General features: G+C 46.3%; 3 protein-coding genes across 3 annotated transcripts; 1 reads left to right on the top strand and 2 right to left on the bottom strand.

Annotated features, from left to right (window-relative positions):
• Positions 1-9910: 9910 nt before the first annotated feature.
• On the bottom strand, positions 9911-15424 carry tmem170b (transmembrane protein 170B). The gene is made up of 3 exons (XM_036516324.1): positions 15095-15424; positions 10961-11131; positions 9911-10041 (listed from the first exon to the last, which is right to left on the bottom strand). The coding sequence occupies exons 1-3, from the start codon at positions 15255-15257 to the stop codon at positions 9911-9913; spliced, it is 465 nt and encodes a 154-aa protein (XP_036372217.1). The 5' UTR covers positions 15258-15424.
• Positions 15425-43368: 27944 nt separating this feature from the next.
• On the top strand, positions 43369-63518 carry nedd9 (neural precursor cell expressed, developmentally down-regulated 9). The gene is made up of 7 exons (XM_036515615.1): positions 43369-43578; positions 52872-53291; positions 58491-58589; positions 58888-59109; positions 60148-61266; positions 62406-62495; positions 62822-63518. Exons 1-7 carry the CDS (start codon positions 43567-43569, stop codon positions 63377-63379), a joined length of 2520 nt encoding a protein of 839 aa, XP_036371508.1. The 5' UTR covers positions 43369-43566; the 3' UTR covers positions 63380-63518.
• Positions 63519-66991: 3473 nt separating this feature from the next.
• On the bottom strand, positions 66992-70159 carry smim13 (small integral membrane protein 13). Its single transcript, XM_036515913.1, has 2 exons — positions 69645-70159; positions 66992-68068 (listed from the first exon to the last, which is right to left on the bottom strand). The coding sequence occupies exons 1-2, from the start codon at positions 69718-69720 to the stop codon at positions 67878-67880; spliced, it is 267 nt and encodes an 88-aa protein (XP_036371806.1). The 5' UTR covers positions 69721-70159; the 3' UTR covers positions 66992-67877.
• Between the last annotated feature and the right edge of the window lie 1750 nt (positions 70160-71909).

The raw sequence follows: 71909 nt of genomic DNA, 5'->3' as shown, positions 1-71909 counted from the left end.
CAGTTCCACAATGAGACAGTTCTCAGCTGAGAGCAAGGTCTGTTTGAGGACGCAGTACTATCAGGTATACAGTGAGGGAAAGGGCAGACAGCCTCATAACTACAGTGGGGCTGACAAGTTAAATGTTACTTCTGAAGCGGGAGACAGGGGGTGCAGTCAGGTAGGTTCTGTGATATGCATAGGTAGGGACACCCACAGGGAAAAGCCAAACATGAGGCTGACAAGAGTCTCCTTTTTTCAGGCAGTCCTAAAACAGTGCAATTGAAACACTGAACTGACACTAACAGTCAGCACTTTCAAAGGTGATGTTAAAATAAAAACAGGATTATCATCTGGGACCAGCTGACAGGCCAGGACAAAAACTTAAGCCTTTGCTGGAGCATTTTCAAAATGCAGCCTGCATGTGTAAAATGTCTGGTAGTAACCTTTACAGGACCACATGTGGGAGATTTGTGGGGACACGTCTCTTTGCTTATGTGACCTTTGACCTCTTACTCTCAGTATTTGTCCTTGAGACTCGGGCAGCAGAGAGCCCGTGGTGTTTGCAGTGGAAAACGTGACCACCAGGCAGAAAATAGGAGCACATCAGGAGACAGGGAGTAAAACAGGAAAAGCATAAATACTCCTTCCTCCGCAGGGAGAGTGATATTGTTAGAACTCCGATCTTCGTTCCCCTCAGCTGCCTTCCCCCCATGGGGGCTGGGCACCCTGTCCCCTCCTGACTCCTGACTGCCCATCTAAGTGCTGTTTGTTTTTAGACCCAGTGAAACCGTCCGAGAGAAAGAAGCCAGGGCCTGGAGGCCTGTTTGCAGCACCTCACAGACTGCTCACCCTCAGCCCTGTCCTCTCTCATCCGGCCACTTCCAGGGCAAATGCATTTCAGGGAAAAACAACAGCATGCCATATGATTTATGTGACATAGGCAGAATTCAAGGGCAAGCAACTGTTTTAAAAACAGGATGCCGACTGAGCGTTATATGCAATATTCAGGAGGAGAACAGGTGAACCTGGGCTGCTTTTGACACATACAGGCATGTACACACTCACACAAGCAAGCACACACACAGGCATGCACATATACTAGTTATGTTTTTTTTTTTTTGTCATTAGAAGACCTTTCCTGCCTCACACTCTTATCTGCTATGGCAACAGTTTTATCACCTTATATCCAGCCCAGCTCACTGTGCTGATTGAACAGCAACTTCCTGGAGGGAGAGACCGAATGCAGTTTATCCTGAGAATATGAAACAATAAGAGGCCAGAACCTTTGCCTTAATGTACCACGGGCCGCTGATAAAATTCCTGCCTCGTAATTGTCCATTGTCCTATCAGTCACGCTGAAAACTGCTGCTTTGGTATCACAAACCCTGTTCAGCTACCCCAACAGCTGTCTCCGTGCCTCTAATGGGGACAACGTGTGGTGTGGTGGTCACAGCCCAGCACCTGAGAGCTGTGTGCTTGAATCCCAGATATGAGGCTGCCGTTACGTTAACTTCTACGTCTTCGCTGTGACTGAGCCAGACGTGTAAGATGTAAAATTCTGATAAAAACGTTGTGCGTCCCGTTCCACTGACCTAGACCTGGCTCCCGGTGTTGGGATGCTGCAGCGGGACAGACAGGGAAAGCCGTGGAGAGACACTGGGGGCAACCACCCAGCCTTCATCAGATCAGCCACGCCAGCATCTCTCAACAGCTCTGAAACAAGGCTGCTCCCAATAGCACCCCCCCACCCCTCCAAAACAGAAAGCTGTCTATATTTACAGTACGCATTGAAGCTCTGACTATATATATCCTTCTGACAAAGGCCGCCGAGGCCGCCACGGCCTCCCTTCGCAGCCCTCTCCCGCCCCCGTCGCTAATCACACCCTCTGTCCAGTCGGCCTCTCTTCGCGTCTCCTGCCCTAATTTTCTCGCATTGTGTTCACGTCCTGCAGCCGTCCGCAGGCCCGTAAATCACTGCCAGGATACGCTGATGAATGGAGGGACACACACACACACAAATCCCTCTCTGTCAGCGATGGAGCACAGCCAAAGCCAGGCTCTCCCTGAGGCACGTGCCAGCGTCCGCGTGCGGGTCGGGGGAGAGCGGAGGACACGCGTCCCTGTGTCTCACCACGGAGCCTGGGGGCCACAGGTCCGATTTTGGGTCCGGCCCTTGTAAAGTCTCACAAATGATTTATAAAACCTTAAAATGTAGCTGTGTTAAAGCAGCCATTGTAGGGAGATCGGTATCAGAGTGATTTATGTCTGTTTTTCTGGTCAGAAGTCTTGCGACAGCGTTTCGTGCCAGTTGTAGCCGAGAAAAAGCATAGCTGTTTAGACGTGCAGGAATTTGAAGAGCTGGAGGAAGCCTCCTGATATGTTTCTTGAACATCCAGGTTCCTCACCTCAGACGTTATGTTGAAGAGGCACCGAGATTAGAGTGAATCTGACTTGATTGCAGCTGATTGCTGGGACCAAATATCAGTGCTTCTGTTTTTTATCTGCACTGTATTTAATTAGAGGAAATTCCTGGACATCCTATTCTTAATTGATGGAGCATTCATCAAGAGCAGATACTGATAATGTCTGGAAGAACAGAGTGTCAGTGGCAAAGGGTGAATGAGATGTTTTCAATTATGTGACTATACTGTATACGTACATATAGTCGTCAACATATATAGAACTATCAATGAAGGAATGGATCTATAAAACACACAGTCAGATAATATCAGCACCAATGTTCTTGGATGATTATTTGAATACAGACACTGTAAGTGAATCATTCATACAGTGGGAGATCATCCTTTTATGATGCAAATTAATGTAAGTTCCTCTATACAATGGTACTTTGCCGGGGAGGGTCTCGTGGTGCATAAAGGTAGAGTAAGGAGTTTTGTGAAGTGGCGTTTGAGCTGTCTTTTGGTACCCAGTGTGTATCATTTTTGCTTGAAAATAAAACCATTGCTTTGCCAGAACCACCTTTGTGTGCGTGACTCTGTAAGCTGGAACTCTTACAGAAGGTGATGGGAACCTTGGAGGACACACTGAGGTTCATCAGTTTAGACTGAAACTGTCTGCCAGACAGCTAGGCTGGAAGCCAGTGCATTTCCAGCAAAGCTCACTAGGGGCATTATGCAATCTATTTAAACACATTGATCAACAGAATGAAAATCTGTGCTTGAGTTTCCCAGAAAGTCCCCAAAGTCTTTGACCATTAGCAGGTCATTTGCTTCTCTGACAAGGGAAGTTGCAATACTGTGGTAACACTGAAAAAAATCATACAAAGTGCTCAAGCATAGAAAAGAAGTCAGCCATTAACAACAAACTTCTCTCATCCTTCGGTCATGAATGGTGGCTTAAAATGCCCCACAGTAAGAACAGACAGAATCGATATTTCTTGAGAAGGTTCTGGACACTTTCTGTAAGATTCTTGTGAGAAAATAATCAAGAAAGCGAGGCGAAAAGCTAATGTGCGCAACAGTGTCAGTAAACTCATCAGCTCCTGAAAGCATGGCATTGTGGCAAACAGATGGCTGGACAAAGTGGACAGCAAAGTGCGAAAAAGGAGTACTGATGTTTGCAACCTACTGGTGAGAAACATCAAACATTTCTTCCTTAAGGGTAGGCAAAGAGTTAAATTTGCATGTCATGGGCGAAGTATAATATGATTGATTCTGTTAAACCGGATTCTGTGTTGCTTCTGTAGTTTATGATATGAGAGCGGAGGAGTTTTTGGCTCTGGCGTTCTGACAGCCTCACTGAATTTCAGCATAAGCCATTTCACTGGGCGGCAAAGTATGTCTAATTCAGAGACCTTCCATTTCTGTCCCATTTTTAAAAATCCTCTTTTAATTTTCCAGATATTGTCATTTAACCAGAGGGTGTACTTCCCTTCATAGAAATCGATTTGAATTCGCTTGGAGCGACACAGTCAAGCGTGTGATTACAGAGAGAGTTAAAAATGGCGGATTCCGCAGTGGAAAGTTCCTGTGTAGGAACAGGCTGGGAAGCCGGGAACAGATATGAAAAGCTTCCAGCTGCAGAGAAATCGTGAGCCGTCACTAAGTGAGTTGTCCCTCCAGAAGGCATGAGTAACTGTGAAAGAAAGTGTATAACAATGACAACACCAAAGTGGTTTATGACTGTGATGCCCTTTATTCAAAACGTCACTTACTGTAAAATGAGGCCGGGATCCAAGGCAAGGTCTAAGGTATCAGAGAGTGGGTAGACACCCAAACCATGGTTTACAATGCTAAAAGAATGTGCTACGTTTAAACAATTTGACAACGTGCAAATTAGAAGCCTTTATCAACAATGAGATAGCAAATTTTATCTGGCTTACAGTAAACATGATTGATGATAAAAACTCAGCAAACTCTGACTGGAATGAGCAGTTTGGATTAGGGTCAGGTAGACAATAACAAAATGAAAAGGGAGTTGCTTGTTTAGACAGCAAGCCAATGACTCAAAGGATGAGAGGGTCCCAGCCTGGGTTGGTCACAATGGAAAACATTTTCGCAGATCACAGCCAATCCATTATGTCTGTGTTTACGAAAATTGCTGAGGTTGTAGGGGTCACCCTTTACCACTGGGAATGGTACCACTTCAGCCTTGTTTCATTTAACACTGGAGCACCAAGCCTGAGAGACAAGATCAAATCCTTACTAATAAAGGTCATATTTGAATTATTGCAAAACATTTGTTAAATTATTATAAACTATATATATTCAGTGATTTTTGACAGTTAATGTTTTATCATTTTTAGAAATAAATCAATAGATGACATGCTGAGACTAAGCACTGAGTCTGACGGACAGAAGAGGGGGAGTTGTTGCATTATAGTTTAAACTCAGGTGTACTGAGTAAACCTGGATCTGCGGTGAGTGATTCCTGACTTCAAGCTCTGGGTTCAACCAATAACCTGCTGTGCTTTTGCCTATAAGCATCCTCCCACATACACACACACACACACGCACACAATCCTCGCTGCTCCGCACTGCTGCCTTCAGTGTTCCTCCTGGGGGACCGCAACAGGGGAAGGGCACGGTCCCCTCCGGCGGGACCGGCCTCCATCCCGCCGCAGACAGACACTCGCGGCGCACGCGGACGCCAGGATCCACACAGCGGCCTCTCCCACTGCAGCCGCCTCAGCGGGAGGAGACAATGGCAGGAAAGGGAGAAGAAAGACTCTGCCTCGGATCGGCTTTGTCTCCAAACGCGGACGGAGGCGGTGGATTGGGGCGTATGCAGCGCGAGCCAGACGGCCGCGTGGGAGGAGATGGGCTCTCTCCTGGGGGGGCGGGGCAGGAGCGTGGGCGCACACGCACACACACACGCTAAACTAAATCACATGCTGGAAGCCACCGCAGCGTGTGTCTGCCTGACTGGAAGTAATCTCAGCCTCGGAGGGAAATGGAGGTCCCAGTGAAGATTTCGGCCCACGTCCTACGGCTTGACCTCAAAACAAATAAACAAACCTGCTTTCTCTGGGGGCCCGGATTAAGCAATAAGTAGATGTAGACTAAACATTTTGACTTGTTCTTAGATTTGGACTCTAAGGTAATATGTGATAGCTCACCTGTGTGCAAGTGTGTGTGTGAGTGTGTATGTGTACTCACCCCCAGGACTATCCATCGGATTACGCTAAAGCACAGAAATCTGCTTTCAAAGATCGAGCCCAAAAATAATGAACACCACAGCCGTTAGAGCCACCAAACACAAAAAAGACAGACTGTTTTTACTGTAAAACCTCGGTTTTATTTCAAATAAATCCATAATATGTACAAGAAATGCCTGAACAAAAACGTGTAAATTACAAACCACAGCAATTTGCTTGTACAAAATTGAAAAAAAAAAAAACCATATCATACAATATTTACAGGTGGGGGCCTGCTGTTCTGTAGAGATAAATACAGATTGTCAAAATAAATTCGATACATTGAGTATGCAGTGGTGAACGTACACACATCTCTACACACATTGATGTCTCTCAGAAACCCACAAAATGGAGACGGACCCTCCCTGGCAGGAACCGAGGACGGGTTTTTACTCAAAGTCACAGGATGCCCCCCCATTTCGTCATTTTGGAACCCCAAATCCACAGCAACACATCCCACTCACTCAGCCCACAGCTGGTGCTCTCCTTTATCACGCATACATGTCATGTCATGAAATGTCAAATGAACGTGACGATTTGTTTCAGAATAAAGCTACTTCATCTCATGTTTTTATGATATTTTGCATAAGAGTTTAACACATCTTTGTGGTGCAGCGGTTGGTACAGGTGATATTCTTATTAATTTATGGTCCTTCCATAGAATGTGCCATAAAATCAGGATTGTATTGTGTTCTGACCCACAGAGCGATGATAAAGGTCCACTGCTCAATAGTTACATCTTAACATTATAGTAAAATTAGCCTCAAACAATGCGATACTTTCAGGACATGTTTTGGTCTCTTCAGGAGATAAATCACAAGTCACTTTTTACAAAAAGTAGGACAACTTTCAGAACATGTTCTATTTCAAAGTGCTCTCGAGAGTAGTTTCTGACCAATCCAATCACATCTCCATCAAGCACCTGCAAGTGTCAGAACTCATTTGCTGAAGGTTTGTTTTTTTGTTTTCCTTTGTTGAAACATTCTTTTATCATTTTAACAGCATCAGAACATCAGATTTAATTTTAAAATATATGTATCAGAAACCACAGGCAGGTCTTAAAGTATCAACTTGTCATGAATATAAAAAGGATTATTTCACATTAAATTCATTAAATACTTTCCTGATACACAGAACTTCCCAAATTGGTCAACATCTTAAACTGGAGAAATGGAAAGTATTGCTTATGGACAAATATGTAATAGAAGAACATATAAAACTTTAAGAATTTTTTTAAAAAAATCATATTGTGATTTAGTTTTCATCATTGATCATAACTGTGGATCAGTGCAGGCTTTGAAGAAATCTTTGTCTGGTGTGGTCATGGTACGGTCGAGGTGGTATGGTCATCTTCACAACTAAGGTGCATAGGACCAGTCAGCAATCAGGTCCATAGGAATGAATGAGTGTGTATACAATCATACTGACAAAGACAACACAAAATGTCACCATTCTTAAGGTTACAGCTATCATCAGACACAATTTCATTCACAAACAAAACCACTGATTTAAAAGTAGATGCAAATTACTCTGACCAGCATGCCTGACTGACCAGCATGCTTGACTGACCTGCAATACACACAGTTTCCAGTACTTAAGACAATTTTCAGAACCACAACCAAATATGCAAGAATTCCAGTATTGTGTTAGGAATACAAAAATTGCAGGAACATGTAGGAACAAAAACTGAGTTTATGTCCAGCAAAACGTCTCAAAATGTGATTCTTTATAAGAATTTTCACTTGTCTTCCAACAGGGATAAGCAGGTTTCAGGTTCAAGTTTTAGGTGCCTTACTTTGAGGCTTTGATACATTTGGGTTAACAAACCCAACTGAATGAAGGGAAACACACAGGAAAGTATTCACATCTCACAGACACAGCTGAACATGTAGGAGACAGTCTCTATCTCTTCAGTTTAGAATATGAGCTCGGTTTCCATTACTCTCCCTGGGATCAGTATAAACATAGAAAAAAAAAACTTCCATTCCAATACATAAAGCAGTAATTCTAACATGCAATTCACACAGAGCAGAAATGTTCCCCATTCGATCACATAACTGTACACTTCAAAAACTGATGGATTCATTTTCACATTTAGTGGACTTTGACGCCCTCTTGAGGTTTGTTTTGGTACTGTAGGAAGGGGGTAACAGCTCACAGTTCTCTCTCCCTGTGCTTCCCCAAGCTCTCCTCAAAGTTTGGAGCATATGGCGCCTTACACCAAGCCTTTACAGATACAGTCTTAATGCACTTCTTTAAAAGGTTTTGAAATTTCAAAAAACCTTTACGTAATGTTCACGCCATCATGCCAGCAATATTACTGAACACATTTAATATAAACAATTCTCGTTCGGAAACAATAATCAGACGTACAATAAAAAAAAAATTTAAACACTGAAAAAAAGGAAGATCACTTTGGCTTCGAGACCTCACTTTTTCAGTCCTATGTAAGTGAGACCGTTCCCCTTGTCTGTGGGCCACACACAGCCACACGCAGCCCCCACTTATACTAGGGGGGGGGGGCACTGCAGAGCCCTCTAGCTGTGCAGCAGGAACAGAGAGAACACAGAAGAAGAAGGGGTTCAGGAAGGGCAGACTGTTTTCAGACCATAATGCCAGAACACCAGAACATGCACACACAATACCACAGACTCAATACCTGAGCCGAGCTTAGCAGAGGGTCTCAAAACTCAAAAGCCAGGGCCTCTGTTCCCTCTGACTGCTGAACTCAAGAGTCGTGCTCAAATGAATGTACTATTATGATAACGGGGAAAAAAAAAAAAAAACAGGCAGTTCAAGGGCCAGAGGTCAAACTAGGCACAGCAGCAGGTCTTTCCAACAAGCGCAGCGCCAGTTCTCCAGGGCTCGGTTAGATCCGGGTCACAGAGCGATTCTCGCCTGGACGAGCATTGGTGCAAGGGACCGTGACGGGGACGGTGGCCTGGGATGGCACCAGCACACGGGTCTCTGAGAGAACAACCTGCTACACATCCCACAGCAACTCAGACACCTCTGCAGCGCTCTGGCAAGGGGGTGGGGGACAGGGGGGGGGGGGGGGGGGGGGGACATGACACATCTATAAATACAAGCACACAGATGGCACATGGACCGCATACAACAGCGCCCACAACCGAGCCGAATCCACAGACAGGGAGATCACTGCACACCAAACAGATGTCCCTGAGGTCCGGGGGATTCTCAGACCTCTATAAAGTGCAATTCATAAGCCTTTTCTCTGCAAACAGGGCGTACATATTAAGATACTGCGGTGATACTGATACTTGCTTTTCTGTACGCGTTGGGGTTATGGGATTGCTCTGTCTCAAGCCTTCATCCGCTTTACAATCCAGTACAGCGCAATACGGTGCAACGCGCTTAAACCTCACTATCTGCGGTCTGCCAGTAAATTCTGAGGAATCAGCAGCAGAGGAACATGAAGAAGGAAGGAAGAAGGAAGAAACTTGTCTTGTTTTACAGCAGAATTGTCCAGAAAAGTGCAGCTTGCCTTTCGCAGTGAAAAACGAGAATCTGTCATTTTAATACGGTCAGGTTCTTCCGCTGACCTGGCTGTCTTGGCGATTTGTAGGTGATCATGTTGGCTCCCTGCTTGATCTTACACTGGTGCTCCCACGTGTGCCAGGACCGTTTCTCAAGTAGGTTGCACCTCGCAAAATCTGTCATTTAAGAAAATAAATTAAAATACAGATTTTGATTTTTTTAATCATGAAAAAATAGCATTTTCCCCACAATGCAGCAGTCTGAGGACATGGCCACATCGTCTTCATTTTTGCAACAAAGGATTTTTGGAGATACCAGGGGTCAGCCCACCGAGTCACGTTAAACAGCGAGCGGCGGCCTGTCACTCAGGCTAGGCAAACCCTGCACCACTTGCCTGGTCTGTCCGTTCCCCCGATCTTCACAATGTGGTGGATGTCACCACCTACTGGCTAGTCACGTGAAGTACATGCTGAAGTGGCAAGCCAAGACGGGACTTCACAGGAGGCCCTGATCATAGGTGCAGAGGCAGGGGGGAACTGTAGTGGAGGAGCTCAGGCATCGTCCTCAATGCCTGAGTGAAATCCGACACTCTGAAAGCAGGCTACATCCCTGCACCTGAGCGTCTCCCTTCTCGTCCAATGGGAAAGCCGCTGTTCCCCTCTCTGGCCTCGCCCGCTGTCTTCCATTGGTTCTGCTGCTGCAGGGTGCTGTGCCAGGCCCCTCCCTTCTCCATCTGTCTGTCTGTCCATCCCCTGTAGGGCAGTGCCCCCCCCCTCAGAGAGTGGCCAGGATTCGCGAGAAGGAGATGAGGATGCTGAGGGCGGTCTGCCCCGTCCCAAATACCAGAGCCTCCAGAGGGGCCATGTCCTTCCCTGCCACGCGGTACACCCCTGCCACGGCAGCACCTGCACAAAAAAAACAAAAAAAAAAACAAAGCACCTGTCTCTGGACTGCTCACGTAAAACGCTGTCTCCATAAACAAGACACAGAACGTGCCCGATGGCCCAGGTGTTCCCCGAAGTCTGCAAGTATAACAGCATAGACCAGATAGACAGAGACAGCAACACAGAGACAGATGCACAGAGACAGACAGGTCTGGAGCAGAGATGGACAGAAAAACAAGAACACAGACAAACAAACAGAGGCACCCACAGACAAATAGAAGCACATGTGTACAGACATAAATACTGAAATTAAGATGTACAGACAGACAGGTAGACAGACGTGCAGATAAAGACAGCTGTATAGAAAAACAGAGAGATGTACTGAAAAGGCTGAGGTACAGGCAGATGGATAAAGAGAGGCATACAGAGATACAGAGAGACATACAGTATGTACAAACAGACATTTATAGTGATGTCTCTGTTCATATGTTACTGAAATTAAGATGGCCATACAGACAGACACAAGTATAGATAAAGATAGCTGTATAAAAAGACAAAGGGGGTGTACTAAAAAGGATGAGGTAAAGGCGGATGTACGGAGAGGCGTACAGATATAGATGGCAAGAGACATATGTACAAACAGAAACAGACAGGTACAGATATGTCTTTGTATGGTACTGACATTAAGACAGCCATACAGACAGACAAAGGTACAGATAAAGTCAGCTGTGCAGGAAGAGAGAGATGTACTGGGAAAGGCCAAGGTACAGGTAGATGGAAAGAACAGCACACAGACAGACACAGAGAGACATATATACAAACAGGAACAGACAGGTACAGAGATGTCTCTGTTTGTGTGGTCAGAAGTATAGTAAAGTCAGTTCTACAGAAAGACAGAGAGATGTGCAGAAAGAGGCCGAGGTGCAGGCAGGGCACTCACTGGTGATGACCCCCCCGATGAGGGAGGCCAGGAAGCCCACGCTGACCAGCAGGACGGTGATCAGCCTCCCCCTCCTGTGCCTCTGCAGGGTGAAGAGCATCAGCAGTGCCATCGCACCGTGGACCAGGAGGGAGGAGAACAGGCACCACAGGAACACCCAGTACCACATCTCTGCAACACACACATACCTCAAATTACACCCGGTACCACATCTCTGCAACACACACATACCTCAAATTACACCCAGCACCACATCTCTGCAACACACACATACCTCAAATTACACCCAGCACCACATCTCTGAAACACACATACCTCAAATTCCACCCGGTACCTCATCTCTGCAACACACATACGTCAAATTACACCCGGTACCACATCTCTGTAACACACACATACGTCAAATTACACCCGGTACCACATCTCTGAAACACACATACCTCAAATTACACCCAGTACTACATCTCTGCAACACACATACCTCAGATTACACCTATTACCACGTCTCTGCAACACACACATACCTCAAATTACACCCAGCACCACATCTCTGCAACACACATACCTCAAATTACACCCAGTACTACATCCCTGAAACACACATACCTCAAATTACACCCAGTACCACATCTCTGAAACACACATACCTCAAATTACTCCCAGTACCACATCTCTGCAACACATACATACCTCAAATTACACCCAGTACCACATCTCTGAAACACACATACCTCAAATTACACCCAGTACTACATCTCTGCAACACACATACGTCAAATTACACCCGGTACCACATCTCTGCAACACACACATACCTCAAATTACACCCAGTACCACATCTCTGCAACACACATATACGTCAAATTACACCCAGTACCACATCTCTGTAACACACACATAACCTTTTTAAACTTTTTAAAGTCATTCTGGATAAGAGCATTGGTTAAATAACTACATTTAAAGGTAAAGCACATAATATACCTGCCCATTACTCCCAGATGTTCAATTCAATAGGCTGCATTAGTATGACCAGATATTTCAGGTTTTGCCAAAGCCGTATAAACATGGAAAATACCATTACCAAAAAAAAAAAAATATATATATATATATATATATATATATATATATATAAACACACAGATAAATTAATAATTAAAACTTAATAAATTAATGAATAAATACAGATCAATGACTAAATTAATTTAATCTAACATGCAACTTGATATTTATGCAAATCTACACATACACATACTTTATGTATATGTTAATACATAAACAGCTTTTTAAGTAAATGAATGTATGCATTTACTGGATTAATTTGGATGACGCTGGGCCCACATAATGGCAGTGACTCATGTCACGCTCTGTGCTCTGTTGATATTGTCAAGCCTATGTTTTCCCATTATTGTTTTTAATTAATTTTGCATGTCCATTTACAGGAAGGCAGGAACCTCGGGGAATGAGATGATTAAGTGTTTCTGGCCTCAGTGTGTTAGGCCCAGTCTACAGTGAATTGTAGCTATGTTTCTCCTGCTTCAAACAAGTAGTTTTATTTTGGGCACTTGAGTGGCTTATGTCTGCCAGCTTCTACCGTTGCGATTGTATAGTCTGCATTTATGTCCGCCAGCCTCTACCATTGTGATTGTATAGTCTGCGTTTTCTCAATGTTGCCTTCATTGCAGGATTTTTACAGTGAAAAATTCTGATCAGGCCATCACACATAGAGATGCTGATGGTAGCATTTTCTACTTATCATTGTAGTCTGAAACTGGTGTTCAGTGAAAGCTACTCATATGACAATGTGTTTCACTTTTCTGCAAAAATCTGACTTTGTTTCGTAACACATATTTTGAAACCATGTGCTCAGCAACTGAGAAAGAAACATGATTTTGAAACCAATGGTTTATTTAGCACAACTTTCGTGTGGTTTTGCTGAGTCAACAAATTGTTTTGAGCATTGTTATAAATACTGTAGTTCTGAGAACATGAGATATTGTTTTGAGAAATGTGTAGACAGTTGTGAAACTGTAACTTAAATGAAATCATCTTTGGTGGTACAGTCTCTCTGTACATTTCTGCAGCTTTTGAAATTATGTTTGCATTCGTTTTTTCCAGTCTTCAGGACAGACTTCATGTTCTTATGGTGCTGTCGGTTTTTGCCGTTCTGACTGGTGTGAAGTTCAGTAATGCTAGTGCTGCCGACATCACAGAGGCTTTGCGTCAGGTGACTACTGGTGTCTCTCTGGACTCATTTCCTGCTGTTTCAAAGCCATATACTGGTAGGACTCTGGGAAGCTTAGTTTTCGGTGCAGCCATTAATCAAATATTCTTTCCCTGGATTGCCAGAGAGAGAGGGAATCTTCCGAGTTCAGTTTGACACCTATTGCTATCCACACCTTCAGTTAAAACCCAGTGTCTCTCTGTTGACCCTTTATTCCCAGAGCCCCATGTGTAAAACACACACAAATCCCATAATACGCACTGACATACTCTCATGTTACGCCTGTTGTACCCTGTTGTACCCTGGATACTCCCTCCTGTCCATCCTTCAACCCCACACTCCAAAAGTGCTCAGCTTTTACACATGTTTTTCTTATGAGAAAGAAGAACATCAGTATTCATAAATTTGCTAGAATATTTCACGGATAGGGCACAGTTATGAAAATCACGTGGCCTGGATTGAACTGAAGGTTACAACACTTCCCACAGCTCCTCTTCTTTGGCAAGACCCAGAGAGACGGTCACTGTGCAGTTTATATCTCCAACCATCTTCTCTCTCATACGGCTGGTAAACGTCTTGTCAAAGATAGACAGAATGCTACAATGGCACCCCACCCAGTGCAAAGGCTTAAGAGAACTCTTTCCACCCTTTGTCAGAGGTGCTTGTAGAGCTTGTACTCACTGTCCAGTGAAAAATGACCTGGAGACTTTGACCTTGTGTGACCTTAAAGATCTCCACTACATCCTTCATGCACCCATTTATTATAGTGCCAGTGCCTGCACAGTATACAGTCAATCTCTTGTCTGGTTTCCGTCTACTCGTATGGCTTCAACACTGCACACACCCATCTACTGTACCCACAAACTAACCACCTCCCCCCCATTCGGTTCCCGTGTCTGCAGCCAGTGCTCAGCACACCAGACAGGCATTGTCGGTGTCGGGCGAACGATTTTAATCCAGGCTGGTGAGGACACGGTTGTCTTCCTTGGAGGATTGTTCCTTGGCGAGAGTAGCCTATTATGCTTTGCGAGGGTGCCGTCTAGGTCACTGGGGAAATGTAGCACGCTACTGTGATATTTACAACTGATCGGCCAACATTATACATTTGACGAATGTCTGCATCTGCAACCCGAGAACGAGCAACTGCACGTATACCGAGCATCCTTCTGACAAAGACCGCTAACTGTTCCTAATGCCGCCCCACGGCTCATTTAAGACACATATTTGAAGCTAAGGCGATGCTCGTGCTCTAGGTCGTGTCCTGCATACACGCCCCATTTATAGGAAAAAAAAAACATAAGACGATTTTTGGCCACCCTAACTGTGCTAATAAAAAGCCCACGGATCACAAGGACCAGACTGACAGACTATCGGAGAGCCAAAGAGCTTCGTGTAAGAGTGTAAATTACAATAGCAAATTAAAGATACCCACGGTGATAAACTGAAATGGACAGACAAAAGGCGAGGGCTTTATGGTCATCGCAAGGGCTGCAATTCGGTTTTCACCCGCCGTTACACAGCACAAAAAAATATTAGAATAAATAACGCTGCGATAATAAAATGATACTTAAGATAATGATCTTCGAGCAGCGAGATTTGTATATCGGAGCCAGGCGTCTGTTTCTATGTTGTCGCTGCAGTCAGGTTTAAATTTGCCCGGACAGGTAGCTAGCCGGTTGGCCAGTGCTAAGGCTTCTCGACATATCTCCAGCAACGGCGATGCGATGACAGAGATACGGTAGCTACTCCTGTCCCTTTAAAAATGGACTCCATAGCATTGCATGTCCCCTTTAATCTCAGCAATCTAACGTTAGCTAAGGCAGTAGCCAGGGAAAAGGCAAACGCACGGTGCGATTGCCCCCCACCCCTGGGCAAACAGACACCCCGCGGATCCGACTGTGCCCCCAACTTACCTGCGAAGTGCTGGAGCGTCGGCACCGAGCCCTGCACCCACAGTCCCAAAACCTGCCGCACCGACAGGTTGATGGTGTAATCCCGGCTCATGTCTCTGCCGCCGCTGCGCCGGGTCTCACCCCCCTTTGTCAAATAGCTGTACGCGGGTCTTGAAGAAGACATCGAGGAGCCCGGGGTGACGGGAGGACGCTTCTTCACCGCGGTGCTCCCCTCCACCGGAGCCGCCGTCTCAGCTCGGCGGTCGCCTCTGGATCGGGAAGGGAAGGGCCGGTGGCTCGTCTTCTCTGTCCTGTCTCGGCTGAAGCAGTAGCGGGTTTGGAGCCATGATGGGTACGGGGAGCGAGCGCAGCGCACACTGTCCGCCGACAGGACTTTGCCTTTGTACAATACAATTAAAGGCGAGGGCTGTCTTAAAGGTGAACATGTACCAAACGTGCGCTACTGTTATACAGTATGACGGAAAGATTAACAATAAGGATTATTTACCAGGGGTTTAAAGTATGCCTGTATCCCTGTATGAACATTTTGGATTCTAGGGACACGGATCATGCAAATTTGAGGATGGGCACTATCATTACGGCTGAGGTGTTTGGTTTGGTTACACTCAGGTCTCCAAGGACGGTAGGATAAATTAGGTTTTAACAAGATTTGATTACTTTGAGATTACACTGGGTCATTCCATGTGAAATCATCTCGACTTCGGTATGACCTCAGATTTTCTGTTAAGGTAACAGCAGGCCACATCCACTGCTTGATCATTTCAAGGTATGGTCAAGTGAAGTGAAACAGCTCTTCCAAACTATTCGATATGCACTGGGGGAGACGGTCAGGAAACTTTTGGGGGAGATTTTGTGTTCTTATTTTTATTTTGGGGTGAGTCCAATGCTTTTGCCCCTAAAAGTATTTTATATCAAGCCCTCTGAATATGAATGCAATTATATATTACAGAAATTCGATACATTGATATATGTATAAATATATACATATATACTTCATTCTTTCCAGAAAAAACATGCCTCCTAGCTAACAATGACACATACTTCAGCATGACGTCATATATGTCTGGTATGCGGCTTTTCATAGCTACCGTCCGTTTGAATTATAATAATTAAAGTACATCAGACGTGGACGTGGGTTTAGTGCAGAATAATTATATTGATTTCATATTGAAGCAAAAGAAACCACCCCAGTTTGGGAAGCAAAGGCTAAACTATATTTGTCAGAAGTCGCAAACTGGAGTTGATGGCGAGAGTGGTGTGTCTCCAAATGGGCACATTCTCATAGACCGGGTGCACCAGCGACCAGTGATGCGGAAATGTAATAGCCAAGTGATGCTCTGAAAGTTTCTCTTTTTCACCGTGACAGATCCTCCACGCAAATCTTTTTAATTCATACTTTCGCGTTACATTGATCGGAGGACGAAATTTGACGGTGAAGAAACCTGGAAGGTAAACATTAAGAAGCCCGTAAATGACAAGACAGCATGACCGTTATGATACTTTACCAGCTGCTCCCTTGGCAAACCTGTAAGATTGAACTATTTCCTTTAAAACATGAACTTGTCCTCATGCAATTATTCCATGACAAGATAAAGGCTTCAAGTAACTTTCGTTGCAGTGGCAAAAGTCATTTCTGATTCAGCATGTATTTTCTGTTAATTGTAAGTAAAAAGCCAGTTCGACAATTATATTGTTGTTTCTGTGACAGAACTTTGATAATTACATCTATCAACTTCTTGGGAAATTATGTGAGCACTCAACGGGCTGAATTTGTCTCTGTCATTTCTGGTGTTACTTTGTGAGAGGGAGAGTGTGTGATTGGCTCCCAAGACTTTTCAGGTTTTTAACAACCATTTAATTTGTATGAGTTATAACTACAGTACAGAATATAACACAGATTTTTTAATACTGTGTGAAAGTGCAAACTTTCTCAGTCTCGTCCAGTTTTCACTGGAAGAGAAAACATTGTTACGTATCCAGCTCTGAGTGCTCCTACATGTTGCGGATCAAAACAAATGTGGGTCAGGATTTCACTTTGGCATCACCACGACAGTGATGGAGAGCTCCAGAAGACCTGTCTTTAAGGGTCTGATGTCACAGCTGTTGGCTGTTGGAACCAAAGGGACTTCAAAGTGGCCAGGAGGCGTACTTTGAAGTTCCGTTTCTTTCATCAAACACTGCGGCTATGCCACCATTTCTTCCAGTAATGTCATGTAATCTGTGTTCATTAATAGACTGATTGTGACGGAATATTATGTCATGTAATGAAGCCTAAGATGAAGTCACAGTAGAAGTCTCCCTTTTGTGTTGCTGGTAAGATCCGCCATACAAAGAGGACCTGAATTACGTATGAGTCCCTTCAAAGGAGTGACAGTCAAACCCACTAGCCGGAGCAGGAGGAGGGGTGTTGGGGGGTGGGGGGGGGTGTAGGGGGGGGCCACTGCAGGACAGTAGCCCTGTCTGCTGTGCGTTGTTTGACACAGCTGACGCAGACAGGGCTGCATTGTTGGGTGCTGTACGTGGGAGACCCCCCCCCCCCCCCCCGACCCCCCAGAACCCTCAGGCTGGGTGAAAGGGTTCCTGTTTCTCACAGTTTCCAGGACCTTTGATGCTGTCCCACCCCATGACAATGCACAAAGTTTAGGTACTGGTTGCAGGTGGTGGCTCATTGGTGTCCTTAGTATCACAAAAAAAAATCTAGGCTATAATATTCGGACATTTTTCTAAAAACACTGAGTTAGAAAGGCTGTCTTTGTAAAAACAGTGTGGCTGAGAGCCAGATGGAAGAAGCAATCAGAAGGGAAACACGATTAGAGAAAAATCCTCAGAACAAGACTGGACTAGACTAAGCTGTTCCCTATATCTGTAAAAATATGAGACAGGTTTTCCTTGTGGTACAATAGGCCTAACCTTCTTAAGTGATTCTTATTGCTCTTGAGCACTTTCATATTTTTTGTATCGTGAAGAACATATTCGTATGAAAAAAATCTAAGGAAGTTCTGAACCTCATGTTAACTCAGTCAACCAGATGTTTGCGTAATTTAATTAATATAATTCTTTCAAAAGCATTTTCCACAGAGCACTCTGTAGCACACCACAGAAAAAGAGTGAACTGTCGAAAGAGGAGGTGAGACAGAGGTGAGACACCACCTTCATTATGCAAAAGAAAGACAAGGAGCAGTAACAATATTGTAGACGTGGTTAAATATCATCACACTTTGCAGATGATTTTTCATAAAGGGGTCAGCCTAGCATCAGCACTCTGGCATAAGGTGTGTCTTCGCTACTCACTGAGCGATGCAAAGTTTCACTGAAGTGCCAGGGGGATGTGAAGAGCAGAGGTAGGGGAAAACTGCTCACAGAGATGAGTTCCCCCCCGCCGTGTGCATGGCTGTAAAATGTTGCCCACTATTTGCCTTTTGAATTCATCTATTCATCAGACAACATCTGCTTTAGCCAAGGCAAAGATGTCATTACCTTAACCATTACCTTATCACCGGTATTACCTCTGTGCTCTACAAATTCACCGTAATGTCGTGACTGCATTTTAAAATTGTGTTAATTACTTTAATTATCTTATGATTACCCACCATGGTGTGTCTGTTGGATTTAAGGATGCTCAGGTGGGAATTTATGGGGCTGAATGGAATAAACAAGTGTGCCAAATGTAAAATGTTGCATTTTTATTATCAAGACACCTCTTTCATTGTCATTGTTTTTAAAGCTTTTAATAGTTTGTTTCTTTCTTCACCAGCAGGTGGAGCCATTCTCCTCTGATATGTAGCGTAGCTGGAGAATTTTTGGCCCGCGTGGAGCCAGTGACCATGTTTCTCAACAATTATGTCTGCGTACTATATCTCACATCACATCCACGGTCTGGAGGAAGAGGAAGTGGAAACAGCGAGTCAGAGGAGAAATATGTGGAAAGAGGGACCAGGAGACGGTCAGGTGCCCCCCACCCCCACCCCCCACAGGTTTACAGCAGAGGGGGAGGGAAGAGATGAGAAGACTCCAGAGAGATGGAGAGATCTGGAGAGGGGATGATGAAGCAAGGATAAAGAAACAGCCAGGTATGAAATTGTTGATCTTTAGATGATCAAGAGACAGGAATGTATATCATACAAATACAGTGTATGATATAGTGTAAGATGTTAATGAACAATACAGGTAATATTTTAATGTATGTTATTTTGCGTAATATACAGAGTAAACAGAATATTCTAAAATCTATTGCTCATCCGATTCAATATTTGAAAGTTTTATCATTTTAAATATTTGAAATATATGTTGTGTATGTTGCAATTGGTGCATAGATGCAATTATTTAATACATTGAGTGTTTTACTTATTTGAAATGGTAGGCCTTGAACTACATGAAAGTGAAATTATATCCCTGCGCACACAGAGTTTTTATGAAGGGATGAGCCAGCATCACCCATGTGTCTCATATGAATGGTTCATCTGCCACGCCTAGACGGGAACTGTGGCAGTAATCTGAGAACTCATACTCACAAAGAGATTCTGAGTCACACCAAGTCCCTCTTCAAAGCAGGCCAGGGGCGGGTTGCGGTTTTAGGGGATCTGTTGTCTCGATCTGTTTGATCTCCATTATTGAATGGTCTTTTTTAATTTCAGCGTAACGGAATCTGTCGGTCTGAGATGCCAGGAGAGCACACTCACTCACACCTGCAAGTGAGCTCCGGTGGTCTCTGTGAGAAAGTACAGTCACAGGTGAGCTATGTTTGTCTTCATCCTCTGCCTCCTCATCGTCATCATCCTTATCGCCATCGCCATCAACGTCATCATCACCAACTTCACCAGAACAATGCCATCAATGTCAGATGAGTCCTAATAATAACTACTACTACTGACTCTTTTATACTGCACTGAAATACTGTCTTTTTACTGACCTTTTTTTTTTTACATTTTTTAGGACTGACTGCATGAAGATTGTGTGCTGAAAGGTGGTGAAGCAGATCCATTACAGAGACATTGTTCTGTAGCCCAGTGGATGTACGAGATTCAGAGCTCAGTGTGGAGCGTTCTGATGGTGCTGTTTTCTGCAGCTCTGTTCTGACGGAGGGAAAGCCTGTATCGCACTGGTCTTACATGACGCTGTGAACTGGGGGCACTGAGTTCAAATGGCCTGAGGCACAGCAGGCCACGAAAGTGCCTCTCTGTCAGGTTATTGTCACAAATCAAATTTAGACTCTCAAATATCAACCCTCCTGCATGACCGCAGGCCACACACACACACACACACACACACTCACGCTTAAAGCGTGTTCACACAGAGACATCCAGAATAGAAAGAGACGGTCCTGTGAAATATCGCATCCTGTATGACTCTCGTACGTATGACACTGTAGATGGAGTCAAAGCAGTATTGAAATTGTATATTGTATATCAGTTACTACTGTGCACATTACAGTAGAGCAGTAAACAATAACACATGTGGAAGAAACACATGCACTGTTATGTATACCCATCAATACTACGCACACACTGCCACACCCCCAGATACAGTTTCAAATTTTAGCATACAATCCTTCAGTTTTTCCCTCTACAAAAGCATTCAACACTCAACACATTCAACAGAGCTTTATACCTCTAAGGCAGGCTGGTTCTTCCTCTGGCTTTGGCCTCTCTCTGTGAGGTCTCTACATTGCAGTCTCTGAGAGTGCTATGGTGCAGACAGCACCGGGTATCAAGTCTGGGATTCATTACTCAAAAGGCCACAGACAGACAGACCTGTTCATGGCCCTGTGTGGTGGCTGTTCTGACCCACCGTTTTAAACAATGCGCAGTTCACAGAAGGGGGCGAGAGAATTCCAGCTATACACAGATGGCAGTCGGTACTTCCTCAAATGAGATATTTACATTTTTTCAGTTTGTCATTTCTGTACTGGCAAAACCTCTGTGACACAGAAACACCTACCCGCCCAACCACACACACATACACACACACACACACACACACACACACACACACACACACACACACACACACACACACACACGCACGCATCTACAAAGACGTGTACACTACTTATCTCGGCCGGAAGTGTGTGACTGATGATAACATTGATTGTGACAGCCCTTCGGAAGGGAGTGCTAGCTCACAGAAATCAGCTACTGTCGGTTAGCTCACACTGGGCAAGTGTAATAGAAAGTGACATAGCGCCTCACAGCCCATCGCAGCAGCCAGGGGGGCTCTCTGGTAAAAAATACCCCTGGTAAAGACTTCCCCCCCCTGCTCTCTCACCGCAAGAGTTTACTGGAAGCCCCAGTGAGAAGCTCAAGTGAGAGGTTGCAGCGAGCTCAACTCACGCAACACATTAAGTGCGAAGACATCAAGCTACTCTGAATCAAGAGGATGAGAGCAGAGAGAAGAAGATATTAAGAGAAAACAAGAGGAAGTACATGTTGAAAAAAAAGAAGAGAAAGGAGGAGAGTATACTTTATATTTATGTAAACAGTCAAATTAATGGCAAAGAGGTCACTGCCTTGACCTACCACTTAGCTACATGTCAGAGGGGATTAGTCCTTCTCTCCAGAGGAACACCAGAGTTCTGAGCTGGGATTGGTCTTGCAGTCAGAGGTGATAGCTTTCAGATTGTATTTGGTGATTACATTATTCTGATCAAACTGCAATTCTGCCATCAGTGATTTGACCACAGATTTGAGTAGGATTGTTTTTTACACAGGTGGTCTGCCATGGTTGTTCTTCCCACACAGAGAGGAGAGTGAGGTTTCAGAGAGGGCTGGGTAGAACTTAACACCCTGGTTAAGGTTTGTAAATCCTTCTGTATTTGAGTATGAATGAGATATGTGAGACTATCAGCAGAGACATGCAAAAAAGTAAGGGGGTTCTAAGACACTCTGACCCTCAAAGTAGCTCCTTGCTCCTTCATGATCACCACACTGCTGGTCTTTTAAAGACAAGGAGGAGCATTTTACCAGACGACCGAATTTCAGAAGGATTCAGAATTTTTTTTGGTGTACTTTATTTTGTGTGGTAGAAATGAGCTTGGGCTAAAGACAGATGAATTGTCCTGTTTATAGCCACAGACAAACACACAGACACATCCCAGCACACACAGCGTAAGACAGTAATTTCCCAGACAGTAAAATTCAGCCAGTATTCACGCGGCTCTCACTCTGCTCCCCCTAAGGCAGTTCCAGTTTTGTGTTTCACACATTTGAAGCTGAGCTTACTGTTTGCTCATGACAGAGCCGCATGTTACCACCAGACTTTAGACAGCTCTACGCACAGCTCTACTTGCAACCAGACTCTAGAGTGTTCTCTACACAGTCACACTCTCTCTCAATGAATGAACAAATACTCCTGTTTCAGTGACTCAAACTAAATAACTGTGTAGAATCCCCCCCCCGGCAGACCCTCTTCTTCCTGCCGCTGATATCAAAGAGAGAGAGTGTATCTCGTCTCTTTTCAAGGGTAATTTGTTCTGTGTTGTTCATGGTCTTATCTGCTTCAGAGAGTTAGCTTCTGCTGCTTCACTGACTCTGGATCAGATCTGTGTGGATGCTATCGCAGCACAGATAGTGCTTCCTGCCACATCCCTCTCCCTCACATTTCAGTGTTCCACTTCCAGTAAAACAAATGCCCTTCAATTCTGTGTGTGCGTGCATGCACAGTACCAGTCAAAAGTTTTGTTCTTTATTTTGACTATTTTACACACATTAAAATAATAGTAAAGCCATCAAAACACAACGTTGCGGCAACGTAAGGGCAACGTGATTGTGTTAGCTGGGATCTCCGACCAGGGTATGAAGTCACGGCAACGCTATTCACAGTACCAAATGCGAACGTTTGCTAGTGACCAAGGGACGACGTCACGGCAACGTAATCCCCGGTATCATGAAATAATGTCTGCAACCGACCAATGTACTGCGTCGCAACAACGTTATCCACGGGACCAAGTGGCAACATTCTCTTAAAGAAGTTGCTGCAACGTCACAAGAACGTCATCAGAAGGAAATGTCGCGGTGACCAGATGAGCACTTACTGGCGACGTTGCTGCAACGTTGTGTGTTGGCTGGGATATTCGTCTAAGAAACTGATTATAAACATTTAAGCAAAAGTCTTTAGATCAAAATGTCTTTTAATGTATGCTTGTCATTATCTTAACCAGGTGTGTCCAGACTTTTGACTGGAACTGTATGTATGTTGTGTGTCTCCGTGTGTGTGTGTGTGTGTGTGTGTGTGTGTGTGTGTGTGTGTGTGTGTGTGTGTGTGTGTGTGTGTGTGTGTGTGTGTGAATATGTGCAGCAGCAGGTCATCATGTACAGATGTCTATGCATATGTAATTTGAGTGTGTACAAATGTAGGTTTTTTTATGTAACTGCACACACTATACATGCTATTTTTTCCATTGAGGAACAATAGTAGCTACAAAACTATGCATCCATTGCATTTTTGTTAAAGGTGTTGATGTTAAAAGCTGTACATGCTGGGAGACTGAGGCCACCCCACAGGTTCCTGTGTCTTAAAATGTCCCTTCTAAGGTGCTCTCCCCACATCCACAAAGATCACAAAGGGTAGCTCTCCTTAGATGTGGAGTGGCAGCTGAACCCTGATCAGTCAGTGTGACTCACGCCTGGTGAAGCTTCAACTTTGGGTCATTTCCAATCTAAAGACAAGAGTTTGTCTGTGCGGTCGAGGCAGATGAAACGTCCCCCCTCCACACACACACCGTATCAGGTTTCAAAGCTGTTTACCCTCAATGGGGAGAGACAGGTGGGGCATTACTTTGCTTTTTAACCTCTTCAGTCCTGTCTGAGTCTCTGAGTCCCCTTCTTTTCATTCAAGACCAGTTCTGTCTAAGCTGTGTCAGGTGTCTTTCCCTAAAGGAAAACAGGGTGTCTTTTCACCTGGCCCACTTTGAAATCAATATGAAAAATGGTTTTTCATACTATGCATTAGTGTCACTGAAATCATAGCCCAGCACGTGGAAAGGAAAAAAAACACATTTACAATGAACAAGTTCTCAAAAACAAGTATGAACAAAAACAGCAACCGAAACTTGGATTATTGCTGGGGGAGACTGGGGTGTGCAAAGGTTGCACTGAATTTTATCTATGGAAAATTACGTTAATATAAAGCAGATCTGATGTCATAAGCACACTCTACCTTGTTTCATTTTCTGTATTACTGTGTGCCTACCGAGTGTGTGAATATGGTAGGTTAGCTAGCTAGAGGGCATAGCTGTCAGGAAGTGTGGCTTACTGGATGATTACAGGTTCAGTTCTCAGTAAAGTGTACCCTTAAGCAATGTACTTTAACTGAATTACATCGGTAATAAATCCAGCTGGCTCAATGGATTATATGTAAATTCTAAGCTATGTACTGCAAATCCCTCTGAGTAAGCAAATAATATCATGCCAAAGGTACTGTATGGAGGCTAGTACAAACTCTCAGGGTCGCTGGCATGAGATGTCCAGCAGTTTGCTTTCTTAACCAATCCCTTTGACCTGAGGTAGGTGGGAGAGACGTAGCACTACAGTTCAGAGGGAAAACGCTGTAAGGAGACACATGGTACTGGACTTCCCTTAGTATTATAGTTTCAGGTTAGCACAAGTTAACTTGTGGTAGCGCTTGAATGGTGTTGTCCTCATACCCAATGGTCTGGGATTGCTGTTAGCCTGGTCTTACACTGTTGATCATTTAACTTTTATGGATACACTTCTGTTCTCTTGTACTGGAAGTCGCTCTGGATAAGACCATCCGCTAAATGAATGAAAAAAAAAATGGTGATTCCCCCACCCATTCCAGGTATATGGAATACCCCCTGGGATGTGCTGCGTGAAGGAACAGTTGCTCAGTAAACACTCCTCTGGGCTCAGCCTCTCAGCCAAGTCATCTCCATTTGAACCCCTGGCTTTGAAGTGCATTCTGGCTCGTTTGAAGTCCTCCCTCTAAAAGACGAAAAGCACAAAGTCTGTGTACCCCGCGTGGAAGAGTAGAGTAAACTCATCAGCCTCTCCCTGGAAGCCATCCATCACTGTAACGACCGAGGCTTTCTCCTCTTTGTGTCTTCCTGTTTGTTTACACGGCTTTCTTTAGACTCCTTGATTGGTCGGATGATGTGATCATTTGCATGTCATCGTGCCAGGGTTTGATGAGCCCTGACTGGGAATGAGCTGCGACAGGAACAATGAAGTGAATGATGGGCGTGCGGAAAATAATTTCCATTTAATGTGTTTTGGGATGAAATTAAAATGCGCATCGGTGATGTAATTAAAGCAGCTGTATTTTTGGGTGTGTTTGTGGTGGAGGGGGGGGGCTCTTGCAGTGGTAGCTGTCTTGTGGTTGTAATCAAGCCTGTGGAATCTGTAGACTATGGGAATAACACTGTTGTATAAATAAAACTTCTCTGTGTGAGGCTGGCACAGCAAAAAGAAGAGGAACACAGCTCAGTGACACAGCAGACAGCTCAGTGACACAGCAGACAGCGCGGTGAAACTGCAGTTTTGCTGGTTCCCTTAATAACGACACTTCAGGCTTATCAACCCCGCAAGATCCATTCCAACCTTGTGCATAACATTCAGTAGTGCTGCAGGGACAGGCAATAATATTTCTGTTACAAAAACGTTGCGAAAATGCCACACACCCTTACAGGTGCGTGATCTCCTGAGTGGAAGAGAGGGCGTTTTCCCTCTTCCTCTCCCTCTCTCCCCACCCCCTTCTGTCCGGATGTGCGGATGCGCGTTAATCGGATTTGCCCTGGTCTGGCGTACTGACACCGGCCTTGTAGGAGCAGGATGCAGACAGGTGTATTCGATTACGTTCTATCAAATCGCTGTCTGGTGCCGGAGAGCCCCCTGAACGTTGTCACAGATGATTAAGCAGGCATTTTCTGTTAAAAGCCATGGCGAACCCGCTGCCCCGGCCACTCCACTGATGACCACAGACGAGCGGCAGCTGCCCAGAGGGGGGGCCACTCTCACATCCGCCCCGGGGGCCCCAGACACACCTGTCAGAGCAGCTCCGCAGCTGGAGAGCCCCTCTCACATGGTTTGGACATGTAGGGACAGCATCATCCTACGCTGCCTCCTTAAAAGCTGAACACTAACAAGGGCTAATGAGAAAATAAGGAGCGGGTAACCACCCTTAGGGAGGAGTGAAGCATGTTAAAAGGTATGTCCAAAAATATTTTATATGTTAAATGAGAAAAGGGAAATATTACAAAAAGTAGGTCAAATGTGAAAATAAAAATAAAAGGATATACATGTTTTATGTATGCGGAAATGTGTGGCATATATGTATATAATTTACATATCCACCATGCAATTTTGTATTACACTAGAGTAGTACACAATAGAAAGTTGAAATGACAGTGAATTCAGCAGTGATTTAGACATTAATATTACAGTCCAGCTGTTCTTTGTACTGCTGGGGAACTCTGAATAAGAATGGAGTAGTTTAGTGTTGAGTTAAAGGAGACCTTTGTCATGTGACAGGGGAAAGTGTGCTTGTAACATGAGCTCTCAGTCACCACCCCAACTTTCACTTCACCTCATCACAGCCATGTACATTAACTCCCCGGTACACTTTGGCCCAAAAAAATAAAATTCCTTAAATGAGCAACCTATTTCAGACTAACTTATTTTTGTAAAATCTACACTTGAATTTTAAGTACATGACATTGCTGCCAGTTCAATTCAAGAAAAAATAGCAGTAATCAGGCAAAAGCTGTAGTATATTAATTTCGTCTGTTTTTGTTTCAATGCTTTTTGAGTTTTCAAGTTGGCTTCCTTGCACGCAGCTGAAAGTAATATGTAAGCACACACAAAAAATAAGAAAAAAAATTCATGTTTTTCACTTTATTAACACTGCACTCTGTAACTGTACACAAATGTGCTGACAGCTAAGCTCTTTGAGCTGTTCAGCTGAGGAAAAAAGCAAGAGTTTATCCAGTAACAGATGGTGGTGACTGATGGAGTGGCAGGGTACTGTGCTCTGACTTAGTACTCAACATGAGCCACTTATCACTGACACACACCTTATCAAAGCTGTCCAGTTACCAGCCACTGAGGAAGGGGGAGGAGACAATTAGCGTAGGTGTGTGTGTGTGTGTGTTAGTGTGACACACACCTTATCACAGCCCTCTAATTACCAACCACTGAGGAACGGGAAGGAGCCGATTAATATGTGTGTGTGTGTGTGTGTATGTGTGTGTGTGTGTGTGTGTTTGTGTGTGTGTGTGTGCATGTGTTCGAATGAGTAAAAGTTAATCTGTGTCTCCTGGAGACCCTCCCCCCTACTCTGCACCATGATACACGGGGCGTATGCTGGCATCCAGCATCCAATATCCAGTCAGGGATATTCGATCTGTGAGCCACACTTGCTTCAGATGGTGAGTCCAGTAAATTCTGTCAGAAGAGAGCTGGTTTGTTCACGCTGGATCAGTTGTTAAGACTCACACAGCACAGTCTAACCCCAGCGCTGCATCCCTCCGCAGTGGGATTTACAGACAGAGCAGGACCCCGACACCTAGGAGACGACGGCAGTGATCCTTCTGTCTGATTATCATCTCAACAGACAGGACTCACGTCCAACACAGAGGGAGAGGGAGAGGGAGAGAAGAGGAGACGCAAGAGGTGAAAAGAGGGACTCGTAAATCCTAATGTTTCCAGTAAATATTCTCCTAGATCTCAGCCAAGCACACCCTGGTGTGGAACTAAAGACTTGACAAAACAGGCACAGTAATCAGTGTACTTGAACAAATACAAAACAAGCATGGCCTGGATAGTACAGGGGTATCGATGTTTGATCAAGTTTGTGCAAGATTCACCCCTGTGGGGATCACATCTGAACCATTTCAAAACGCACCCAGGAAGACAGAAATGCAGTCCATCCTCCACTGCCACACACACACACACACACGCACACACACACACACACGCGCGCACACACACACACATGCACACTCTGTAGACACTGGGTAAGGGGATTCCCCAGGTCATGGGCTCTCATCCAGACGCCACCCTCCTCGCCATTGCCTCAGAGGTAGCAGCATCGCCCGGAAAAAAACCTCACACTGGAATAAATCACAGACTCCCACCACACAGCCAAGACAGAGGGCTTTAGCGACATTCCCATAACAGCATTGTTGTGAGATTGTGCTGTGTTAGCTGTCTCTCAGAGGCAGGCTTTGTGCTGTGGAAAGGGAGGGCAGCTGGGTGTGTGTCAGAGAGGTCACCCCACAGAGAGGTGTGAATCTCACAGGAGCTTCTCAGCTACAAGATACACACACACACACACACACAAACACACACACACACACACACACATCTGTGAAATTCTTATCATGAACATCCTGCTCTTTCAGTCTTGCTCTTCCCCTTCCAGCACATGGCAATATTCCACCTTTATGTCTCGTGAAATCGGATGCACGGATATTAAGCTTTGCGTGACAAGCCATCTTGTTTCTTACGTGACATTACAATCGGATTTTCACATGCAAAGCACATGCCTTGTGGTGACATATTTCGGCAGAGGCGCGGGCGTCTGCGGTCCGCTCAACTCCTGGGGGACCTGCAAGTAAACTGACGCACTCCTTTCAGAGCGGCCCTAAGTGGTGTCATCTCTGATTTCAGCGCAACGGCGGAGGTAATGAGCGCTTCCCACACAACGCCCGGGGCCAGAGTTGTCCCTGTCTCTGTGAGAGAACAACAGGAATCGGAGACTCCTGCGCTGTGCGATCTCCACACCCTCACAGACTCTCAGCTGCGATTCCTGCAGCATAAGAGGTCCGCACTCTCACAGACGCCCGCTGTAACAACATCAAGTTCAGCGTTAAAGTGAACAAATGGCTGGGCTGTGTAACACAGACATCCGGGCTACTTTATCAGCTGGTTTTGATGGCGAGTCCACAGACATTATTGCCTTTGTTGCATTACATTAATGGCATTAATCTTATCCAGAGCGACTTACATCAATTACAGGTTTTACAATGTTATCCATTTAGATAGCTGGATATTTACTGGGGCAATTGCGAGTTAAGTACCTTACTCAAGGGTACAGCAGCAGTGCCCCTGTGGGGAATCGAACCAGCAACCTGCTCCTTAACAACTACGCTACACTGCCACCCTTTGTTGTACGAGAGAAGGGGTCCTCAGGTCATAGCCTTTCTGACCCCCTCATCTGGCACCTATACACTTACACGGCTGTCATCAGGGACTGCATTTCTCTTACGACCAGCGGCAGCTTCCCTGTACTGTGCTGTGTGGCTTGTGGTTTGAAAAATAGTCATTGTTATTGTTATATGTGGGCGTGTGTGGTACACGTGTCTTTCTTCAGAGCTTCCTGTCTGGGTGTGGGGGGGAGACGTAGAGGTGACTCAAGCTTAAGGCTAAGCCGGTGTTTCCAAAGTTAGGGACGAACAAGCGTGAAAGGTAAATATGTCTCTTTAAAAGCCAAGGTATGTTTTTTTTTCACGTGGTCCTGGCTGCCCTGCACAGCTCACTCAAAATGTTCTCCCTGCTTTGCCACAATGCCGTGGCAGTCTCATGGGAAAGTTCTGTGGCAGCTGGGTGCCGGCTCCATGTTGGACCTAAACTAAGCCAGAGGCCCTTATTTGGCCATGTGAAAGAACCGGCCCCGCCCCCCCTTCTCCCGGATCACACGCTAACAAGGCTAACGAGCACCTGGTCCTGCTGCATTGTGGGTAATCACTGGAGACAGGAAGCTGAGGGGCCCACACAATAGCCCCTGCGCAGGGATGAGAGGTGTGCGGCCATTCACTTACTTTTGGGACTTCCTGTTATTCTCAGACAAATAAGGCAGCAGGGGAAGGGGGGGTGGCGCTAAACTTAATCAGTGGCTTGATAAGATCGCAGCATATTCTCATGAGTGGTCGTCTGACTTGCTTTAAAAAAAAAAAAAAGTAAATTTAGCGTGTGGTGCAGAAAGTACTGATCTTTCACATCTTGTATCGTGTATATGTGCGACTGAGAGCTGTTCCTGTGTGTCATCCAGTAGAGAGTAACGTACATCTGACCACACATCAAAAAGAAAAAAAAAAAAAAAAAAAAACAGGCCCTAAGCCTCAGCCACAGAATCCTTCAAGATGAGCGCTAATAACTGCAAGCAAATGTTCATCTCTTCCGAGGGAGCAGACTCTGTGAACCCCAAACAGGCTTCTCTCCCTGCGCTTTCTCTCTCTCTGCCACGGAACGGCTCTTTGTTTCATGTTTAGAGTTTAGAATGCTTTGATCTGGAAAACAGAAACACCACAGACGGAATTCTCTCCACAGCTCCCTGTGCTGGCCGGTAATGGGCCTCTGCAGACACATGCATGCACCAGTGAAGTCTGCAGTGAACCAATGATGAACGAATGCACCAGTTACTACGGCCTCTTCCTTTTTTAATGCTATGCATACACAGAAGAGTCTATATAGTTTTATCATATACGTTATGGCATGCATAGAATATGAGACTTATGGAAGTGTCTTTATGTAAGGAGCTGATACATTAAACATGCCTTGACTTAATGAGATAATGCAATAGTATGTTTTGAATCCCATGAATCAACATACGTTATTTTACCTTGAGCGTGCAGAGCTCCAGTAAAAATTTTGACATTTGAATCCATACTATGCTGAATGCAAGTGCTGAACCCTTCAAGGAAATGACTGGTCATACATGGCGTGAAACTTCATGTCTGAGCATCCATTTCATGGTGGAATCGGAATTTTCTGGCCACATTGCGGTCTTGGACAGATGTCAAGCACCGATCACATCCTGAATACAGAAGAGACAGAATCTCCCTCACCTCTTGGCAGTGGGGTTGGTGGGGGGGTGGTCAGTGTGGTGGGAGTGAGCCTCTTGTTGCTGTTTCACCTGGAGATTCCTCCCGATGCCCTGAATTCCTTGCTTTCACAGAGAGGAAAGGGTGGGAAGAACGGGAAATCGCTTTGGCCAAATAATGAGAATTCAGGGACGCAGGGAACGTCTGAGTGCTCTCTCCCCGAGTGTTAGCCGCTCCCGCTAATGGGACGTCAGGAAGAAAGAGGAGTACGTGGGAAAAGAGCTTGTTAATTCAGCTTAAAGCCACGTTTCTATGGCCGTTTGTCAGCAGGAACAAAGGGGAGAGAAAACAAAACCAGCCGGCCCATTCTTTGGCCAAGTTACGCAATAAACGCTACAGGTGCCCTCTGCGATTCAATGGCACTTTGTCCCCGGAGAGAAAGAGAATACTGGTATTAAGGAGAAACAGTGCCCGGGGGGTGCTACTGGAGGCTTGTGGAGGGGGGGGGGGGGGGGTGTCAATAGAATTCACATGCCCACCTGAGCTGGCATTAATTCTGGGTTGCCCCTCTACGGAAGAGCACAGTAATTTAAGCAAACACATTTTTCTACACTGGAAAAATCGGGTGCGCTGTTGCCCTACAGGACTTCACTCTTAATGTGTGTGGAGGAGCAGCTGGGAATATTGTGTAAAAAAAAAGTATCATTCATTGCATTGTTGTCATTTAGCAAATGTTCTTGTCCAGAGCAGCATGCACAGGTTACAGTTTTTACATGTCATCCATTTATACAGCTGGATACTTAACGAGGCAATTGTGGGTTCCTGTAGCCTTCCCCAAGGCTACAGCAGCAGTGCCCCAGGTGCTCTTTACCACTATGCTACACTGCTGCCCCATCATTAATTTTACACTTCTCATTTAACATACTCATCTCATCTGTTCATCTAATCTTTTCTCTCGGTGGTATGTGTCTATTCCAATACATACAGATCTCACTTGATGCACTGCACCGCAGACCTCTTGACCAATGGTTAGCTCCGGCGTTTTGACGCATAGCTCACTTTCAGGAGTGCTGTATGGAAAACAGACCAGACAGGTCTAGTCCCAAATGACAAATAAAGGATTTCCCTTGTTCCGTAGGAATAGGGTCGGCCCCGCAGTTGAACCCGTCACTCAGGAAAACCAAACAGAGCGGCAGGAAGGTATTAATCTGAAGACTCTTCAAAAGAGCCGTCAGCGGCCTGCTAACCACTGCTATTATCAAGTGCTTAACTCTCAAACTGCTCTCCTAAACACAGCTTGTGCTGTATGTTTGTGTGTGTGTGTGTGTGTGTGTGTGTGTGTGTGTGTGTGTGTGTGTGTGTGTGTGTGTGTGTGTGTGTGTGCGTATGTGTGTGTATGTGCGTGTGGGTGCATATGTCTGTATATCTGTGTGTATTTGTTTTCATATGTGTATGTGTGTGGCTGTATGTGTCTGCATGTGTGTCTGTGTGTGTGTGTGTGAGGGGGAAGGTCAGTGTGTGCAATTTTGTGTCTGACTCTGTGTGCTTATGCAATTGTGTGTCTGTGTTTCTTTGTGTCTGTTCGGTGCTTCTCAGCGTTTCTGAGGAAAGAATCCCCACAGATGAGTGCTCAATAACTCGGTCATGCATTCAGTAACGTGATCTGCGTTACACACTGTTCTTGGGTGTTTCTAATGTCCAAAATGAACGTTTTACCAGCGTACAAAACTCCGATTCAGAGAGGAACTGCTGAGTTTGCATGCAATTGCTCTCCTCAGCTTACATCAGTCAAACTGACAGCACTGAAGTCACACATGAAAGAGACACAAGCCGCGATAAAAACCCAGGTCCCGTCCTCAGGTGGGCCGTAGTCCTGTTGGGTCGAGGAGCAGAAAGAACTGGGATAAATTCTGTTCTTGTAGAGGGAAAAACATGACCCAGTTCTGCTGCTGGCACAGGGCCTGACAGACAGGCACTGTGCACCGTTAGATCTCCGCAAACGAGTTTGGCAGATGCAGTACAGAAGCCAGGATTCTTTACACACATTTCATCCACGAGGAGGAAATATGCCGCATTCACATTCAAGCGGGGCCGTTTAAACAGATTAAATATAAATTAAAGAGATGCGGACATGTGGTCTTATGTACTTTCTTCACCAGAAATATGCAGTGCTGCATATCGGGTATGGCAGGCTCCTGAGGCAGTTTGGATGTGGGGGATGATAGTGTGGGGGTGTGTCTGGGGGGAGGGGGGGGTCACAGGCGTGAGGCAACTGAACCCTGTTGTTCAGTTAGCAAGCCTTCCTCCCCAACACATGCACCATCTTGCCCCTTTATTATCAGGATTTTACCAATACTGACAGAAATCCCAGCATGTGTGTGTGTGGCGGGGGCTGTGATCTCCTTTGATATTTGCAAAAACAGAGAGGCAAATATGACGTTAATGAGATTTCATTTTTTGAGGGTGGCGGGGCACCAGGGTTGTGTAACCGGTTCACCTCTGGAAATGACTCTGACAAACTGTCCTCTGCACAGAATGGAGTGCTGTGTGACAGCAGCAAAACTCACCACTCTGCTCTCTGTGTCTCTATTAACATGCGCCTAACAAGGGCAGGTTGTGTGACCTGCTTTCCACCGCCTCCCCATAATAGATCAGTGGTTGGGGTCATTTCAAGAAGTGACTCAATGTACCCATCTCACGCAAACCCATACATAGCATACGCATCTGCTGTTCAGCAGTGACTGCTATCCTTTAAGCTTTATCAGTCAGTTTTTCTTTGGGAATGAGCTCTTTATGATGATGACAATGATGATGATGAGGTTAATGTTGATGATGATGGTAAGGAGGATGAGGAGGAGAATCAGGATGATGGTGATTGAGCAAAATTGCACACAGCTGTGTGAGGAACAACGTACCCCCTTCCTCTTGCGGCTGGTCTTGGTCACAGCACTCTTGGAGCTTTATTTAATCCTATTAACTGTGTGTAATAAAGACTCTTAAAATCACACAGACATAGTGACCGCAGAGTTCTAGATGTAAGCACATAGCTAAATATGTTTAATATAATCCTTCAAATGTTGTGTAAGTAGATCAATGGTTTTTCCTGTAAAATGGATGGTTGGCTGTCAAAAGTAATTTTGTTTGCAGAAAACTTAAAAAAAAAAAATAAAAATGAAGGGCAGAAAGAAGCATTGCCCGTGGATGTCACGGATGAACATGTTTTCTGCGTTTGCGCTCAAATGCATTAAATTCGTTAACCAAATGTTTGGAGCGGTCCAGGCACAAACCGTTGGCCGTCGGACTCAACCTGATGGCTTTTGCGTCTGCCGTCTGTTTTGTCTGCTTGGAGACCGAGCGCCCCGTAATGCTCTCAGCGCAGGCTGCGGATCCGCGCTCCGGAGCAACGCCTGGGAAACAGCTTTGTCCTTCCCCTGGCACGGAAAATCAATGCCAACAAACACGGCTCGCGTGAGCCCGAGGGCTGTAAATAAACACTGTGAGCAAACAACGCACAGCTGTACGGCTCTGCGTGACCCGTTTCACGCGCCGTGCGCTGCAGGAGTGGAGCAGGGAACCTTGCACCTCTGAACCCGCGGAGTCTCTGCGATGCTGATGCTGCCAAGCTGAGGGCTCGGAGGGTGGCAGCGTAGCATAGTGACAAGGAGCAGGACCCGGAACCCATAACCGAAAGGTTGCTGGTTCAATCCCTTGCTGGGGCACTGCGGTTGTCCCATTCTTGCAAGGTACTTAACCTATAATTGCCTCAGTAAATATCCAGCTGTATAAATGGATAATGTGCAAAAATGTTAACCTATGTGAATTTCTCTGGATAAGAGCATCTGCTAAATGTCGACAATGCACCCCTCTGTTTAACTGTCCTTGTCCCAGCTTCAGAAACAGCACTGTTTACTTTCCCATGCTATGAAGCAAGGCTAGATTTGGCTCCCAGCTTTTATATAAATATGCTGATGTGTAGCCTCTGCAGTGATAGATGATAAAAAATTATGTAGAAACAAAATGATGACTTGGGTATTCACTGTACAGAAACACTCCCCTCTCCTTGGCGAAGATAAACAGTGATAAAAAAGGAATGACAGAAAGAGAGAATGAGAGAAAATGTTTATTCAACGCGCACTGCTAATTTGCACAAGAGCTGCTTTTGTAAATGTAAACGTCAATACAGTTCAGTTGCACTGTAGCTGCACTACAATTTAACCTCTGGAGGAGGACCAGGGGGAAAACTGGCTCCTGATTGGAGGAAGCCGAGCTCTGTGTCCCGGAGAGACCCTCTGCCTCACAGCTGATTGGACGGTGTCAGGCGGTCAGCCGAGACAGCACAGGGCAGCGCTGACACTGTGGTAGTGTGCATTCTTGCTGGATTTCTCTCCTGACTTAGAGGGACATTCGTACATTTGTCAGTGTGCGTGGCCACTTGCGTATGATGTCAGTAGCAGGTCACTGGCTGATTTTCAGACAGCAGTAGATTTAGGACACTCGTCTGCTGGATGTCGGGGGTGGTCAGCGTCATACCGAGAGCAGGTCGCAGGTCTGTCTGTCTGCCGGGAGATATTCAGTTTCATAACAATGTTAATCCTGCACAGATGCATCATCATTTGATCTGAAGTTGTCATACGTCATGCCTGTTTGTTTTTATTGTGAATCTGAGGCTGTCTGTCTCTTCAGACCCACAATACTCAGCAGACTCACTGACAAATACCACAGACAGCTCTCTCATCAGAACAACAGGAGTAACGTATAGCAGGAATATGTACGTATATGGTGCACAGCAATGAGGTGATTTGTGTTGTCCACTTGTCCAGTAGTTGTGTAGGACACAGGGAGGAGAATGAAGAGATATATGAGTGACTGAAGCTAGGAGCTAATAAATGTGTGAGGCCAGAGCTGTTCTGAATAACCTGAAAGAGAGGAAAGGAGGGTTTATATTTCTGGTGAGGCTGAAGTAGGTCAGCCGTACTGCGGTCAGGAGGGAGGCCTAAACAACCGCAAGCCGTTTGTCTCCTAACAAAATGGCTGCCCCGGGAGAGGGCTGTGTACGGGGGGCTGGGGGGGGAATGGGGGTTGAAGAGAGGAGTCAGGCCAGAAACACTGCATCTTCACCGACGCTACATCAAAAGAAGCCCTCACGAAATAGACCCCCATTCCTGAAACCCCCAGTTGGACAGCTCCTGCCAGGGAAACACAAAAGCTGGATGGAGTCTGTCCATAAATCACACGCTGGCAGCGTGCCAAAAACCCCTGCACTCTGCGTTCAGCCCCTCTCTCTCTCTCTTTCTCTCTCTCTCTCACACACACACACACACACACACACACAATATTTTCAGACCTTTCACTCTAAAACACTTTCAGTCTTTCCCTGACTCACAGTATATTCAGAGCTTCATTTTCGAACGCTTTTAGTCTGCTCACGCACACACAGTGTTTTCAGAGATTGGCCATAAAACACTTCCAGTCCTCTCTTGTGAACAATGCATTCAGAGCTTGACTTTCATACACATTGAGTCGTCTGTCACACACAATATTTTCAGAGCTCTCAAACATTTTGTGTCCTCTTTCACACTCTCACACACAGAATGATTTAAAATGCAAGCAGAATCTGAGGTACTTTGGTGTCATATCTAGGGCCTCACAGCTGTGTGTTATACTCCACACGCAAGAGCACAGAAAGAACCCAATTTTTATGAATTTTAGGATTTTTGTCATTGCACATCACATGGTTACAGCTTTTTATTATTAGCATCATAAAAAGTGTTATTATTACTGTACCTATTACTATGTGTTTTCTCTACAATGTAGGTCAGGCTGACCAATTTTGGTCTAGTCTCACACTGTTGCTGGGGCAGTTCCTGAACATGTACAAACCTGTAGGTAACAGAAGAGTGTGTGTGTATGGGCTGACAAAAAAAAACACAGCACTAATTTTAGGCTAATCTAGGGCAATGTGGTCACCTGTTCAACTTCTATTGCATGACATCTAAGCACAGAAGTTTCCGCTCCTAAGTTCTGGAGCACCATGATTGACTGTGGGCCTCATACTGGACAGTCTGTGTCTGGGACAGTCTGGACAGGGAAGTGAAGCATTGTGGTCACTGTAGAGAGAAATGCATTGTGGGTAATCAGGGAAAAAACCCCACAGGAAAATTAGCCTCATGCAGTACATCATTGCAGGAACACATACACGCATAGACTTCAGTGTAAACCAAAAAACACATTTTGAATTATGAACACAAAACCAAGTGTCAGCGTAGTTAATAGGGGAAGTCAGAGTTACTGTAAAATGCCCATGTGAAATGTGAGTGAAGAGTTATATTTCCCCACTGACAAGCTGTGCAATATATCAACGGTGTTGTTTGCATATGGCTGGGTGCTGTGTGCACGTGGGGTTATTTATGCATAAACAGTGGCAAATACCATGGACCGTTCCCTACCTACAACAACAAACACAAGATTACCCTCTTACCGTGAACCATATTCAGATGCCTGTATCATGCACGCCATTTCAAACTTGTGAGCAAAACAAAAGCCATCCACCAAGGACAAGGGACCCAGAACCATGTGCAAATGCGGCAGTGAAGCGTTTCCCAAGAGCAAAGAGCATCTGGATGGAGTCATTCAGGCAAATCTCGTCTCTTCAAACTTCCTCTCTCATTTTTAACAATTCATTCTGCCATCAAGGAATCTTAAAGTGAACTCCAGCTGTAATATTATTTCCCAGCATGCAGCATTGCCCAGTAGCTGTGGAGGCAGGTTGTGACAGTTTGCGTTTGATAGGTTTGCTGTCATGATATGAAACGTCAAACCCAAAAGCAAAAAGAAAAAAAGCAACTCTTTGACAGAATCCCTTTTTATTGTATTTATTTATTATTATTATCTATTTATAGGGCGGCAGTGTAGCATAGTGGTTAAGGAGCAGGACTCGTAACCGAAAGGTTGCCGGTTCGATCCCCACTGGGACACTGCTGCTGTACCCTTGGGCAAGGTACTTAACCCTCAATTGCCTCAGTAAAAATATCCAGCTGTATAAATGGATAACATTGTAAAGAACTGTAACCTATGTAAGTCGCTTTGGATAAAAGCGTCTGCTAAATGAATAAATGTAAATGTAAATGTATTGTAGCAGCTCCCCTGTTGTTGGAGTGGTGATGGTTAGAGGCGAAGGTCATGAGGAGTGTCTGGGTTTTACCAGCTCAGGAGAAATGCGTCCATAAAAGTATGGTTGAGAGGACAGGCCCATCTCACCGCATATTCATCACACTGCTCCTGGGTGTTTGGACAGTACATGCATGCCCCTCCCCATGCCCCCACATGCCACAGATTCCAAAACATACCCGCCAGGTCAGAGGTCAGCGGGGTCGGGGGGCACCGAGAGAACCTGGACTCAGCACCCAGCAGTGGGCAAGGCTGGGAGGCCGCGGGAAACGGCCTGTTGGGAGTGCCAAACGCCACCCCCCACACACAGAGCGGCCACTGAGCCAGGCCTCGGCCTCCTAACCCCACCCGTCCTGCTCTGGGTTTGGGTTCGATTCTTTCCCGTGTGGTCTCCGAGCTGCTGGCACTGCTGCTCAACCTCTGAACCCTGCTTCGTCTTCACCTAACCCCCCCCAACCAGCCTCTCCAACCTACTCCCACATCTGGGTGAAGTCATGAACTGCACATACTACTGATGCTTGCAAATCCAACGAACTACAGGCATTTCGGCTGTCTGCTGAGAAAAATCAATGATGTAATGTATAAATACTGTAATGTCTAATAATATAACTCTGCAGTAGTTTCTTCAGTTCTCTGTGCTCTCTCTTTGACACTGCCTCTACTGCTGTTACAGTAGAGGTAGGAGTGTTTTGTCCATAGAGACGGTTGCCATGGATATGTGTGGTAGCTGAAGGCTTACTCTAATCTGTCTCTGGCCTTTGCCTGTTTGGCTTCTATTCTGACACTTCAAATAAAGGATTTTGGTTGGTTACACAACCCAACTCAGTGCAGAGCCTCAGTACACAGAATCTGTCTACGGGAAGTCATGGGCATTTCATTCTCCTTATCTCTCTTCCTAAGTCCTAGGAGTTTGGAAAAGAAAATCTTGACTCCGCTTCCCTACAATACAGCTGGGCTGGAAATGTCAGTGATGGCATGACTCCTCCTTCAAAGTAAAAAAAAAATTAGAAAAACATATTTTTCTCAGTTTCAGTTATGCTGCTTTGTGCTTTTTATAAAAAATAAAGGAAAATGTGGAGGAGGGAGTGTAGTTCAGAGTAGGAAACAGGTGCAGACAAACAATTGTGTGTGTTATTCTCACAGCTGCTTCTGTGAACGCCAGTGAGAGCTTAGCTGTGTGTCAGTTTGCCTAGAACATGCCCCATCAACCTCTCTGACTTTTCTGCCCTCAGCACACAGACACAGAGAAAGCTGCCCACACTGTTGCCTGTGATGTGTGTGAAGGCTTGTGAGCTTGAAATAAGGGAGACAGAAGACTCATCTTTAAGCTGCTAACTGTCCTGACAATGGTTTTGATGTTTTGCATACACCCACCTCCACTCACAGTCCCTTTCTGGTTGACTGCATTCAGTTCTTTGTGAATGCTACCAGACTCACAAAAAAAAAAATTCACTTTGAGAAACTGGGGACACAGAAGGAAACTCTGGAAGAAGGACACCAAAGGCACAAACGTGGTATGTTGCAAATGAGATTAATGCTATTTTCACAACAGGTTTGTGTGGCGTCTGACGTCACACCACATGGGCCCCCTAGTATCTTCAGAGTGGGAGAGACAGTTTCCTGACAGTGGCCTGGGTGTGTCCTCTCACTTCTCATCACTCTGTCTGCTAGTCACCGTCTCCGCATAAGTCACAGGCGCCGCCAAGCTCGCAGGCTAAGGTGAGTACACCCCAATCACTGCAACATTATTTTTACCTTAAAACTGCTGGTGATGACCTGCTGGGCACTATGTGCACTGTGTGTGTGTGTGTGTGTGTGTGCGTGTGTGCGTGTGTGTGTGTGTGTGTTTAATTAGAGGATGGGCAGGTTGTTGCATGGAGATGGGTGCCTGTAGATGCTGAGGAAGACATGCCAGAGCTTTCACCATGGGACAGCTGTTTCAGCCTTTGAAAGACACATTCCATCATTGCTGCTCTCTAATATCTATTATTTGAGAAATTAAATGTCCATTTACCATAGTAAATCAGGGTGCAACTAAGTCTGCAATATACTTGACATTATTATTCCATCATTTAAGTCATTGACATTTTGTTATCTTCAAGAGAGGTTGACAAAGTCACTTTTCACAGCCAACGGGAGACAAAAAGCTTCTGAATAACCAGCTTTCTGATACTGTACGGTAAAGTTTGAGAAGTGAAGAGGCTGTGTTTTCATGTGATAAAATCATTCAGGCAGAAATAAGCGATAATTCAGCTGTGTTGATTTACAAAACCAGCTGGTGATCTGAAGGGAGGAAATCACATGAGGAGGTTATTATTGCTTCATATTTGAATTTACGAGGTGTCACCTAAAGGGCTAAACGAAATTTTAAATTATGCTCTCAGTTGCTGGTTTTATGCTGTGTTGCTGGTTGAAGAAATCTATGGTTCACTCCTCAGCAAATAAAACACACAGGCAGGCAACACAATTTTCCATGTTCCATTTTAGTGATCTGATTCCCCACTTGAGAGGCCACAGAAGGATATGATTGTGCTTCCAGTCCTAATTATTCTACCAGCGAGTTCAAACACACTGCACGAGACAACATTTTGAGAGCGCATAATGTGGTTCAAGGGCTGAACATGGCTAACATTTGATGTTTTGATTTGGTCACTGTGATTGCCCATTAATTTCCGTCTGAAAATGTGGGATTAAAAAAACGAGATGGCATGTTTTAAAACAGAACAGCGTATTCAGTGTTTTGATGTTTTGTGGTAGTTACGCAACTTGCAGTACATTTTAATTAGAGTGCTATATCCAGCTTGTTCTGCTAAGGAACATTTTGTTTTGTAGATTGCGAGAATTAATCATACTGTATCTTCTTCTTTTTTGGAATTGTCGGAGTTGCATTGTGACTATTGATTTTCTTGCCAATATCAAGTATAACCTTCTCTGATCTGATTATGGGTCAGCTTCCTTTACCTTTACCTTGCTGATGATCTCAGCGCAGGAATTTTGAATTAACCACATGCAGAGAAAATTCTGAACTTTGTTGAATTCACAGTGCAGTTGATTTCTGTTGATTAAGTTGCATTGTAATATGGTGGCATAGTATAGGGGTAAGGAGCAGGGCTTGTAACTGAAAGGTTGCTGGTTCAGTTCCCTGCTGGGGTACTGCTACTGTGCCCTTGGGCAAGATATATATCTCACCATTGCCTCAGTAAATACCCATCTGGATACATGGATAAAACTGTAACCTCTGTAAGTTGTTCTGGATAACAGTGTACATCAGATGACATCTGTGAGAAGGGTCTGGCTGCAAGGTGGAGCTGGAGTCTGGGGTTGGAGCATACACCACAGGCCTCAGGTCACAGGTTGTTGTACGCACAGCTTAATTAAACACCATGACTGCATGTTGACCAAATTGACATCCCTTACGTTAGACCTAAGTGGATTTATTTTGTCCTCTTCATGTGAGTTTAAATCCGACTGTAAGCAACATTTACAAAACCAGTACTATTGCCAATAGAATGAGGTCCCTATGGCATGAGCGCAGTCAGATATTTCTTGATACTGTATCCACTTCCGACAAGCTCATTACAGATTTCAGAATTTCCTGTGAGGAAACATGTTCATTTCAGAATACCATACAAGTTTTAAAAATCCAATGGGTGGCTTGCCATGTTTACCCAGTGTACAAACTGCCATAACTGCCAGGATCCAAAAAAGGCTTTTAATATCCGTTGAAGGATGCTTTATATCATGGTTAACCAGGTAACTCCAGTCCAAGAAATTACTGGCAGCACTGCATACCACTGCAGCTTGCCAAGCAACAGAAAGATGTTTAAAAGAACAACAGACAGCATAACAGAAAAATTGTTGTATATATTTTTTAAACATTATTTTATATTACTGATTTTTCATTATTATTATTATTATTATTATTAGTAGTAGTAGTAGTAGTAGCAGTAGTAGTAGTACATCACTTAATTTCACATATAGCCACCAATTTACAGTGAATTATAAATCACAAGGTAAATGTAATAACAAATTACAAAAAAAGAATATAATATTATGGCTGAATAAAATGTCAGACGCTTTGTTACAGTTTGTTACAGTTTCCAGGAGTAACATACATAGACAGCAGTCTGGGCCTGATAGCCTTGTTTACTTGTGGTTATATACTAATTTTAACACTGCTGTTTTAAAATTTAAAATAACCAGCGGCATCTGTATGACAAGTGATCAAATGGCTACTTTACTGATATAGACTCAATTGCGGAATGTCAGTTGGTGACAGTTGGTGTGGCCCACAGTTATGACCTCACAGATACACCTTTTCCATTTCCATATGTCAGTGGGATAAATGTCACTGTCTGTTAGTGCTGTATCTGTACTCCAGTTGCTAAGAGGACCCTGTGAATTATCTGCAAGGAGACTGTTACTGATAGAATTTTTTTCAAAACTAACAACTGTCAGCACTCCCTTTTTTTGCTCAATCATCACTTATTGTTTGACCCCCAAAAACAAGGGACTTCTCTCCATGTTCCAATGAGAGCAGCTGTTCAGCACAAGGGAACTCACTCTGAGGTCTTACTTCAGAGACTGCACTTTGTTCAGCACTCAACGGAAGGACGCTGAAATTCACAAAAAAATCACAGGAAATGGTGTACACATAAACAGTTTTTACGCTGTGTGGGAGTTGCAGCAAACCACTCCCGCTTTCACCATCCTGCTTGTGAAAGTCTCCTTTTCTTTCTGCGGCTCAAACGTGTTTTGAGGGCAGATTTAGGTTTGTGTGGCACGGTCTTAAGAAATCCATGACCCAAGGTCAAATCTACCCATAACGAAGGTCAAATCTGTAACTCAGCTTTCCTCTTTGACGCACCTCTGCTGCCTCTGCAGTGATATCTTGTTTATTATTTGTTTATTTTTTATATTCTCATCCATTATTGATCTGTTGATAAAAAGCAATGACCGTAAAGGTTATGGTTTTGGTTAAAATGATTACCTGTAGAAAGAGAATTGGCCAGATGGGTCCCTAATCTGACCTCATGGCACAATTGGAACGCCACCCAGAATTTCCTCCAAATAATGACGCATAGGGAATGATATCACAGTACCTCTTAGGTAATTATTTATTATTCAGTATGGATGTTCTGTTAATAGAAGCGGCGTTGTCAAAAAGGAAACTGATTTGGTCCTTCCACACGCTACGTCACGCGAAAATCGGGGAAGGGGGGAGGAGAAAGAGCCAGATCTTGACCAATAGCGGTTCCGCTATGTAAATGAGCAATCCGAGCCGCTGAGGGGTGCGCGCCGTCTCCTGCAGGATACTTCAATTCCGCGGAAACGTCTCCAGCGCGCCGGGATCGCAAGTTGCGAATATCAGGAGGAATCGCAAACTCGATACAAAGTCCATCTTTATGGCTGTTCGACTTTAAACATTTCGCTTTCACTTACGTCACTTTCTCATGCCCTCTCTGTGACGAACGCAGCGGATGTTTCTTTCCTGGGTACACTGAAATCTCAACCCCAAAGGGCGCACAAGATGAAGTATAAAGTGAGTATTGCGTTTGCCGACTTGTTTTTAACGGGTCGCGTAATTTAGATTATAAATTGTGATTCGTGGCTTGAGAAGGAATGGGTCGAGTAACTGCCATACGGTGAACAGCGGGTTGTGATTTCTTTGTTAAATGGGTCACGGATGCTTAAATCACAGTAGTAGTTTTCAGTTTAAATGATCTCAAAGAAACGGGCTTAAGAGCTGCGCGAAACGCGAGTCTCTTGGTCTCTCTGGTTATAGATGACAAGCTTTCGGACAGATGTGAGACATAGCGGTACGGTTGGTGCACCTTGGAATACCAGTTTGACTGTCTTGTCGTTTTATCTTACCTGGACTGTCAGATCGGAACGATTGACTGTTCTCCCAAAGCCAACCTTTTGGATCGTTGCGAGCTCTTCACCACAAGTTGCAGACAGAACCAGCACTTGAGGGATGAAGTGTGGGGTGTTCCTCCCCCCGGATAGTCACTATGGTTAACGCTGTTTGGGGGGGGGGGGGGGGGGGGGGCGCTAAAGTGTGAATAGTTTAAAGGCTGAAGAATGTAGCGCTTTGTCTGCGCTCTTTGGCCCAGTCTAAGAGACATTAATGATTTATCAAGGGCAATAAAGTCTCCGGGCGAAGACAGTGTGTACTGCTGGGGTGGGCAGTAAAGGATCTGATTTACTTTCTTGACTCCTGGAATTTTTAGCACTTGCATACGTGGGCACATGCACGCTATGCACGCTGCACTGTGGCTGCTGCTTTGCTTGTACGCATCCATTAAGGGCTTATTAACAAACATGACACTTACACCTATTTTAGTATTCTGTCTTTGACGTCTCATCTCATAATTTCTGTCCGAGTTGTTTCTCCTTGTATTTCTTTGTTTGCGTTTCCGTGCAGGAAAAGTAATCATTTGCTTTGAATTCTGAAACCCTCACGAGCTGATTGAACCGGTGACCGAAAGACCGAGCGGCTTCGTGTCGTAGTTTAGGTCAGCCAAGGGAGTCTGGAAAGCTGGCCCTTATTCAAGGAAACTGTTAATGACCTTTCATTCATCATTGACATTCTATGTAAGGCGTTAGCGTGTGTGTAAAGAATCACTTCCTACTATGGTAGGAGGTAGAGTGGGTCTTCCTCTATGGAATGCTTTTGTCTGGCTCGCACTATCTCGGGAATGCGGAGCAGTTGGCACCAGATGACTGTGGAGGTTTACGCCAGGTTGTTTAGACTCCTGGTTTGGTGAAAGGCCGCCCCAGCGTTCCTCCGTGCAGTTATTTCCCTCTCAGTTTTATGAGACACATGTGTGAGGGGCTTGAGGTTGTTATCAGACCATAATAGGAATGTGAGGTCGTCCTGCTTTCATGCCAAACCGTGAAATTCTTAGTTGAATATACTGTAGGGCGCCCCCTGCTGTTGTTGTAGAGTGTCACATTTGCTGCAGTAAGGATGAGGCTTGTTGCTCCCAGTGGGATGTTTCAGGGCTCCTTGCTAGACCCGTGCTAAGGCTAAATCAGGCCTTCACCATCTTGGGATTAAGTCCTGTTTTAGTCCCCAAATCAGGGCTAGAGGAGAGCTATGATATACACTTCTCTCCCATAGATTAAGTATGTCTGTGTGTGCATGTGCGTGTGTGTGTGCGTGCATGGGTGACAGGGAAGGTCAGGGTCACATTGACTTTTCTCTGCTGCAGGCTTAGATCAGTATTTTCATATGACGTGCTTCTCTGGAAGAGAATCCCTTGTCACAGAGCTGTAGTTGACATGTGTCTGTGTCACACAGGGCAGGGGGGTGTTGGGGTGCCAGCGCATGGTTTTTGGGCATTCCAGCTGTTGTATGTTTCTCACAGATTGCACGTTGAAGAGGTTCCATAGTCACTGTCACAGACATTAGACGATGAGGGTCTTGAGAACTAGGATGCATCCCTTTTTTGATTGCACCTCTCACAGAAAGATTCCATCACAGAGAGACTGTCTCAGACTCAAACACATGCACGGGCACAACTCGCAGACAAACACACTTTTTGTGCGAAGACGTGAGCTCACGGATACACTCACACACTCTTTGCACAAAGATGTGAACTCACAGACACACACACACACACACACACACCTTCTTCTCCCCTACACCCACCATTCTTCACTTGCTCCTTTCAGACTTATGTAACCGTGACAAAAATAGCCCAAGAATTCCAGAGAGAAACAATTAGGTGAAGCAGAGTAATGTTTTTCTGGAGGGGCGATGGCGGGGGGGGGGGGGGTGGGCTCAGCTTCCAGGCAGTGGTCCAAGGAGAGTAGCGAAGGAAAGCGGAGAAACGCTGAAGATGGAAGAGGGGGGAAGGGGGAGGAGGGGCTGAGACGGAGAGAAAGGCAAGAAAATAGGAAGTGGGTGGCAGAGGGGGAACGCTGGGGGTTTGGTGTGTGTGTGTGTGTGTGCACGCTTGAGGGGTGGGGGGAAAAGGTCAAGAAAAGCTGCGTTTGTTTCTTCCTGGAAGAGAATAAAAGTGGATACTCTTGTGGGATTTAAAGACACCCCCCACAAACACACACACACTCACTGACACCGGCTAGAGTTTACACTGCCTAGGGTGTGAGGGTTATGAATGGGGGGGGGGGGGTGAGGCACATCCCCACGGGCATCTTGTATTCACTGGGAGAAGAAAGGGGGTCATTCTCTCCGCTACTGTATGTCCTCTGCTCCTTGTGGGGTCACAGACTTTCTAATGATTTACCGGGAGGATGAGCCACCAGCGGGGTCTCCATGGCAGTCTCTCTGTAGCAGAGTCTCGGCACTGTGGGCGGCAGGGATACAGTGCTCTCCGAATCTTAGCCTTAGTGCTACAGGCAGCAAGTGTACAGTGCTCTCTGTAGCTTAGCCTCAATGCTAAAGGCAACAGGGATACAGTGCTCTCTGTAGCTTAGCCTCAATGCTAAAGACAACAGGGATACAGTTCTGTCTACAACACAGCGTCAGTGCTACACGCAGCAGTGTTACAGTGCTCTCAACACTGCAGAGTTACAGAGTCTTCTATCACAAGCATTCGTTATGGTCCTTTGTAACTGAGATGCCCCCCGCCACAGTCCTCCATTGGGATTCCTTTGCATGGTCCTGCCTTGTGATTGTGTTATACAGTCTTCCACCATGATTGCCTGGCATGGTCTTACTTTGTGACCGTGTTGTACAGTCAACTCCACCATGCTTGCCTGGCATGGTCAAGACTTGTGAGCATGTTGTACGGTCCTCCACTGTGACTGCCTGGCACAGTCCTGTGTTGTGACCATGCTGTACGGTCCTGCTTTGTGACCATGCTGTACGGTCCCGCTTTGTGAACGCAGAGTGCGGTCCACTCTCATGAATAGACAGAGGCGAATTCCAGCCGTGACTTTGCACTGTGGGCAGAACATTACCATTCCGACACCGCCAGCCAGGATAGACAGACCACATTGTTCACCCAGGATGCTGAAAGGCCTGTCTTAGATCTGCTACAATGAGAGCACTCATTTTCCTGTATAATTTGGATGGAATAAACATTTCAACTCTGAAAAACTGCTGAGTATTTTTGCTGGGTAATCCCTGCATTAACACTGCGGGTAGTGTTCACAAGAACAGAAAGCAGAGTGAGTGAGAGAGACACCAGTCTCAAAGACACAGATACTGTGTATGTGACTGTATGTGACTGTGTGCATCTGTATCCATCTGTGTGTAGATGCATGTGTTGTGCGTATTTGTCATGAGAATGAGAAGGACAGGGAGGGAACTGGAGTCATTGTCCTGATGGTGAGGAAGTGAGGGATTCATCTTATGAAAGATACATTACTGACCCCAGAACAGCTCGTGCGGGAGGATTGACATCTCTGATGCTTAAGCTGTCGTATTATCGGTAACTATTTGTAACATGCTCGTGATTGATGAATTTTTTGTGCATGTACACGGGGTCAAACATATACTGCGTGCATCTGGTTCAGGTGAGTGTCTGGTCCAGGAGAGCGTCTGGTTGAGGAGAGCGTCTGGTTGAGGAGAGCGTCTGGTTGAGGAGAGCATTTGGCTCAGGTGAGTTTCTGGTTCAGGTGAGTTTCTGGTTGAGAGGAGTGTCTGGCCCAGGTGAGTGTCTGGTTCAGGTGAGTGTCTGGTTCAGTCGAGCGCCTGGTTGAGGAGAGCGTCTGGTTGAGGAGAGCGTCTGGTTGCGGAGAGTGTCTGGTTCAGGTGAGTGTCTGGTTCAGGTGAGTGTCTGGTTCAGGTGAGTGTCTGGCCCTGGTGAGTGTCTGGTTCAGTTGGCTGTGCTCAGCTGCTGCTAGTGAAAAGGAGGGATCTGGAAAGGACTCAGTGTGGAAAGGGCTCACTCTGGAAAGGGCTGTGAGAAACAGTAGCCGGGTGAAGAAAATGATTTCGGTGTGAAATGACAGTCAGTGCAGCCTGACTAATGGCTGTCCTCGTGAGTTGCTGTGACATTCACGGTGCAGCTCGCTGGCGTGAGGTGACGTGTCCTTTCAGAACCTACGTCTTCACCTCGCTTTGTGTGTGTGTGTGTGTGTGTCTGTGTGCATGTGAATTACTGTGCTTGTGTGTGTCTGTGTGTGTACGTGTGCACGTGTGTGCACGTGTGTGCACGTGTGTGTACGCGTGTGTATGTGTGTGTATGTGTGCACGTGTGTGTACGTGTGTATGTGTGTGTACGTGTGTGTGGCTAAGGTCTTAGTTGTATTGTGTGATTGGCTTGAGCCAGAGGGGAATTCTGTGGATGGTTTTCATGAGGTCATTTCCACCGGTCTCCTTGATTAGGCCGAGCCAGCAGTCCGTGACTGCACTGCGCAAGCCTCTGCTACACTGCCCTTTTAGTTTCTAATTTGGCTCCTCAGTATTTTAGGTGTGTCTGGGCGTGTGTGTCTGCTTATAAACAAGCTTATTTTTGTGTTTGTGCTTTGATAAGGTGGTGCAGAAAAAGCCTCTGTGTGTAGAGACCATGAGTCATGGAACACATGACGGGTGGGGGGGGGGTTGCACCTCTGTTCAGGCTTGGATCCCATGGTGCTTTGCGCTCCCCTTGTAATCAGAGCACGCTCAGAGTTCACACCGAGAGAGCCTGGTCAGTGTGCGTGGGTGTACGCGCGCGTAAGTGTTTTGTGCATACACCTCTCTAGACGATAACACCCTGTTTTGTGTACGTGATGGGAGTCACTTGGCAAGCGACGGTGTCTTTACAGGTAGCAATGTAGCTGTCAGAGGTGAGCGTATGGTATGAGAAAGTGAGTTCTGAAACACCTCGCTCTTCGCCTGGGAGGCTGGTGTTCCCCTTGGCTCTTTAAAAAGTTACATTACATTATTGGTATTTAGCAGACACTCACTCAGAGCAAATTACAGGTTTTTTACAACGTTATCCATTCAAACAGCTGGCTATTCACTGAGGCAACTGTGGGTTAAGTACCTTGCCCAAGGGAACAGCAGCAGTGCCCCTGTGGGGAATTGAATCAGCAACCTTTTGGTTATGAGGCCTGCTCCTTAACCACTATGCTACGCTGCCACCCTGATAGTTAGCAGAAGGGTGCTGTCCCCCTTCTCCTCACGAGCCTGTGAGAGATCGGGCCACCGATGGGGGCCCGTGAGAGGTGGGGCACGGGGATTCCCGGGCCCCGCTGAGGCGCACAAACAAACGTGTGTTTACTGGAAATCAACAACAGCTGATAGAGTCACATTTTCTGTAATCCTCGCTAACCTCTGTTTATGCGTTGGATACAAGCTGATGCGTTTATGGTCAGACACACCTTGTCCAATTATAGCCAGGAGTGAACAGAAACAAACAAAAAAGAAAGAGTGTTCTCAGTTTCGCCACTGCACAGAGCATGATGGGCCTCTTTCACAGGCAGCTATGCACTAAAGGGTTGCTGGTTCAAATCCCAGATGTGATGCTGATGTTATATCCATAACATGCTTTTTTAAATTGTTGAATAGTAATTCAAGCTCAAACTGTAGATGTTGGGACACATATGATTGCATGCTTGTCCTGGGGGTGTTTCTGAAATAGCTCTGTATAAAATCACTGTCACCTCTATGACAGAGACTGAAACCCTCTGCATAAATACAGGGTGCTGGAGTTTGTCTGTCTGAGGTCTGTACCCATATAAATATAAATGCATGCAAAGCACGAGTTTTCCTCTGCTTATGATGACGTGCAGTGGTTAGTTTTCTCATTTCTTTAAAACACTTTCAGCTGCCCAGGCAACTGCATATCTGTATCATTGCTGTATGGGGAAACTGTGTTTTATACCAAACAAACCAAATGTCACTCTACACGGCCGGAAGTTCGGGGGGTGAAACTGCGTCTTACGGCTCCCACACAACATGTGGCTGCAGCAGAAATGCTTGTGATCAAAGTAATGCGTGGTTGGATGGTTACAGTTATTTAAGTGGTGACGCTATGCACAGTTACGGAATGATTTTCTAACAAACTGGTTTATACAGTTCCCTTAGGATTTCAGACCTGGTTTAAAATTTGTCGTATTTTTAACCACAGCCAGCCAATATTATCAATGTTATTCCCGACAACAGAGTCAAAAGTGTTTTGAGTCCCATGTTAGGGGTGTAGCTGTGAGACAGTAGATATGAGGCACGCAGAACAGATGGGACTCAGAAGGTTAGAATGCGGCGGTTATTGCGTGTTAATTTGGTGAAGCGGATGCAGTCCTCTCTGCTCTGACTGAGGCGAGCGGCGGCTTCACACGAGGGCCCGCTTCACTGAAGCGCCCGCAGCAGAGGGGTGGAGCACCGGTGTGCGCTGAGAGCCGTGCGGTTCGGAGGTGACGGTGGGTGGCCTGCGTTCGGCAGCGGCGCCGCTGCTATCAGCTCACCACGAGGACGAGAGAGAGAGAGAGAGAGAGAGAGAGAGAGAGAGTGCGTGAGCTGTTGAGCTGTGAAATTGAGTGTTTGATGTGTGACCCAGAAACGCCTCAGTCAGACTCTACACGTGGCTGAGGCTGGCTGTGTGGAGCTTCAGATGGCGCCCCCCTCAGGAGTGCTGGTAGATCTTCCCTCCTGTCTCTTCCTCCCTCCTCTTCCCTCTTCCTCACTCATCCCTTCTCTCTTTCCCTCTGTTCATGGTTTCTTTCTTTCTCTCTCTCTCTTTCTCTCTCTTTTTCTCTCTTTCTTTCTCTTTCCCTCTCTCACTCTCTCCCTACCTCTTCCTTTCTCCTTCTCTCTCACTCTCTCCCTACTTCTCTCTTTCTCTTTCACTCTTTTTCTCTCTCTCTCTCTTTCTCTCTCTCTCCTCTCCTCTCCTCTCCCACCCCAACCCTGTAACAGATGACACCAGCTCTGTCAGCTCTGGGTTTTGGCACACTACGGGGTCTCAGCTGGTGAAAATTGCAGCGTGAGCGGTCACGCCGTGGGGGTGAGCGGTCGGAACACGGGGTCAGCGGTTGGCACCGCCCCGCGTGGTTCTGGGAGCTCCGGCGGCCCTCTGTGTGCGTGGCACCGGGTTATTTGCAGAGCCGCTTTTAAACGGTGACTCATCGGCGGCCACCACTCCACCACAGTAGGCCCGGGCTGCCATGCTGTAACAGCCCCGGGACCCGGGCTCATCCTCCGGGGGACCGGCCTGCACAGCGTGTGGGTCAGCAGGGGCACGGGGCGTGCCCGGAGAACAGGCAACAGGCTGGAAGGGCTCTGGGAGTATGAACACCACTGCAAATGAATGGATATTATGTTACATTACATTGTTGCCATTTAGCAGATGCTCTTATCCAGAGCGACTTACACAGGTTACGGTTTTTACATGTTATCCATTTATACAGCTGGATATTTACTGAGGCAATTGTGGTTTAAGTACCTTGCTCAAGGGAGCAACAGCAGTGCCCCAGCAGGGAATCAAACCAGCAACCTTTTGATTACAAGACCTGCTCCTCACTGTCTGGATATGTACTGATGTGTACTGAATATGCACTAAATGCATATGGATCTGAGATATGACCATTACAAAGAAACACGTTTGCACACTGCTGTGAAAGAGTATGTGCTCTGGATGTGATGGTATATCTTCCTATGAGAGGACTGTTATAAAATTGTGTTGCTGTCAAAAGAATGAAAAGCAGTGAGAGGAAAATCATTCGCGTCACTCGATATTCAAGGCGTCGTGTCAGAAACAAAGTGAACAAACGCGGTGAAACTCCATCCGCATTTGGCAAAACTAGGACAGGAAGGCCTAAAAACCAGTCTAAGGAATGACAGGCGCGTGAATAGAGAGAACACAGGCGTTGAATTTACAACAGAACCGGGGGAGCTCTCGGTTGTCGTCGTGCAGTCACCGACAGGATGAAATTCAGTCTTGAAATCTGGGCACAACGTACACGTTGCAACAGCAAAAACTATAAAGAAAGGGGAACGAGACTAAAGGATAAAAATATACACGGTTTTAGTTTCCCTGTGCCCGAGAGTTTAAAAATACAAACCGTTGAAGACATTTGCATAGCAGTGTATAGCTGCCATAAGTAACAGGCAGTTTTGAACGATGAAATGCACGCATTGAATTACATTACATTGAATGCATGCATGCATTGTATGTGTGTGTTGCATGTGTGTTCTGTATGTGCCATGCCTGCATGGTTCAGTAGCTCTCGGTCACAGGCGGATTTGCAGTTGCTGGGTCAGCCGGGGTGAGAGGCCCATCATTCCCCTGAGCTCTCCTGGATTGTCACTGAATGAGAAGAGTTTCATTCTCGTCTTATTAGGAGCCCAGATGTGTGGAGTTCACGGTGAAAAGCTTCTCAGATGCACTGAGTGAGGACTGAGTGAGAGCCGGCTTTGTAATATAAGAACGTATGATGACGAGAACAGGCCATTCGGCCCAACTAAGCTTTCCATTTCTTAATTAAAGAGTATCCAAAACTGCATCAAGTCTAGACTTGAACACAGCAAGGGTCTCTGCCTCAACTACATGACCTGGCAACCTATTCCATGTATTGATAACTCTAATGCACTGATGGAGAGGGCTGTCTGTAATACACAGAAAGTACTGTCACAGGCTAATGGTTGGCGCTTTCTTTGAAGCACGACATTACATTATTGCCATTTAGTAGACACTCTTATCCAGAGCGACTTATATAGGTTACAGTTTCTACATGTTACCCATTTATACAGCGGGATTTTTACTGAGGCAGTTGTGGGTTAAATACCTTTGCCCAAGGGTACAGCAGCAGTGCCCCAGAGGAGAGTCAAACCAGCAACCTTTTGGTTACAAGCCCCTTTACTGCTATGCTACACTGCTGCCACTAAGGAATGCTGTAACAGAACTGGCAGACTGACACTCTTGCTTTTCTTCCCAGAACCTGATGGCCAAGGCCCTTTATGACAACGTCCCAGAGTCCCCGGAGGAGCTTGCCTTCCGGAAGGGGGACATCCTGACGGTCATCGAGCAGAACACGGGCGGGCTGGAGGGATGGTGGCTCTGCTCGCTACACGGCCGCCAGGGCATCGCCCCCGGCAACCGCCTCAAGCTGCTCATCGGGCCCATGTTTGAGGCCCAGACCCCGGCCAGCCAGGCCCCGCCCTCTGGCCCCGCCTACCAGCAGAAGCCCGGGTCAGCCCAGGGCTCGTTGATGCTGCCCCCCTCCCACCAGAGCCCCCAGCAGCAGGGGGTGTACCAGGTGCCCCCCGGGAAGGATCTCTACCAGGTGCCCCAAGGGAAGGACCTGTACCAGGTGCCACAGAGGAGCCCCTGGGCTGCGGACGGCACAGCCAGCAAGGTAAGAGACGCTCGCCCTTCTCCCTGCGCCGCTTTTCCTGGAAAGTTCTGGGTTTATCACTGTAATCCCAGCAGGCATGGATTATGCGAGACTGGAGAACAGTAAACATTGGCAGGCAAAGCAGAGAGTATAAATGCAGATTATCTGGATGCACAAATAGTGCCCCCGCTGCTCCACCAGTGTCACCGGGGGCACGCGGCTTGGAGAGCTGATTAAACGAACTCTGGAGAGACGCTGGGATTGTAATATGTGAGACGGCAGTACTTGCAGAGGGCTAGGACAGTCATATGAAGGGGAGGGGGAGCTCACAGATGGCTGGTGTGCTTATTTTGAGGTGCATACTTTCGCAGATGAATTGGAGGCCACAGAAGTGGAAACCTGGCAGTGTGTGTACGCTATGTACAGCCTCTCCTGGCTCTGCTTTCTCACTTTGATAGATTGCGAAGAACAGCTCTGTGCAGAAGCTCAGTGCAGGCATAGTGTTCTTATGTGATTTTAAAGGCTTCTTCTTTGGAAAATAATGAAGTTACCAAAACCTTCAAAATATCTGTCAGTCTAATGTAGTTACGGACACATACGCGGGTTACATGCATGCATTTTAATCATGTTGTTGTGACAGTCTCTGTCACACAAAAGTATGTACCAGCACTTTCTCTGGATGCATCGGAATTTCCCACCAATGATCATTACACTGATCCTGTTTGTGATGAGCATGCTATTACTGTGATGACTAATAGTTGCCATGTTATTTCGAGTAGAGGCTGGAATACCTGGCCTTAGGTAGAGGCATTTAATGCAGTGAAAGAAGGCTATCTCTGGCACATTTAAGTAGCCTGTGACACATTTGTTGCCGTACATTTTCAAGGCAAATCCGGCAGGAACTGCCTGTGAGGGTTGCTGCACAGAATTGCAAACTGATTCAGGTGAACTGCCTGTGAATTATCAAAACGCTCACAGGGACGGGGCCTGAACGATGCACTACCTCTGTGTGGCTGGAGCCAATAGTTGTGTGTGGGGGGTGGGGTCTGAGCCCAGCAGTGGTTCTCTGTGGGCCTGAGACTGTGCTGGGAGGGCATGTGACGGACTGTCTGTGAGGACTGAGGCCTTCAAACAGGAGCACGGCAATAATCACCACACATCCTCCTGAAATGGCACATAGCCCCGCCGATCGCTCGAAAGGGTGTCCGTGAACAGGGCTCCGTGTTTACCAAACGGCACGCGAGCGCCGGAGTCTTCCAGAGGCTTAGCGAGATCCTGCAGAGGAAGATGGTAATTATTACTTTGGAGTTTGTTTTTTTTTGTGGGAATAACGAGAGTAATTGTCTGTAGGTGTTAGCAGTGTAAATAAGAAGCAGACACCTGGCGCTTGGGAAATCTTTAGTTCTCTTCAGAGGAAGCTCTAGTTGCAGAGAGGGAAAACTTCCTGTGAGATGATTGGGTGCCCCGCGTTCTTAATCCGGCCTGCATTACTGTAAACCCCTCGGTACGTGGATTGGAAACCCCTCGGTTTAGTGGCAAAGCCGATGCCAGTGCGTGTGGATCAGGCCTGCGTCTCTCTGTCTAAGTCCCCTCTCCCTAACCCCCTGCATCACACTCACCCCCCCCCCACCCCCCATACACCGAGAAGCTCCTCCTAGGGAAGAGTTTCAGTTATTCCTTTAAAATGAAATCCATCCCAGAGTCTCCAGTCGAGATAAGCAATGCAAGAGGCAGTGAAATTACACAATACTGTTTAACCACACAGTCACATTCACAGTCCTGTACAATATTCACCCATTACACACCAGCAAAATATTCACCCATAACCAGTCCTGTGTAATATTCACCCATTACGCACCAGCAAAATATTCACCCATAACCAGTCCTGTGTAATATTCACCCATTACGCACCAGCAAAATATTCACTCATAACCAGTCCTGTGTAATATTCACCCATTACGCACCAGCAAATATTCACCCATAACCAGTCCTGTGTAATATTCACCCATTACACTCCAGAAACATATTCACCCATAACCAGTCCTGTACAACGTGTTATTGTCCCATTAAAGTCCATTATAGTGTTCCTGGGTAAAGGGATATGCAGACTCCGCTTTTCTACGTATTCTGACTCCCCACAGGGCCCGACACTAACTATCTGTGGGTTCTGACTGTTAGCTAGCTCATTGCTTTTATCTGATGCCACTGCGTTTTCAAAGAATATAGGCACACGAAACCACTCTGGTTTAGAACCGGAGGGTGTGGCTGTACGTATTTAACTGCGGTCCCTGCCTCTGAACCCATACAGGAAAGTCACAACACACAACACTGAGTGCAGACCATTGTTCTACCGCAACCATTCTGCCACTCCTCTCCTCTCAGAAGGTCTCAGAAAGTCGTGTTGTAATCCCGGAGTCTTCAGTCACACTCCAGTGGCACTCTGAAAGCAAGCGCTAGGAATATTTCCGGGGTTTGCTTGAAAACATGGCTGTTAAAGCTGGTGTTGTCAACAACTATAAGTAACGAGTATCAATCTGAGTCATAATTGATCACTTGTTTGCTGCTCAGTTTGCGAGCGGCAAAGGCATGAATTAGCGAGTGTGGTGATGTGTTCGCGCTCTCTGCTGCTTATAGGGAGAGCACAGGACAGGCGGTAGTCATGATATCAGGGGAAAAAACCTTCCAGCTACCCGAAAGAGCTAATGTGCTCCGTTGTCAGGAGCCAGCTAATCATGGGTGTTCATGATCTGGCCTAGGAGTGAGGTCATAAATCCACCCAATTGCAGGGGAGGTATTTGTTATTACCTCACTGTAGCTGCGCACAGCCCTGCCCCCCCCCCCAGCACAGAGGAGCTCGGGGGAGGGGAGGGCAGGAAATTCCTGGCTGAGAGGTGACTTACGATTTTCCATCAGATGTCAGACATGCTTTTTATTCTCAGGCATCTCTCAGGGCTTTCTTTTACTGGAAGTCTCTGTAATTTCCCCTATTCACAGAGCATGTGTGTATGTGTGTATGTGTGTGTGTGTATGTGTGTGTTTTCAGAGGTTTTGGTCCTATTGCTGTAAACCCTTTAATGGAGATGTTTTAAATGCATGGAGATTTAATGGAGCTCTTTGGAGGCAAGCCCAACCCTTCCTATAAATCCAGTTACTCATATAACTCATTACCAGGCTTTTATTAGGAAACCAGTCTATTTGATTTTTTAGAAATGAGATTCTATTTAATGTTATATTTTGATTGTCCTTGGCTCAGGCTAGATTTGAAAAAGCTTTAATTCTAAAGGGTGAATAGTCCTGGATGTTACGTATTCAGGGCGGCCGTGTGTGTCGTTGGAGCATTCAGCTCTGTACAGAAGTCAGTTGTGTGTGTCATTGGCCCATTTAGCCCTGTACTGAGGTCAGTTGTGTGTGTCGTTGGCCCATTTAGCCCTGTACTGAGGTCAGTTGTGTGTGTCATTGGCCCATTTAGCCCTGTACTGAGGTCAGTTGTGTGTGTTGTTGGCCCAGCCAGCTCTGTTCTGAGATCAGTTGTGTGTGTCGTTGGCTCGGTTAGCTCTGTACTGAGGTCAGTTGCGCTGTCAGTGGCCCAGGTGTCACAGACTCTGGTTGTGTTTCCGGACCCTTCCCTCACCCTGACCCGGCTGAAGCCCTGTCCTCAGCGGAAAAGCCTCTGCAAGAACCACACCCACACCAGCGCAGGCAGGTGAGGAGAGCCCGCAGGCACCGGCCCCCCGCTTTCACACTGTGCTGATTGTGTGCGCACATCATCGCGCGTCAGAGACCCGTCAAACGGCCGCATTCATCGCAGGAGCCGGCTGAGATGTATGCTCTCACTGTGGCAGGAACACCGGGCAGCTCACCGGGGGGAAAAGGTGTTTACTGACGCCCATTCTGGAGCCATGATGTCACCCTCTCCCTAATGGCAGAGAGGAGAGCGGCTGCCAGTCTCCAGAGTAAACAGCGAGTGTCGTCAGCGAGACCGCCGAGTGACCGGCGCTAAGAGCCGAGAGTAAATAAAGGATTGGCTCAGAATAAAGGAGCTGTGTGTAGGTGCGTGCGTGTGGGGTTCATGAGTGTATGTGTGCATGTCTCTGCGTGTGTTTGTGAAGGTGTGTCTGTGAAGGTGTGTGTATGTCTGTATGAATATGTGTGTATGTATGTGTGTGTCTCACTGTGTATCGCTCTGTCTGTGTGTGTCTATGTGTGTAGGTGTGTGTGTCTGTGAGTATGTGAAAGATTGTGTTGAGTGTGTGGCTTCATTCCCACCGCTACCTCACCAGCTGTGAGGAAGGAGAATGGAGAATGTTCATTCCACAGATTCCTGTGTGTCTGCTGAAGGAGAGGAGTACAGGATGAACTTTAGAAAAGATGGGTGGCATGTGGAGAGGACATTGCTTGGACCTCCCTCTCTCTCATTCACTCTCATTCTCTCTCTCTCTCTCTCTCTCTCTCTCTGTGTCTCAGAGCCTGTGGCTTGGTTTGTTCCGCTAGTTTAGAAGATGCTCCTCCAGCATGGCTTGCTTCCTCAGTCAGGCCTGCTTTGGGGGCTGCCATTGGGTGAGGCCAGGACTGTAGTGGCAGGAATATAGGGTCATTAGTATACTGCTTGTCCTGGACAGAGCTGAGTGGGATCGGAGTGAGGCTTCTGGAGTCAGCATTAGATGCAGATAATGTTAGATGCTGGATATTATCTGCCTCTCCGGCTCTTTTCCTATAATTCCCCTCCCCTGTGCGGGGCCCTAGAACCTGCGGAAGGGGGGAGGCCGTGGGTCCTCCACCTGCCCCAGCTCCTCTCGTAATGTGTCCCAGAATGCCTGTGGACTCTCAGAATAGGAAGCTGAAGCAATGAGAATCCTTTCTGTTTAGTGTAGCCTTGTAGAGTGTGTTTGTGTCTGTGTGTATGGGTGTGTGTTACAGGTCGGCGATGTGAGGCTTCCTGTCAGAAACTTGCTGACAGGATGTTTGTGTCTATGGTGATATGTATTGTGACCTACAGGGGGAGCTCTTTTCCCCCCTCTGGTTTGTCTCTCATGCTATCTCTCGATCTCTTACTTCACTGTACGCTGAGACAGCAGTTTCACCCCAGTGTTTGAGAGATCGGGCGCTGCTGAAGCTGTAGATCCATCACAGTGGTTCAGTAAATACAGTCAAATTTAGCGCTGTTAGCCGTACTGCACAGAAGCGCTGAGCGGCTGTCTCTCCTCTCACCTCCTGGTACAGGTGGTGACCCCGATGCGGGTGGGCCAGTCCTACACCTATGAACCTACGCAGTCCCACCAACAGGACGTCTACGACGTGCCACCCGTCCGGCCACAGGGGGTAGGTGTCTCCCCAAAAACTCCTGCACATCCCCCTCTCTTTGAGATTGGTCCCCAGTCAGTTCGTAGGAGCACAGTTTTTATACTTTAATACATTCAGTGTCTTTCCCTTGAGTCTCTCTGTTTTTTATAAGCTGTTGTTATGCAACCATTTAAAGAGAAGTGGCAGGAAGTGGATGGTTAAAAGGGTGTGCCTCTCACCGCCCTCTATTCAGGACTCTGGAATTGTGTAGCCCGCTGGAACGGGCTGCCTTTGGTTGCCATGGTTACCCACTGACGTGACTGCACTGTGTTCGTAGGTGTACGACATCCCCGCTGGGAAGCAGGGCCTTGCGTTCCCGGGGAAACTGGGAGACCCGCGCATGCAGGGCCTGTACGACATCCCCCCGACGACACAAGGCGTCTACGACATCCCCCCAACGACGCAAGGCGTCTACGACATCCCCCCGACAACACAAGGCGTCTACGACATCCCCCCGACAACACAAGGCGTCTACGACATCCCCCCGACAACACAAGGGGTATGCAAAAAAAAAAAACATCCACTGTCATTAAGCAGACACTCTTACCCAGAGCAACTTACATAGGTGACAATTTCTTACACATTACCCACTTGTACAGCTGGATATTTACTGAAGCAGTTCTCAGTTAAATACCTTCCCCAAGGGTACAACAGCAGTGCCCTAGCAGGGAATTGAACTAGCTACCTTTTGGTGACAAGTCCTGCACTTTAACCACTATGCTATGCTGCCACCACCAATTAAACTGTCATGTAAACAATGTGGGAAGAATGAAACTGGCAAAAAATTTGATTTGCAGAACATATTTTTCCAAAAATCTTCATATACTTTAGCAATAAGAAGCTACTCTTGTTACACTGTTATGCAACTTTGTTGATGTAGCAAATGATGTTTGGTAGATATTTTAAAATGGTGTTTGTCTGGTACCGGGGCGTGACTGTAACAGAACGGACCGGTCCTGGTTAATGCTGGTCCCGTCCGATGGGCCGCTCCCAGCTCCCAGCTCGGCAGCGGTGAAAGTCAAGGACAAAATAATTGCTGCTCTTGCGGCGTTGCTCTTCCCGGCCGCTGTGAGCGGGGGCTCGGCCCGCTGCCGTCACGCCGCTTGTAATAACGGGAGAAATGTGGGAACCTGTTATTTGAGTCAGCCATAATTACAGCCCCGGGCGAGTTTGTCCTGCAGTCCCGGAATGACTTACTGCCGACTCCCTGTTTGTTCCTTGCTATTTTCACGGCGAGCGGCGCGTACGTCAACGTGCTGCAGGCATATTATAGACTTTCTAATATAGACTTTCTAACGGGTGCCATTTTTAAGGGTTTGGCTGGGCAGCAGCGATATTCCGAAAGAGTCCTTACAGGGTAAGAGGCTCAGAGGGGCGGCGCACACGGGTGCCGCAAGTATGAGCTTTGGAGCAGAAGGCCTCAGGAAAAAAGTTTGTTCCAAGGTCCAAGTTGTTCCTGAAATGGGACTGGTAAATTGCGTATATGTATGTGAGCATGTTGTATGAAGTTGCCTGACAGAGTGCATGTTATCCGCAGGTCTACTCCGTGCCCCCTTGCCGAAATAACCCCATCCCCCAGGAAGGGAACTATGACTTCCCCCAGCCCCTGAAGGTCAAGCCAGGGGATGTGTACGACGTGCCCCCCGCCTCGCTGGCCCGACCATCTGCTCAGTCCAACTACGACTTCCCGCCCAGCTCCGAGCCCGCCCCTCACCGCGGCGCCGCCCACGGACACGGCAGCGTGTACGACGTGCCCCCCCAGCTCTCGGCAGGGCCGCAGGGCGACGTCTACGACATCCCGCGCGGGACGCAGTCTGGGGGCCGGGGGGGCGGGGACTACGACGTGCCCCCCCAGGAGCCCCGCCCCCTGGGTGACGTCACGGACGGGGTGAACCGGCTGTCCATCTCCAGCACGGGCAGCGCCCGCAGCAGCATGTCCACCTCCTCCTCCGCCTCCTCCTCCGCCCCCGAGCCCCGGGGCGGCCCCGACCTGGACAGTGCCCTGCAGAGGCTGGGCCAGCTGCAGCAGGCCGTGGAGGCTGCCGTCTCCACCCTCCTGGCACTGGCCGCCTCGCCTCACTGGAGGACTCCCCAGTTCATGGAGCGGCGCCTGGACGAGGTCCAGGGCACCCTGGAGCGGGTGCGGGGGTCGCTCACCGACCTGCTGGTCTTCGGGAGGGTGACGGCCGCCAGCGCGCTGACCCTCTCCGACCGCAGCCTTCAGGCCAAGCTGAGGCGGCAGCTGCAGCGGCTGGAGGACTCCCAGCAGATCCTGCTGCAGTCCGGCCACACGCTGGAGGCCAGCAGCAAGCCCCAGGGCCGCTGCGACGACCTGGACCGCTTCGTCATGGTCTCCCGGACTCTGCCGGATGACGTCAAGCAGCTGGCGTCCACCGTCAGCGGCAGTGCCGAGCTGCTCTTCAGGAGGGCCGCCGCCGCCCCCAACTCCCTCCCCCAGGGCGTCACCCCGGACGGCCGCCACCCCGGCAACACCGGCCCCGCCCCCGACAACGAGATCTACGACGAGCAGCTGGAGAGGGACCAGACCGCGCCCTTCCCCGTGCCCCCTGGCCTGCAGCTGGAGAAGGACAACCTGAACCACAGCGAGAAGTGTGTGAAGAGCTGGATGGAGGACTACGACTACGTCCACCTGCAGGTGAGGAGAAGCCACACCCTAATCCACAATCCACAGGACAGATTCTTTTGTGCTCTCACGAGCGCTACACATCTGATTTTACCCCTCAAGTGGCACCCATTCTATTAGTGTTCCCAATGGCTCAGTGCAGATTCACACAAAAGCCATCTGTTCCCTGCTGATGGAGGCACAGGAATATGTTCATCAGTCTGTAGACTGTGACATGGCTATGGTTATCTCCTATCTACTCTCCACTGTGACTCTTTAAAGACTGACAGTTTCTCAGAGTGGGGGTGGAGATGACCTGTTCTGTGTAATTAGCTTATGATTCACTTGTTTGTTTTGGGAGCATTAGCTTTGGGAAAGTATACTCGCATATGTCATCAAAATGTTACTGATGCATTTAATGTTCCAAAATATGATAGATATATCTATGAATGTGTTTCATTTGTGTGTTATTCATAAAATTTAATTATTTATTATTGGATACATTTATTTAACACACAGAGAGAATGTGTGTTTGAAGATACAGATATGTGTGACTGCTGTTATGAGCCTAAGTCACACAAAGTCACACAGGCCAGAGAATAGGTCTTTGCATGACTTCCTGGCATGTGTTCCTGTGTGAATGGCTTGGTTTGAGTGTGCGTGTTACTGTGTGAATGACTTGGTTTGAGTGTGCATGTTTCCGTGTGTGAATGACTTGGTTTGAGTGTGCGTGTTACTGTATGAATGACTTAGTTTGAGTGTGTGTGTTACTGTGTGAATGACTTGGTTTGAGTGTGCATGTTTCCGTGTGTGAACTTGGTTTGAGTGTGTGTGTTACTGTGTGAATGACTTGGTTTGAGTGTGCATGTTTCCGTGTGTGAACTTGGTTTGAGTGTGCGTGTTACTGTGTGTGAATGACTTGGTTTGAGTGTGCGTGTTACTGTGAGTGAATTACTTGGTTTGAGTGTACATGTTCATGTATGTGAATGACTTTGTTTGAATGTGCGTGTTACTGTATGTGAATGACTTGGTTTGAGTGTGAGTGTTACTGTGTATGAACGATCTGATTTAAGTATGCATGTTTCTGTGTGTGAGTGTCTTCGTCTGAGTAAGGTGTGCTTGTCTGTGCCCTCCCCCTGATCCGCCCCTCTCTCTCACGGATTGGTCCACAGGGCAAAGAGGAGTTTGAGCGACAGCAGAAGGAGCTGCTGGAGAAGGAGAACATCACCAAGCAGAGCAAGATCCAGCTGGAACAGGAGCAGGTAGTGCCTCCCTCTACCACTCATCCTCCTTCTCTTCCTCCTCTCCTCTTCCTCACTCTCCTCCCACCCCTCCTTCTGCTTTCTCCTCTCTGCCATCTGTTTTGAACTTGTGTTGGGTCTGAATTTGGTTAGTATTTGGACCAGCGTTGTTCAGTCTTTGGGCAAGTGTTACTCAGTGTTTGGGTCAGTATTTAGGTTAGTGTTTGGGTTGACTGTTTGAGTCAGTGTTAGTCAGTGTTAGGGTCAGTATATGGGTGGTTTCTGGTCAGGGTTTGACTCAGTGTTTGGGTCAGTGTGGTAACAGGGGTGTATCCTCCTCATTTCAGCTCAATCAGTTCAAGCAGCTAGAGAGGGAGGTGAGCAAGCCGGTGGAGAATGACATCAGCCAATGGATCACCCACCAGCAGACCACAGCCCCCTCCTCCTCCTCCTCCTCTTCCTTGGACTCCTCTTCCTCGCAAGGGGGCGGCTCCCAGCTGTGTGGCTGGGACCGGCAGCTGCTGTGCTTCTACTCGGAGCAGTGCGAGTCGCACTTCATCACGCTGCTCAACGCCGTGGACGCCTTCTTCGGCTGCATCAGCGCCGGGCAGCCGCCGCGCATCTTCGTGGCGCACAGCAAGTTCGTCATCCTCAGCGCCCACAAGCTGGTCTTCGTCGGGGACACCCTGTCGCGGCAGGCCTCCTCCCCGCAGCTGGCCGGACGCGTCATGAACTGCAGCAACGCGCTCTGCGAACTGCTCAAGACGGTGGTGGGCGCCACCAAGACGGCCGCCCTGCACTACCCCAACACCGCCGCCCTGCAGGAGATGGTGGACCGCGTCACCGACCTCTCCCACCAGGCCCAGCAGTTCAAAGCACAGCTGCTGCAGATGGCCTCCTCGTAAAAAAAAGGCCCCCAGCCGGGGCTGTCCCGGCACACGCCTGCCTGAATACAGACTGAGTACGTCTACGCATATCACATATCAAAGGTTTTTAATCTTTTGTAAATTTTTTTTTGGGGAGTTCCCCAAAAAATATTGTAAATATTAGGCTCTATTTTTGTGTGTAGATTGTTTTATAATTATTATTGTAATTATTATATAAATATATTATAAATAGCGATGACTTGTTATATTATAAATAGTGATGTCTGTTGAGGAAAACCAGGACTCATTTTCATAACATTCCTGTTTGTTGATAATATCACAGTAAGCACCTTATAAGAATCTTTCTTCCGTTTCATTCGTAGAGTAATGGTGTTCCGGTTACTGGAAATGAGAGTACTTGTTTGTAAAAGATTTCGTTGTGTCGCCCTGGAGTCTGCAGACTCCATAAAGGACGGTTGTTTAACTTCTTGTGTGCGTGGGTGTGTTTTTGTGAAAGTCACCGTTGCCCACTGTAGCAGGAGCCTCCATCTGTGATTTCAAGGATGTTTTCGCAGAACAGTGTACCATGAGTCCATAAACATTCACTCGCTTTTTAATGCTACATATTTATCAGTCCAATGCAAACGTTGAGGTAAAACTGTGCCATTTTCTCCTGGTAAACTATATTTCAACCCGTGTATTAAGTTAACAGTAATGAGAAGTTATGGCTGGGGCGCTGGACCTTAGGATCACCGGGTAAAATCCATGTTGCTGCAGTGAAACTTCAACAGCTGCAGTGAAAATCTATCAGTATAAAGGAGGATATAAGTATAGGACATCTAGAATCCAGCGTTCTTCATATTGTTAAAATCCTGAAATGGAGTTGGCCCCATCTGTACAGTAATTACATTCAGTCCTTGTTGTTCTAGGTCAGTGTAGAGTGTGTAAATGTTTTGCAGCATCTTCAAGACACTTGTCTCCCATACACACTCTGTCTCTGCATGCCCACAGAGCATTGTTTGCCTGATGTTATTTTTAAAGGTGGTTTTATGCACGTCAACAGGACTTCTTCGACTTGTCTTCCTCTGATTTGTGGCCAGTTTTTTATGCCTCCGATGCACAAGTTTGTGGCTATGTGTCATGACATCCAGAGCTACACTATACACCCATAATTCACATTTTAATAACAATGCTTCAACACCAGCATGACAGCATGCTGCACAGACTGAACCAATTACACAGCTATGCAGAGAATTTGCAGGAATCACACTGGTGAGTACCAGGCTGGGAGATGCGGGGGGTATCAGCTAGTGCCTCAGTCATGTAACATTCTCTCGGAAGTCTCTCGTGTTGGAAAAAATGTTATTTCTGCGTTTTTTTTCTGCATTTACTCATCTCCCACACCTTGCAGGATTTGGGCATTGGGTAGGTGAGGGAGGGGTTAACAGCACGATACGGAGCTCGTGTTTCTCTCTCCGCTTTTCTTTTTTTTTTTTTTTCTTTTTGAATCTCTCATTCTGCAGACCAGGGATGGAAATCCGATTCTGCCAAGCGGAAAAACAGGCCTGCAGAAGGGAAGCCAAGGAAAGCCGAGCGCTGCCAGGGCAAAGGCGGGACCCCGCGGCAACCCCCCCCCACCTCACCGCGGCCCCGCCTTGCCCCGTTCCCCAGCCCGGCACATCCGCCCAAGCACGGCCTCAAAAAGGAATGGCTCGGAGGTGCGTGATTCAAAGCCAGCCTTGTGGCTGCTGGTGCCCACAGAAGCGAACGGTTTATATCCACAACACCCCCCCCCCCGACCCCGCACCCCCACTCCCCCCCGCCCTCCTGGCCGTGGGGACCGAGAAGCCAAAACTGGGCTGTAAATCTGAGTTCTGGGGGCAGACTCATCGGTGATGGATGTCCTGTTTTAAAGGGAAGGCTAGACTCTCCTGTGGCTCTCAACAAAAGAGGAAAAAAATTCTCTGTGTGCCTGCATCGGGGGGGAGGGAGGGGTGCTTAAGTTTGGTTGCTATATTAACAGAGTCAGACATCTCCATGTGTTTGTCTGGGGTGGGGTGTTGGGGTAAGGCTACTTTATTATCAGGCTGTGGGAGTTGAGGGTGTGTGGTGGGAGTAGGGGGGGTTGGGTGTATTTGGATAAGCCTCTATTAATAGCCTGTCGTTCAGGAGGGGATGATGTCTATAGTGAGGGATGGCAGTAGTGATCAATGGATTGTACTTAAAACCAGTTGGTCATGGGTTGTTGTCTTGCCTGGCACCAGGTACTTTGACCTGGACAAAATTAATACCATGGAAATGGTGATGTGGCCAGTCAAACGTGGCTGGGGACTTGAATCACGTCTTAAGATCTCCTTCCCATAATGCAAATCTCCCGGGGTGGAGAGGCAGCTCAGAATAGGGGTTCAGCTCTATTACCAGCATGGAGAGCAGCAGAGAGCTGATGTCATTTCCTTGGCTTACCACAGTCATTTCCTGTCAGGCATCTGAAGGCCATGCAGCTCCAGAGTCTGTTTTGGAAGGGGCTTTTTTTTCTGCCATAAATCCTCACGGCTGCACACAGTTGCTTTGGGTCCTTTGCCTAGCCACCGCTCTGCTGCAAGTAGTGTCCGTTTAAAGTGCTGCCCACTCCTGTCTGCCTGCATTCCTTCACAGGCATTCACTACAGAGCCAGATCACCAAAGGCCTGCCTGCCCGTGCTGCAAAAGCGGCCTGCATTTGGAAATGCCAACGATTCGTTGCCTGTAATGCAGCTGATGGAATCGATATCACCGCAGCTCATAACTTGAGAGGAAGTAATTTAGTGCGGGCTGGCTGTTTAAAAATACAGTGAACTTCGTAGCGTCAGCCCAATGTAGACGCAACAGTGCCACCTTCTGGTCAGGCATGGTTTAGCACTGTCACGCGTCAAATAATCAGCAGCAGGCAGTTTTCCTGGTTCAGGAGGACGTCACTTGAAAACAGCACTTTGCCCACCATATTGTGAGCCCCAGATTTGATAATTTCTTCAGTCATTTTTTTTTTCAATAATGTTTATTACTTTTAGCAAATGCAAAACCTATTTTTTGTGAATACCCAAATTTGTTAGCCATAGCTAAGGCCAAACACACTGCAGCTCAGCTGAATCACGACCTCAGCCTACATTGCAGTATAGTCATTAACATGACTATACTGCAATGTAACTCCAATTTTAAACTCAACTTAAATGTGGTTTAGCTATGACCTTAATCTAAGCACCCATGTATTTTGTATCCCTTCTCCACTGTAGCGACAGGACTCACTAAACCATGCGTAACACATTCTTGCTCTACAGAGAAAATGCAATAGTGTACAAATCTCTTTCCATTTCTGCATTAGAAAAGGGCAATAGTGTGTCAGCCTGGTTCCAGCTCTGCAGTGGAAAAGGGTACTGCAAAATGAAACACACCGGAGCCTGAGATATTCTGTTTATACCAGGGTGGGACCAAGAAACAGATGCTTATGATACTACAGTAAGCAGTGAGAGGAAATTAAAAAGGCATTACAAATTAAAAGTGCATTAAAAAGTTGCATGCAAGATCCATTTTTTTAAAACAAATGTTTATTATGATAGTCAATTACAGCTCTTGCATAAAAACAAAAACAAACAAACAAAAATGAATTAAAACCGCCACATGTGAAAGTCACTGCTGATCAGAGGAAGTGTAATGATCCAAAATAAGTCCCAGCCCCAGCGTGGCTGTGCTCCATAACAGAGCAAAAAAAAAAAAACTACAGAGGATCCGAGAAACGGCGGCCAGGTACACCGCGCGTCACCGCCTCACTCTAGCCGCACTCTCGTGACATCATCGCCACAGCATGCGCCAGTCTCTGGAGGTCAGGAGGTCACAGTGAGGAATGAATGACGTCACAGGTGGGTCTCTGGACGGTGATTTTAGGCCTTTTTCGTTTACAGAGAGCAAACCGTTCTTTCCACACTTTCTCTGACCGGGAGGGGGACAGAACAGCGCGAGTTCTTTCTTTCCACATGAGGAACCAAGACAGCCTCACAGAGTTACACTAAGTAAAAAATAAACGTGTAAAATTAAAGTGACTGAGGAACTTCGGTTGTCAGTTAGAACTGTTTCTTTTTATAGAGTTTTCCTTTGCCTCTGAAAGTAAATGTCAGCTGATCAGTCTAAGAGCACGGTTAGCTTTCTTTTCTAGTTAAGCTAGGTTACACGCGCACACACACACACACACGCACACACGCACACAAACATCATTGTGTAAGAGGACCACCAACCGTCTCTTAGGTGGCTAGAGGTCAGTAGCCAATAGGAGTGGCACATATTGTGGGGTTAACCAGAGAAAAGGGGAGAATGGGGGAGAGGGGAGGTGTACCCAGGAACACTGCTGCACAGGTAAGTGTGTCTAAAATACTACTGGCACGAGGATGTGGTGGTTGTGGGGGAAGGGGGGGGGGGGGCAGGAGTACTTTCACATCACATGGCCTTTCACATCAACGTCAGCAGCTCTGCTAATCTGTGTGGAGAGACGGGCGGGCAGGCAGAGAGGTTTATGTGGCCACCTCTGGTGAGACTACCCTCTGGCGGGGGGTCTTGGTCCGCTGGCGAGGGTTCGAGGCAGAACTGCGCTCAGTCTCAGACTGGGACGGCTCCGTGTCGCCTCGCTGAGACCCGCTGTCACCCACCAGCTCCCTCAGGAACTTAAACTTGGAGAGAAAGAGCTGCCAGACCACATACCAGCCTGCAGACAGACAGGAAGAGACATGAGCTAACGGGGGACATTGTTGTAGGCCCATTATATGCCCAGACACTCTGCAACACAAGCAATAACTGACAACTAGACAATACAATAGTACATAACCTCTAATACAAATAACAATACGCAAAGTCATCACTACTGTGGCTCTTAAAAAAGGAGAGAACAACCACAATTTTACAATTGCTGACATACACCCTGAGAAGAGAGTTGATGAGACAAAAAAAAAAACAAAGATTCTGGAAATTACACATTTTCAGATTCATAAAATAAAGCATGACAGCCTTTAAATCCAATTCTGTTTAATTCTTTATCAAAGCAGACATTTGCAAAAGCCTCTATACAAGTAAGCTCTCCGTGTGGCTAGAAGAATTCTTTGGAGATAATGCAAAGTACATGGTGTTATCACCTTTGGTACTGGCAGTGGTTTTTATGCGGCTTCTGAAAGCCCTGACTATGCGCTGGAAATTTTCCACTAGGAGCGGAAGATGAAGCAGCACAACCAGATTAGCTAAAATTAATCAAAGGACAAAACAAAAACCAGACAAGCCAGCAGAATCGGATTAATTTAATTCAATTAAATACGATGCACTGTACTGAAAGCGTCGGGGGCACTGGTTTCCCGCATCACTCACGTGAGGTGTGCAGACGTTTGTAACATGAGGAGGAAGGTTACCAGCCCGCTTTCAAAATCAAAAATGAAAGTGACGTCAGACCTTAACCTTAAGCCTTAACCTTCTGTTGTTGGGCTAACATTTTTGTCAAGTTAATATGATTTTAGAGAAAGGCGCACATATGTCAACTGGCTTTTAAATCGTACGAAATCTCAAAATTCAGTCAAAATTTCTGCTGCCTAACCGAAATCCACCAGGCCTGATAAGAAGGGAAATGCATTTGGCTGTTGACGCCACAGGAGGTATATGACGTGAGCAGTGAGAGGACATTCATATTTGGAACACTGCGCTGGACGCAGCCCTTCCTACCTCTGCTGAGGAGATCCTGTCTCTCTCAAAAATCGCTTAAACACAGAGTTCCGGTAAAGGAACTTTCAGATAAACGATGCAGGCATAACGTTAAATGTAAAATATTCCGTCATCATTTGTATAGGATCTTTGATAGCTGAATAATACTGTACAATACGAAGCTATTATGCAATTACAGACAGAGCACGAATAAATAATGGGTTGTACACGCAACCAGACGATTTCCACTGGGCAATGATAATATTTAGTTCGCTATTACATACTAGTGTCTATTGTGTAAAAATAGGGTGCTCTACGTCGCAGCACACTACCAATACCCTACCTAGACAGACTGTGTCAATATCATATCGTCATTTCTGACCAAACAGATGTGTCAGCAGTCTCTTGAACTTGGCAGAAGTGGAAGCTAGGAGTTTTATACGCTGTCATGTAAAGACTAACAGATTTTTAACAAACAGATCCAGATTAGCAACATAACTAGCTATCTTGTTTGCTGTGCAGTTGCCAGCGACAGACCTCACAGACGTCACATAGTCGTACTGTGCATTTTAAAAACTACCTAGCCTAGTGCGACTTACCAAACAGCATGAAGAGAAAAACGCATACGAGGGTAGCCAAGATGACAAACACCGTCAGACCAACGCTTTGCCACATCTTTGTTGCCTCTTTTTCCCCCTGCAAAGTACTGTGTTGTTTAACAATTTCCTTTGGTCTTCACCCGTCTGTCCATTTAAGAGTTTGACAAATCGCAGGTGTGCAGATCAACTGACGAGCTAGAGGCGCTGGTTCAAAATTAACCTTCGCAGGATCATATAGCAAGTGAGCTAGCTAGCTAACGAACCTTAGCTAGCCACAGCCTGCAAGCCGGAATACAAGCTAAAAAGAAATTCAAGTCCACTGCTCCCACACTCGAAAACTGCTGGCGGCCGTTCGCCCACAGCCAAAAGGACGGATTAGAGACACACGTGTCATTAGGGTGTGGGAAGGTTTTTTTTTCTTCTTTTTTTTTTTTTACATCTAGCTACATTATTGCAACATAAACATACATGAACTATGTCACAGTACGCGAACTGACGGATCACACGGACGTGTCTGCCCCCTATGCCATACTGAGCAAGCGCAGTTGCTTACCATTGGATTGTGGGTATTATAGTTCCATAAGTGAAATTTTCAGTGACTTTGATTCACAGAAAAAAGCAATTTCCCATAAGTCCCCCGTCTTCGGACAGTGGCAAACTATAAACCTGTCTGCAACCTTGTTTTTTAGAAACACTCTGCAGATTCTACAATCTGTATAATATATGGATCGGCGATTTACACAGTGTTATGAACAGGATGGTTCATAGGTCAAGCTGCATCTGGCGCTCCGGCGGCCTTTCGGAGCATTTTGCATGGCCCCTGAGGTAAATGTGAAGAAAAGCACCTCGATTATGGACTGAATTACTGTTATGATCAAAGGGGTTTCTCTTTTTGCTGTAACAAAAGAGCTTTCTGTCACAGCTGTGACTAAAGAGCAATTTTAGCGATAAGTAAAGAGACCTCCTTGAGTTACCCTTACTATAGCTGAAAGAGAAACTTCTGTTCATCCAGCCCGTAATCAATGTGCTTTGATATGATTAAAAATGTTATAGTTGGGTGTGTGAAATATGTAAAGTGCTGTTACAGTATAGATATACTAGGGAAGGGAGTATTCACGTTATTCCTGCCATTTCAGCAGAAGCATAAAACTCTTGTGAAACTATATTCATAGCAAACAAAAAAAAAAAAAACAAACAAAAAAAAACATGCTATCACCTTACTCTTCACATAGACATAAAGGCAAGGATGGATAACAAAACAATTGATAGGTATCAATGTAATAAATGATATAGGTATAAACATTTTGAAGTCCCTTTTACTGTGGCCCTTTGATGATGACACTGGTAAATCTGGCTCCAGTTCTGTCAGACTGGAGACCCCTGTGTTTTGTGATCCCCCATATTATCCAGAGGTTTTTTTCATAAGACCATTTTTTATCAGACCATATACAATAACTTATGACCAGTTGTGGTAGCTGTGATCACAGATGCATGGAAGATAAAGTCCTTGCTATATTACAATGATTACATTTTTATTTTTTCATACAACACAGGCCTGTATTAATGGTGTTCTAACGTTTTAAAAATCTGCTTATGTATGTGCATCTAACAGTGTATCCATGTCACTTTCCACCCGAAAGAAAGAAAGAAAGAAAGAGAAAGAAAGAAACCACACAGTGGAAAAATAGGCAAACATCAACAACCTATCTTGCTAGCTAATACTCATAGCTGTTTTCGGTATTTCTAATTGTCACAGTGCAATAAAAAAGATTGTTTGAGGCTCAACTGTTCTCTGTAAGGCGTCTCTGGAGAGGCGAAGTCCTGACTCACTGAAGAAGGTAATATAATGTTTGGAAGAATATTCTCTCAGGTGATGAAGTAAACTCTTGCCATTTGACATTGGAGTAGCTAAAGGATGTCGGAGGAATTTACCCAGTTGTCCTACAGAGGGTGCTATCAGCATTCTGAACATAGTTCTTTAATCACAGTCTTCTCAACTGTAGTGGAGAATGATGTGGTTGTGTTAAAGGGGGTGAATTTTGATATAGAGTACCACTGCGGTTGGTAGCAATCGTAACAATGGTAACAATGCAATTGGTATCAGTGAAGAAAATAATAACATGAATACATTGGTATTTACTATTTTTACAAATAAGAGTTGGAGACAAAGACATTGAGAATCGTGTACATTGACAGGACACCCCCTTTCTCCATTATTGTGTTTGTATTTCACTGTACTGCTCACATACAAATTGTATATCATTA

The sequence above is a fragment of the Megalops cyprinoides genome, chromosome 21 (genome assembly GCF_013368585.1).
Source record: "Megalops cyprinoides isolate fMegCyp1 chromosome 21, fMegCyp1.pri, whole genome shotgun sequence".
Classification (NCBI taxonomy): Eukaryota; Metazoa; Chordata; class Actinopteri; order Elopiformes; family Megalopidae; genus Megalops; species Megalops cyprinoides.
The sequence above is the reverse complement of the archived record's forward strand: the minus strand, read 5'-3'. Positions and strand labels throughout refer to the sequence as shown.

Coding starts and splice junctions, on each gene's coding strand:
- tmem170b (XM_036516324.1), bottom strand. CDS start 15,257: ATGTCTTCTTCAAGACCCGCGTACAGCTATTTGACAAAGGGGGGTGAG. Junction 11,132..15,094: donor GACGCTCCAGCACTTCGCAG/GTAAGTTGGGGG, acceptor TGTGTGTTGCAG/AGATGTGGTACTGGGTGTTC. Junction 10,042..10,960: donor CATCGGGGGGGTCATCACCA/GTGAGTGCCCTG, acceptor TTTTTTGTGCAG/GTGCTGCCGTGGCAGGGGTG.
- nedd9 (XM_036515615.1), top strand. Junction 59,110..60,147: donor TCCCCCCGACAACACAAGGG/GTATGCAAAAAA, acceptor TGTTATCCGCAG/GTCTACTCCGTGCCCCCTTG. Junction 61,267..62,405: donor ACGACTACGTCCACCTGCAG/GTGAGGAGAAGC, acceptor ATTGGTCCACAG/GGCAAAGAGGAGTTTGAGCG.
- smim13 (XM_036515913.1), bottom strand. CDS start 69,720: ATGTGGCAAAGCGTTGGTCTGACGGTGTTTGTCATCTTGGCTACCCTC. Junction 68,069..69,644: donor TTTTCTCTTCATGCTGTTTG/GTAAGTCGCACT, acceptor GTCTGTCTGCAG/GCTGGTATGTGGTCTGGCAG.